The sequence below is a fragment of the Euleptes europaea genome, chromosome 7 (genome assembly GCF_029931775.1).
Source record: "Euleptes europaea isolate rEulEur1 chromosome 7, rEulEur1.hap1, whole genome shotgun sequence".
Lineage (NCBI taxonomy): Eukaryota > Metazoa > Chordata > Lepidosauria > Squamata > Sphaerodactylidae > Euleptes > Euleptes europaea.
Window position 1 is genome coordinate 99,904,217 of NC_079318.1, and position 53,696 is coordinate 99,957,912.

At 51.7% G+C, this 53,696-nt stretch overlaps 1 protein-coding gene across 2 annotated transcripts; it reads right to left on the reverse strand.

The window, feature by feature from the left end:
• Positions 1-730: 730 nt before the first annotated feature.
• On the reverse strand, positions 731-50,783 carry PI4KB (phosphatidylinositol 4-kinase beta). Of its 2 annotated transcripts, XM_056852888.1 has the most exons (12): positions 50,660-50,783; positions 45,132-46,099; positions 31,948-31,992; positions 20,041-20,268; positions 8,521-8,748; positions 6,987-7,096; positions 5,032-5,136; positions 4,027-4,150; positions 3,606-3,871; positions 3,123-3,255; positions 2,286-2,406; positions 731-922 (listed from the first exon to the last, which is right to left on the reverse strand). In XM_056852888.1, the coding sequence occupies exons 2-12, from the start codon at positions 46,068-46,070 to the stop codon at positions 741-743; spliced, it is 2,481 nt and encodes an 826-aa protein (XP_056708866.1). In that variant the 5' UTR covers positions 46,071-46,099; positions 50,660-50,783; the 3' UTR covers positions 731-740. The 2 variants fall into 2 exon arrangements, with proteins under 2 accessions (XP_056708866.1, XP_056708867.1); XM_056852889.1 differs by lacking the exon at positions 31,948-31,992.
• Positions 50,784-53,696: the final 2,913 nt, after the last annotated feature.

Here is a 53,696-nt window from a genome sequence, read left to right on the forward strand (position 1 = left end):
TGCTCGGAGCAAAGGGCCAGGGGGGCAGGACCCCCAGGTGTGTAAAACAAAAAGTTCCTTGTGCCATCTGTGAATCTGCATTCAAATGTGCAGGAGGAAAGAGACAGGGAGGGGACAGAAGCCAAACGCAGACAAAAACATGCACAGGGTTGAGAGGGAGGGGGCGGGAAATCAGCTCAGCAGCATCGGGAGGAGGCGGAGTGAGGGGCTCAGAAAAGGAAACCTTGGGTGGGGCGCATTCTGCGAGGGCAAGCCCCCCCTTCACAGACACACTCCCCTCTCCCCGGACCCATCAACATTGGGAGAGAACTCAAGAGGATGGTCAAAGAGGTATAATACTGAAATAAAGAGCTGGAGGAAGGAGGGCAAGACAGACAGGCGGACAGACAGACACGCGACATGGTTTCTGGACGTCCAGAGAGTGAGGGCTCCGTCCTGGCTTGTTGCTTTTTAAAAGGAGAACGTCAACACAGTTTTCCCACATGATCCTTTGCGCGTTCACAGGAAAAGTGTTCCTACTGCTCGGATGGGGTGGGGGGCTCTGGTCTCGCCCCTTCCCCACCGGGAGTCACGAGGAATCCGTTAAAAAATAGTGCCCGGCTCAAAAGGGCCCGCAAGCCGGCGTCCCTCGGTGGAGGACGCGGCGGGGCGAGGAGAACGGCTCTCTTTCCCTCCCTGGGCCTGTCCCCGGGGTCTCCGGCGGCCAGGGAGAGGGGAGAGGATGCGGGGCCGGCGGGCGTTCACATGATGCCGTTGGTGAGGTACTGGAAGCCATCGTAGAGCTTGGTGGTGATGGAGCGCATGCTGCCGTCCACCATCTGCTCGACCAGCAGCTGGAGCTGCTCCTCGGTCATGTTCATGTGGAAGCGCTCCTTCAGGTTGCGGATGGTGCTGGAGCCGTGGAAGCAGGGAAGCTGCGAGCCTGCAGGGGGGGAGAGGGGGGGCGTGTCAACGGACAGGCGGCCGGAAAGTGGGGAAGGATGCTCGGCAAAGACCTTCTCTGCCTGCCAGAAAGCACCATAACCCTCATTCTGTATGTTCTAAGGCAGGGTGGGCAACCTGTTAGGTGCTGTGGAACACAGGCAGGACGGTGCTGCTGCAGCTGTCTTGCTTGTGGGCTTCCTAGAGGCCCCTGGTTGGGCCACTGAGGGAACAGACTGCTGGACTTGATGGGCCTGGGTCTGATCCAGCAGGGCTCTTCTTATGTTCATGCTTATTCTCTCCAGGATCAGAGGAGCATGCCTATTCTATGTGGTGCTTTGGAACACAGACAGGATAATGCTGCTGCAGTTGTGGGCTTCTTAGAGGCACCTGGTTGGCCCCTGTGTAAACAGACTGCTGGACTTGATGGACCTTGGTCTTATCCAGAAAGGCCTATCTTATGTTCTTATGATGCATACCTATTTTCTCCTGTATCAGAGGAGCATGCCTATGACATTAGGTGCTGTGAAACACAGGCAGGATAATGCTGCTGCAGTCATCTTGCTTGTGGGCTTCTTAGAGGCACCTGGTTGGCCTCTGTGTGAACAGACTGCCGGACTTGATGGGCCTGGGTCTGATCCAGCAGGGCTTTTCTTAGGTTCTTATAATGCATTCCTATTCTCTCCAGGATCAGAGGAGCATGCCTATTCTATTAGGTGCTGTGGAACACAGGCAGGATAAATGCTGCTGCAGTCGTCTTGCTTGTGGGCTTCTTAGAGGCACCTGGTTGGCCTCTGTGTGAACAGACTGCTGGACTTGATGGGTCTGGGTCTGATCCAGCAGGGATTTTCTTAGGTTCTTGTGTTGTTATGTTCTTATGTTATGTTGGTCCATCAAGGCCCATATTGTCTACTCAGACTGGCAGCAGCTCTCTAGGGCCTCAGGTACTTACATGTCTCCTACCACCTGGTCCTTTAAACTAGAAATGCCGGGGATTGAACCTGGGACCTTCTGCATACTCTTCCACTGAGCCACAGTCAGCCTGACAAACAGGATTGCCCCTCCCCAAACGACACAGAGAGGCAACCCCAAATTTGCCATCGAGCCTCCTGCCCCAGCTCATCTGGCTCCTCCTCCCTCCAGACATACCTGCAAGACAGTCACGACCCAGTTTGGGGGCCCGACCCACACTTCAGCTGACACTTTCCTGCTATATGGAACCGCCCCTTGCCCTCGGCCACATCCCAGAACCCTTTGCAACTCACAAGGGTGTCCCTCGGAAACCCAGCAGGCAGGGGAAAAGGAGGACAGTCGGCAGAAGGCACCCAGTGGCCCTGCCTGAACCCAGAGCCATGCACCGGTACCTTGCTGCATGATCTCCACAATCTGGACCACTTTATCCATGTGCTTCCGAGCAGCGATGAGGCCCTGCAGCATCAGCATCTTATAGTAGTTGAACATGTCGCCGTCGAGGCCTCCCATGACCTGGGCAACCAAGGAAGGAGGACAGTCAGATTGGGGAATCCACGACTGCAGGGGCCTCCCGGGGGACCCGCACTCCAGCGCTCTCTCAATTCAGCGTTTGGCAGAGAGGAAAACTTTCACACATCTGAGCCAGCGTGGTGTAGCAGTTTAAGAGTGGTGGACTCTAGTCTGGAGAACTGGGTTTGATTCCCTGCTCCCCCACATGAGCAGCGGACTCGAATCTCGTTCTCCAGATTAGATTCCCTACTGTTCCACATGCAGCCTGCTGGGAGACCTTGGACTAGTCAGTTTTGTCTCAACTCTCTCAGCCCCACCTGCCTCACAACGTGCCTGTTTTTATGGGTGGGGGGAAAGGGAAAACAATTGTAAGCCGCTTTGAGACTCCTTATGGTAGAGAAAAGCAGGGTATAAAAAAACCAACTCTCTCTCCTTAAATGAAACAAATTTGCTTCCGTAAGCCAAGAAAGAGGAGCTGGGGGCGATGCAGAACCATAAGGATGGGTCTCCAGCCTGCAGGAAATCCTTCTCAGGACTCTCGGTGCCTTGCGGATGACTCACACTTCTCCCATGGGAACAGCGTAAATGTGAGCCAGGTCAAGTATCTGGGCCTCTTGGCTGATGACCGTGAAGACATGTGGGTGGCACTGGTTCAGAAGATGGCCTCTGAGCATGTGCAAAAATCCCCACTCCCCCCTACCACCGTTTACCCGACTTACGTCAACGAACTCTGTGGTGAGCTTGAAGGCGGAGGTCTCGAAGCCGAGGTTCCGGGGGGAGCTGGAGAGGATGAAGCCGAAGTCGATGTGGATGATGTGTCCGTCGGCGTCCAGCAAGATATTGCCGTTGTGCCTGGAGACGGGGGGACGGAGGAAGAGTCTGCCCTCAGCTGCACTACAGTTAGACATCCCTTTGCGCACGACAAGGCTGGGAACCTGGCTGCTCCCCAGGAGAAGCCACCCCTTTGGGGGACTCAACTCCCTTCCCTCCAGCCCCGAACCCTTGCCAATCCAGCATCACTATGGCTCTTTTCTCTTCCCCCCGGGAAAGCGAATGAAGCAGCAGAGCCCAGTCCCTTGTGCAGAGCAGGGAAGGACCGGCCCCTTTGCCTGCTCACACCAAGGCCTGGCCTGGGGGAGTCCAAAGACCCCCCCCAAGATGTCCGCCCCCCCTTGCCCAAGAGGCACAGCCCTCTCCCTCACCTGTCCTTGACCTGCAGCAGGTAGCAAACGAGGCAGTAGCCGGCACAGCTCTGCACAAAGTTGCGCTGGGCGGTCAGGAAGGCCTCGGTGGTGTAGCTGCCGTGCTCCTGCAGGAAATAGTCCAACAGGGACAGCTGGGACTGCTTCTTCACCTGGTGGATGGAGACGGCGTTGACCACGGGCTCGATCATGCCGCTGTCCGCCGAGATGACGAGGATTTTATATGGCTTGATCCACAGTGGGACGCGCTCCTGTTCCCAGATGGCCTGGAAGAGAAACGGGGCGGGTTGCGGCGCAGGAGCCAAAGCGTGTGTTGATGCCCGTGAATTCCATGCGGCGTTTCAAGGGGCCTCCCCAGATTGCAGGACGTTCTGCAGCACCCCGAACCTGCAAGGCCCCCCCAGCAAGGGCACTAACTCACCTGCAGCTGCTTGAGAACCTGGAAGGCTAGCAGCTCTTGGCGGAGGTCATCCCCACATTTCACAATCACAGAGAGGAGGTGCCAGTTTGGGAGGTGGCCATACGGGGAGCCCTCCCGGATCCGCCTGCAGGAAAGCGGCAGAAAAGTCATAAGAACATAAGAAAGGCCCTGCTGGATCAGACCCAGGCCCATCAAGTCCAGCGGTCTGTTCACACAGTGGCCAACCAGGGACCTCTAGGAAGCCCACAAACAAGATGACTGCAGCTGCATTGTCCTGCCTGTTCTCCACAACACCTCATAAATCAGGAATATAATATAATATAATATAATATAATATAATATAATATAATATAATATAATATAATATAATATAATATAATATAATATAAAGAGAGAGAGAGAGAGAGAGAGAGAGAGAGAGAGAGAGAGAGAGAGAGAGAGAGAGAGAGAGAGAGAGAGAGAGAGAGAGAGAGAGAGAGCGCTGCCTGGAACCACAAGGAAAGGCAGGATATAAATGTTTCAATACATAGTCTCCAGTGAAGAAGTTGCTCCCAGAAGCTGCGGCCTGGGACTCTCGAACCCAGGCCTTTAGGACCCAAAGTCGCAGATCCCTGCCACTAAGCTATGGCCCCTTCCTGCATGCTCCTGGGGGGCAGAGGCCTGTCTTTTTTGCACGTCCGGCCCTGCAAAAGCATCCCTCGCACTGGGACAACAGCTCATACTTAGCTTGTGGATCCTGATGGATGAGAAGGCTGGGGTATGAGTTTTTAGATAAACGTCATGCTACCAATCGTGAGAGAAGCCAGATGGGGAACCGCAGTCTCCAGGGCCACTGTGATTGCAACCAATCACAGGCCCCAATCCTCTCCTCGCCGGTGGGGCAGCTCACGTTAGATGACCACAGACCTCTCCCACTTGGCTCCCCAAAGCTGCTGCGACAGTTCAAACAGCTCCCTCGGCTGTTCTGAAGAGAGATCTCGCTGACAGCGGGTTGTTTCTTTTTACCTGACTTTTTCCTGCCACGGCTCCTTCAGGGCGACGGCAGAGGGGTCTTCAGGGTCCCTCTTGAATGATGTCGGAGTGTGGGCCAGCTGCTCTGAGAGGCGCCGCCTGTGGAAGGTACAAATACGGGTCAGCCAAGCCTGGTTTTTTTTTACCACCCAAACTGGGACGCGAACCCCTGACAATCTCAGCTTTCTGGTGTCCTTGGGTTGGCTAAGAACATAAGAAGAGCCCTGCTGGATCAGACCAAGGCCCATCAAGTCCAACAGTCTGTTCACACAGTGGCCAACCAGGTGCCTCTAGGAAGCCCACAAACAAGGCGACTGCAGCAGCATTCTCCTGCCTGTGCTCCACAGCACCTCATATAATAGGCATGCTCCTCTGATTCTGGAGATAATAGGTATGGATCATGAATATTATAAATTTTACTAGTAGCCATGAATACCCCTCTCCTCCATGAACATGTCCACTCCCCTCTTAAAGCCTTCCAAGTTGGCAGCCATCACCACATCCTGGGGTAGGGAGTCCCATAATTTAACTATGCGTTATGCGAAGAAATAATTCCTTTTATCTGTTTTGAATCTCTCACCCTCCAGCTTCAGCAGATGACCCGGCATTCTGGTATTACAAGAGAGGGAAGAAAAGCTTCTCCCTGTCCACCCTCTCCAAACCACGTATAAGTTTATAGACCTCTATCATGTCTCCCCTCAGCCGCCTTCTTTCCAAGCTAAACAGCCCTAAGCGTTTTAACCGCTCCTCATAGGACAGTTGCTCTAGTCCCCTGCAGGTGCATCCCCCTTAATTCCTCCTGCATCCAGGAAGGCTCTTTCTGCTATGGAAAGCACTCCTGTTAGGGGAAAGTCTTTGCAGGCTACGATCCCTCCCCCTCTGAAAAGCTAGATTCAAGCCCGGTAGCATCATACACTGGCAAGATTTTCAGGGTAGAAGCTTTCGAGAATCAAAGGTACCTGACGCAGGAAGCCTGGACTCTCAAAAGCTCATACCCCCAAAATCTCTAAGGTGCCAATGGATTTAATTTTTTTTTTAATAAAAAATATATACATAAACTAAAAACAGATAGTTGCAAAATCACATAAAATCACATAAAATACTTTACAGTTCTACATCAGTAACTCCTTCTCACTTAACCAGGTTCAATCCCTGGCATCTCCAGTTAAAGGGTCTAGGCAAGTAGGTGATGTGAAAGGCCTCTCTGCCTGAGACGCTTTTGATTTATTATTAAATAAATTAAATCAAAAAGAGTTTCCATCTAAACATCAGAAAGAACTTTCTAACAGTTAGAGCGGTTCCTCAGTGGAACAGGCTTCCTCGGGAGGTGGTGAGCTCTCCTTCCCTGGAGGTTTTAAGAAGAGGCTAGATGGCCATCTGTCAGCAATGCTGATTCTATGACCTTAGGCAGATCATAAGAGGGAGGGCATCTTGGCCATCTTCTGGGCATGGAATAGGGGTCACTGGGGTGTGTGTGTGGGGGAGGTAGTTTGGAATTCCCTGCATTGTGCAGGGGGTTGGACTAGATGACCCTGGTGGTCCCTTCTAACTAGGCCGGGGTCAGAGCAGCTCACAGATGTCAAAATATACATATCGTATATAAAATCAAATGCATTCAATAAAACTCTAAACATAAATTTAAAATCTTCAACTGCCAATTTGCGCCAATTTCACACACTGGTCAATAAGGAGCCGAGGGACGGCAACTGGGGACCCCCTTTAATTCAATCGATGGAACAGAGAAACAAAAGGGGGGTAGGCCAGCTATGATAATGTCACGTAAGTGGCCCAGGCACAATCATGAAGAATAAGGCATTTTTGTATCTCAATTGTTTATGCCTGCTGGAGAATCCAAGTGGTTGGCACAGAATCCAGCTTTCGCTGCTGCCCTGATGGAAGCCCAGAGGAGCATGGGAAAGGCATGATCTCCTCCCCCACCCCCAGGTCACCTGATGTCTCCGGCAGCGATGAAGACGGGTTCTTTGCTCTCCTGGCTGGTGATGCTGTCCACAGAAAACTGGGAAATGTTGTCGCAGCTGTTGGTGTGCATCTCAGGGAGCTGGGAGGGAAGGGAGAAAGAAAGGGACGCGGATGAGCATCTTCCGCTTTCCATTTGCAAGTGAGGGATGACAAGCAATGGGACATTCTCCCCCCCCCCCGGGGGGGTTTGCTTAGCTGAGGCTGCAAAATGGAACGTGCTTGAGAAGCCAGTTTTGTGCTTGCATCCCGGGGGAAGCGCTTTAAGACTGGGTTATTCCCCCAAGAATGGATCAACAAGATTTAGCCCTCTGCTAGATGTTTCCTGTCACAACTATTCCCGTAGACACCCTCTTGACAGCACACGGCTATGTCCCCCACCAGCATTCCAGGGGGTGGTCACGGCCTGTGGAATTTCTACAAAGAACGTCATGGTGGGTAGAAGAAGAGTTGGTTTTTATATGCCGACTTTCTCTACCTTTTACGGAGAATCAAACCGGCTTACAACCCTCCTTCCCTTCCCCTCTCCACAACAGATACCTTGTGAGGTCAGTGGGGCTGAGGGAGTTTGCAGAGAAATGTGACTAGCCCAAGATCACCCAGCTGGCTTCATGTGGAGGAGTGGGGAATCAAACCTGGTTCACCAGATTAGAGTCCGCCGCTCTTAACCACTACACCATGCTGGCTTGGGGTTGGGAAGGAATTTTCCTCTAGGCCTGGAGGTTTTTTCCCCTTCACAGAATCATAGAGTTGGAAGGGACCACCAGGGTCATCTAGTCCAACCCTCTGCACAATGCAGGAATTTCACAACTATCTTCCTCTGGGCACAGAGAAAGGTTCGCTGGGGGAGTGTGGGGGGTGGAGGTAGTTGTGAATTTCCTGCATTGTCCAGGGGGTTGGACTAGATGACCCTGGAGGTCCCTTCCAGCCCTATGTTCACAGTTCTCTCTGAACTCTTTCACCCCCACCTACCTCATGGGGTGTCTGTTGTGGGGAGGGGAAGGGAAGGTGATTATAAGCCGGTTTGATTCTCACTTAAGTGGTAAAGAAAGTTGGCATATAAAAACCAACTCTTCTTCTTCTAGAAATGAGACAACTAAGAGGCAACATGATAGAGGTAGACTCTGATCTGGAGAACCGGGTTTGATTCCCCACTCCTCCCCATGAGTGGTGGAGGCTAATCTGGTGAGCTGGATTTGTTTCCCCACTCCTCCACATGAAGCCTGCTGGCTGGGTGATCGTGGGCTAGTCACATTCTCTCAGCCTCACCTACCTCACAGGGTGTCTGTTGTGGGGAGGGGAAGGGAAGGTGATTGTAAGCCAGTTTGGGTCTCCCTTAAGTAGTAGAAAAAGTCGGCATATAAAAAAAACCCTCTTCTTCTTCTGTGGCCATGCCAACGCAGCCTCTGCCACAGGCAGCTTCCGGGGCTCCTGAACGGGCCACTCCGCTTTGGCCAACACCCCACCCCTCCCCTGGTTCCCTCTCACCCCTGCCTGGAGGGTTACCTCCACCTGCAGCTCCCCGATGTCGTCCACGGACCAGGCCTCGTCATCGTTGTCATAGTTGGGAACGGTGGTGAAGCTGCTGGCCCTCTGCTCGTGGGTGATCCCGCACTCTGGAAGGTTCTCCACGGACCTTGTGCTGCGGATGCGGTTCTCCGGGATCCGGGCAGGAACGTTAGTGGTGTCGAAGTTTTCACATTCAAGTACTTCCACGTAGATTAGGTACGGCGCCTGTGGACAGGAAGCCCAGGTTGAGGAATCGGGACTCCCGTGGCCAGCAGTGGTAGGTGTGGGTGGGATAAATACTACTTTTCCCTTTCAAGGCTGTTGACAGCTCCCCCACACTCAGATCTTTAATTGTAATCTGGGGCCAAAGTTGCAGCCCCTTAGGATCAGGAAGAATCACTCTGAAGAAGTAGAACAGAAATCGAGTGGAGGTCTAATAAAATGATGCATGGGATGGAGAGGGTGGACAGGGAGAAGCTTTTCTCCCTCTCTCATAATACTAGAGGATCATGTGCTGAAGCTGGAGAGTGAGAGATTCAAAATTAATGCAGCTAGTCTTTTGAAATGATTATTTTGAAAAAGTGGGTTAGAAATATTTAAATAAGTACACACTCCACCCCCAATATGAGCTAAAGTTTTCACTCTCTTCTTTTTGGGGACCTTAAAGATAGAGACAGGAATTAAGGGGGTACAGAGATGGTGATGATTACATGTGGGGGGGAGGCGGCTAGATTTAGCTTTCGACTCCCAGAGGTCCTTGGAAGCAAGAACTCAGCTAAGCAAGCTAGTTGAAATGAGATTTGACAGCAATGACATAGGGGAAAATGTGGGAATTTATTCAAATTCAATAGCTCCAAATTTCACAAGTTACCAAACTATCCTTTTACAGGTGCCCTCCCATCTAAACTCCAGAAACTAACCCTTGAAATATAACCATAAAATTCACAAGTGGGGGATGGTGGGGGGCAACAAAGCATCAGCTTGGCAAAGTCTGCTGTTCTTGCTCTTGTTTTTCCTAAAAGCTGCGGGCGCTGTGTCACTGGGAACGCTGCCAGGAAGGGGACCCTGAAAAATGAAGTATGGATTTCTGGAAACTGATAAAAGTATTTCTTCACACAATGAATAATTAAATTGTGGAACTCTCTGCCCCAGGATGTGGTGATGGCTGCCAACTTGGAAGGCTTTAAGAGGGGAGTGGACATGTTCATGGAGGAGAGGGCTATCCTGTGAGGGTCTGTATGCCTTTGCCTGGTGTGGTTTCTCTCCCCCCCACCCTGGACTCGTAAAAGCAGTCCAGGCCTTTTGCCTTTCCTTGGTTCAGGCGCTGGGTCTGACAGGCCCAGGTTGGAATGTCTCTTCCCACGTCCACCTCCCTTGCTCTCTCTGACTCCCTCCCGCCAGCTGTGGCCTTGGTGGGTAGATAGCCTAACGAGTTCCCTGAGGTCTTTGATGTTCTTGTACCATGCACAATTATCTTGTAGATTCCCATAACATACGTCTGACATCTGCTTTCCCGTAGGGGTTATAATTCTGTCTTTGTGAAACTGTATTCACTTGCAACTTTACCAGTGTAAGGCCTGTACTACCTGAAGCTTCCAATAAAGTTCCTTGTTTCTGCATGACAGTCTGAGCAAGTGATTTTATGGAGTTTGCACAGGAAGGTTGGGAATCCTCACATTAAGTTGCAAGTCCTCTGCCTCGTTGTCCTGCTCCTGTACCGTTCTTGGACAGCTATGGCAGGCAACGGGGATGACAACGACAATAAGGCCGACGCTGTACCCAAACAGCCCGACCTGACCCCTTCGGAAGGGAAGTCGACTGGGAAGACGCCCAGTGGAGCTGACTCGGGTTTGGGTGCAAAGCCCAAGCTCACCCGCTTGGAGACCTGGCTGGAATCTCCCCGGCATTGGTCGCTCCCGCAGAGCGACGCGCGGTCACGATGGACTGCGGTTCACGGGTTGGGGTTCGAGGACGATCCCGCCCGAAAGGAAGCCCTGCTGCTTCACCAGATGGATGAGGAGCGGCAGCGCTGGCAGAAAGAGCGCCAGGAGTTACTGGACCGGATGGATGCCATGAACGCAGTGATGCTGGACATGGCCCAAGCCATGGACGACCTGAAGGTTCAGACTCCACCCGTGGCTCCGGTGGACGGAGGGCAACAACCAGACCCACCCGTGGTCCCCGCACCTCCCATCCGTCCCGCTCCACCAGCCTGCCGAGATCTGAAGATCACGTATGACGGGTCGAGTGACCAGCTGACGTTTTTTATGGTACAAGTGGACATTTTTATGCGCGAACAGGCCCGGACTTTTACCTCAGAAGAATCCCGGGTCCAATACGTGGCGTCCCTCCTACAAGTGAGGCGGCCGCCTGGATGGTACAGCAGTATGAGCTCCGCTCCCCGGTCTTGCGAAGTCTCGATGACTTCATGATCGCCCTTCGACACCGTTTCGAGGACCCGCATTTGGGTGAGCGAGCAAAAACTGCCTTGCAACAACTGCGCCAAGGGACTAAATCTGTCACGCAGTATGCAAGCGAATTTCAGTCGCTCTCTAGTCGGATTTTGGACTGGAGTGAAGCTACCAGGGTGCAGTGTTTCCGCGAAGGTTTGAACCCGGAATTGCAACACTGGGCTTTCATGCAAGGTAACCCTCCCGATGTTGAAGGGTGGGTTCGTCACGCCGCTGACATCGAAAACCGAAAGCAAATGCTGCTCCTGTCCCGACAACGCACCGGACGGGAGACCAAGACCCGTGGAGACAGGCCCGACGGTCCGAAGGACTCTCGTCCCCTCTCGGGGGGAGGACCCTCCGTGACCGAACGCCGCAAACGCTTTGAGAGCGGGGTCTGTCTCGTTTGCGGGGGAAAAGGACACTTTGCTTCTCAATGCCCTTCCCGACCCGGACGTCCGGGACCGTCTCGTCCGACAACGATCGAACCTGAGAAGCCCCCTCCCGAGGGGCAACCTCGCCGCCGGAGCGGCGCACCAAGCCGACGGGGCGCACCCTCGGCCTTGCACGCACGCGCCGAGGTCGAAGCCTCGGACTCTTCTGGCCCATCGGGGCCACGGATTACAAATGAAGCCTTGGACTCATCGGAGTCACGGATTACAAATACCGCATCTGCTTCCTCCAGCGAGGAGGAGGACTGGGACAGGCCGGCAAAAAACGCCGTCGGTCTGCTGCAAAGGGGGCTCCTCAGCAGACCGCTCCGAACGTTGTGCAAGGAGCTCCACTGATGGTAAGCGCTCAAGAAGACAATGTGTATGTAAAGGTCAATCTCTCACTGCCAAAAGGGGGGCCCACGTTAGAATTTACGGCCCTAGTTGACTCGGGTTGTGTGTCAGGCTGCTATCTCGGTTTCAGTATTGTTTCTGTGTTGGTACTGTACTGTCTAGCCTCAAGGCCGACCACACATACCAAGGCCTGGGAACACTGCTCCTGGGAAAGTTGACTCTGTCTGTGTATGCTAATGTTGTATAATCTCCCGCCATTTACTGCCTTATATTATCGTTCGGCTAGTGAGACTCTCATAGCTGCCATAGTTCCCTGTATGCACTGTATTGCCTTTTTGACCAGTAAAAGCCATCTGATTGGATTCTATACGACTCTGTGGTGATTTCTGGTTCGAAGGGTCAGGAGCTTACATTATGGCAGCTATCTCAATCTCCTTCTTTATTGTACTACTAGTCAGGCTGAGGCCAAGCGAGTCGCTATTAGCACCGCTCTTCTCCTTGTGGAATGTACAAAGGACACCCCGGTAGCCACCTTGGCTCAAGTTTTGACCTCGACTTTTGGAGCCGAGGCACCCGCACTGGCGGTTCGAGTACAACCTCTGCTGGGCGGGGAACCCGACCCCATACTCTCACTCCTGGAGACGGAACTTTTGCCGCGCATTACGGCGGAGGCTGCCCTAAGACTTGAGAATGCCAAAGTTCTTGCGGATCAGAAAGCCGCCGAAGCGGCTAAGGTCGCAAGAGAGAGAGAAGCTGCTGAAGCAGCCAGGGCGGCTGCAGCAAGAGCTAGGGATCGGGCGAACAGGGACACGCGCCCCAAGGACAATGTACAAGGGCTATCAGGTCTGTCTTTTCCCCCGGCGTTTGTCCCGTCGCGCGCGACCCAACGCGCACGCCGTTTGGCTGACCGACGTCGAGACTCAGGAGAGTCTGAAGACGAGGATCTATATGGGGATAGCTCTCAATGGGCCACAAGCTTCCGGACCAGTAAACCTCATCTTACTGGTGGCCCAAGTGAGGAGGTTCACCTCTTACGAGCCCAGAATCGGGAGCTCTCCGACCGTGTTGATCAACTCCAGGAACTAATGGAACGTATGCTTCAGGAGAACAGGCAATTACAACAAACCCTGATAGCCCAGAGACAGCCCGTTCCGATACCGGGTCAGGGGGTACCCATACAGCCACCCCAACCACCCGCTAATGTGCCTGCTCCACCCTTGCCTCCTGGAGCTCCTGTTGTTCCTCCGCCCGGACCACCCGTGCAACCGGGCCAACCTGCGCCCGGCCCTTGGAAGCAACTCAAATTGAGGACTACGTACGACAGATCTCTCGAGACTTTGCCTTGTTTCTTGCATCAAGTGGACAGTTATATGCGAGAACAAGGACAACTTTTCCCCACGGAAGATAGCCGGGTGCGTTATGTAGCTTCCCTTCTGACAGGTAAAGCGGCTGACTGGATGGTCCTCCAGTTTGACACCCGCTCTCGTGCTATTCGCTCCCTCAACAACTTCATGACTGCCCTGAGGAGGAGGTTTGAGGACCCCTTCCTGGGGGAAAGAGCCAAAACGGAACTCTTACAATTAAAACAAGGCTTTGCTACAGTTCGAGAATTTGCCGATGAATTTCAACGACTGGCAAGTAAAATTGTAGGTTGGCCCGAGACCACCCTGATCCATCATTTCAGGGAAGCCTTGCATCCTGACGTTCTGAACTGGTCTTACATGCGGGGCGATCCCGATACCCTCGAAGACTGGATCCTATTGGCCGAGGAAGTGGAAAGCCGCCGACGCTTTATTTCTCTCGTCTGTCAAAAGCACAAGGAAAAAGGCACCCAAAAGCCTCAACCCAAGGCACCACTGCTCGTCCCACGAAATCCCCCACGTCCGCCCCAGGAACGTGAAGCCCGATTTCAGAGGGGTGCCTGTCTTACTTGCGGAGAAATGGGCCACTTTGCAGCCGTTTGCCCGCACCGCCATGAATTACTTCGTCCCAGCATGACAACCCGCGCCAGAGGTCGTCCACCACGCAGAGGCACCGCGGCTACCCGCAGCGCAGCTCCGGGAAGACCCACACCCTCTGCACTCCATGCCGGGGACCCAGCCTCCCTGCCTTCTACCAACGACCCCGCCGGGTCTCGGATTACAAGTGCCCCATTGGGGGACAACTTTCCCTCTTCGGATGAGGAAAATCCTTGGAATTCTCCAGCCTTAAACCTGGAATCTCCCCTCGACTTGTCAAAAAACGGCTCCGGTCTGTGGTGAATGGAGCGTCTCCACAGACCTCTCAGGATCCTCCTATCAAACCGAATGCTCCTACCAAAATCAAAGAAGTGGACTCCACCGTCTACGTGGATGCAGTTTTACAACACCTTAACGGTGGCCCACAACTACCTGTCAAAGCACTAATTGACTCCGGTTGCTGTCGCACTCTCATAAGCGAAGCCACTTTTGCTGCACTCAGAGCCGACTCTGAGGCTTTACCCGCCCCTGTCCAATTTGCCCAAATGGACGGAAGCCATTTCCAGGGGGGTCCAGTGGATCACCGCACCATAGGGGTGGCAATGGGAATTGGCTCCCACTGGGAGCAAATAGACTTCACTATAGCCCCTATCCGTTTTGAAGTGGTCTTGGGTATTAACTGGATTAAGGGACACAGTCCCAGCATTAACTGGGAAACAAACACTATCTCCTTCGCCAGTCCTATGTGCGATCAGCACCGGCAGAACTTTGCGCTGTTATACCCACCCGTCCCAGCATTGGCCTCCGATGTCCCAACGCTTCCAGTCCTACCTAACGTCTATCGAGACTTCGTGGATGTCTTCGACCTTAAAGAATGTGACACCTTACCCCCCCACCGAGCCTCGGACTGTACAATTGAGGTAGTCAAGGACTGCACATTAACCAAAAGCAAAATTTACCCTATGAGCGCTTCCGAGCGCACTGTTCTCCGGGACTTCCTTGACAAAAACCTCGCCAGAGGGTTCATTCGCCCATCGAATGCCCCGAACTCGGCCCCCGCGTTTTTTGTCCGAAAGGAGGGCGACCTTCGTTTATGCATTGACTTCCGAAAACTCAATGCGGTTACCCAAACCAACGCCTATCCTATCCCATTAATTTCTGATATTTTGGGACAGTTACAGGAGGGCCAGATATTCTCCAAACTAGACTTGGTGGAAGCCTACTACCGAGTCCGCATCCGCGAAGGAGATGAGCACCTCACTACCTTCTCTAGCTGTTTCGGTATGTATGAATTCCTTGTGATGCCGTTCGGATTAAAAGGGGCCCCAGGGGTCTTCATGCAACTCATCAACGAAATCCTTCATGACTTGCTATATCGCGGGGTGGTGGTTTATTTAGACGACATTCTTATTTATTCAAAAACCATGGAAGAGCATGTCACTTTAGTCCGAGAAGTTCTGCAACGCCTGCGCAACCACCAACTCTTTGCCAAACTGGCTAAATGCGAGTTTCATCAAAGTCAGCTCACATTCTTAGGATACATAATCTCCCACCAAGGTCTTCGCATGGACCCTGTCAAAGTCCAAGCCGTTCTCGATTGGACTCCCCCCACCAACCTCAAGCAAGTGCAACAGTTTTTGGGGTTTGCAAACTTTTATCGAGGGTTCATTCCTAACTTCGCCCAAGTGGCCCTACCCATTACTGATTTACTAAAAACCAAAGGGAAAGCAAACACGGCTACCTTACCTTCCGCAAAAATCCTGTGGACTGATCAATGCCAAGCTGCGTTTGTAGCTCTCAAACGCCTCTTCACATCCGAACCCGTATTACAGCACCCGGACCCAAACCAAATGTTTGTTGTGCAAGTCGATGCCTCCGATGTAGCTATGGGAGGGGCCCTTCTCCAGAAAGGTCCGGATGGCCTTCTTCACCCCTGCGCTTACTTTTCGAGGAAATTTGCGCACGCACAATTGAACTGGCCCATTTGGGAAAAAGAGGCAGCGGCCGTTCACCATGCCCTAACTCTCTGGAGGCAATTCTTAGAGGGGTCCAATATCCCCTTCGAGGTCTGGACCGATCACAAGAATCTAGCTGCCCTCACAGGGTCCCATAAACTATCAGCGAAACAACAACGTTGGGCTGAATTCTTCGCTCAGTTTCGTTTCGTCCTAAAGCATGTTCCTGGGAAGCAAAACGTTCTCGCAGATGCCCTCTCCCGGTTGCCACAATACCCGGTAAAACTCGAGAGACCGACTGACTCTCTGTTCACCCCTACGCAAAGGGGAGCCCTTCCTGTACTGGCCGTGCAAACTCGATCTCAGCGACAGCATCCCAGATCCAGTTCTCCAGCACCTCCAACCCGAGCGGCTACCCAACCGCCCTCGCAACAGCAACGAACCGACGATCCCGATCCTCCAACCCCACCGGCTGCCCTACCGCCTACGACCTGCGCACCACCGCACGTAAGCTCTACCCCCATAACTACTCCTAAAACTACTATAGCCGGGGGGGGGGGGATCCCGCCAAGATTCCCATCTCCGAATCCTTTTTAAATACCCTTCGGGACCACTGCCTTTCTGAACGCTCCACTCACACCCTACCCCCTGGGGTAATGGAACAGGGGGGCTCATGGTACAAAGACTCTAAATTGTACGTACCCAAGGCACTTCGAAAAGACGTTTTACACTTAGCTCATGGAGTAAAAACAGCTGGACACTTTGGATTCCTAAAAACTCTCCACTTATTGCGCCGACAATTTTGGTGGGGGGGAATGCGTTCCGATGTTGACTCTTTTATTCGCAGCTGCCCTGTTTGCGCCACAATGAAACGCTCACAAGGCAAACCCCCGGGGCTACTGCAACCTCTAGAAACACCCAACAAACCATGGGAAGTAATTGCTATGGACTTTATGACTGATCTCCCTCTCAGCGGGGGAAAAACTGTATTATGGGTTATTACCGACTTGTTTTCTAAGCAAATCCATTTGGTTCCATGCGCAGGAATTCCCTCTGCTCAAAAAATGGCCCGCCTCTTCGTGACACATATCTTCAAATTACATTCGTTTCCGCGCAAAATAATCTGTGACCGCGGCAGTGGCTTTGTTTCCAAGTTTTGGAAAGCATTTCTCAAGTTGGTGGGGGTAGAACAGGGATTGTCTACTGCATACCATCCCCAAACCGATGGTCAAACTGAACGTGTAAATGCTGTCCTTGAATGTTATTTACGCTGTTATGTTAACTACCACCAAGATAACTGGGTAGAAATGTTGCCTTTTGCAGAATATGCCTACAATAATGCTGTACATCAATCTACAGGTTTTAGCCCATTCTATGCAGTGTATGGGCAAGAGTTTGGTCCTGTTACTCCCACAAGCACTGTGGAGGGGGAAGGAGATCCTGACATTGCTTCCTGGGCACACACCCTCCGTACCACTTGGCCTTGGCTCATTAACAATCTCGACCGAGCCAAGCGCAAATACAAAGCACAAGCTGATAAACATCGTTCCCCCGGGGGCGAACTGCGAGTGGGTAAATTGGTCTATCTTTCCACCAAAAACCTACGTTCCACCCGTCCGTGCCTTAAACTCAATGCTAAATTCATTGGCCCATTCCCGATCACACGGATCATAAATCCTGTCACGGTGGAATTAGCTCTCCCGAAAACCCTGAGGCGTGTGCATCCCGTTTTCCACATTAGCCTCCTGAAGCCCCATACGGCCTCTCCACGATGGCATCCCGATCCGCCCCCCGAACAGCCCATTATGGTGGGGGGGGGAAGAGCACTTCGAAGTCTCCAAAATCCTTGACTCCCGTGTTCACCATGGAAACCTACAGTATTTGGTCCGGTGGAAGCACTTCCCCCCTGCCTACGACGAATGGGTTCGTGCACGAGATGTCTCCGCCCCCAAACTACTCGATGCCTTTCACACTGCCTACCCGGACAGACCATCCCCCTTACCGACTGGGAGGGGGCCTTAAGGGGAGCAGGATGTCAGGCTGCTATCTCGGTTTCAGTATTGTTTCTGTGTTGGTACTGTACTGTCTAGCCTCAAGGCCGACCACACATACCAAGGCCTGGGAACACTGCTCCTGGGAAAGTTGACTCTGTCTGTGTATGCTAATGTTGTATAATCTCCCGCCATTTACTGCCTTATATTATCGTTCAGCTAGTGAGACTCTCATAGCTGCCATAGTTCCCTGTATGCACTGTATTGCCTTTTTGACCAGTAAAAGCCATCTGATTGGATTCTATACGACTCTGTGGTGATTTCTGGTTCGAAGGGTCAGGAGCTTACATTGTGCCCGCACCCTTATAAGCGAAGAGGCTGCCCGACAATTGCGAGTTAAGCGAAAACGGCTACCTGAACCCATCCGCTTTTCCCAGATGGATGGCAGTGACTTTAAAAAAGGACCTGTAACTCACCGCACCGCCGCGGTCGTCATGGCTATAGGGGAGCATTGGGAACGACTTTATTTTACCATTGCCCCCATCACCGCACCCGTTGTTTTAGGGATGAATTGGTTGCTGGGGCACAATCCCTCCATAGACTGGGTTGAGCGGACGCTCACCTTTCCCCGCAACCCGTGCGAGCTTCATGATAAAGACCGAGTGCTTACCACTCCCGCAGCCGCCCTCGTGGGGGTCCCTTCTATTGAGATTCCTCTGCCCCAGCTTCCCAGCGAGTATTCCCAGTTTGCCGATGTGTTTGACGTGCGGGAATGTGACGAACTGCCCCCCCACCGGGAAACTGTGCTATTGAAATAGTGGGGGATGGCAAATTATCCAAGGGGAAGGTCTACCCCATGAGTCCTAATGAAAAGGCGGTGTTGCGCGACTATTTGGACACCAATTTAGCGCGGGGCTTTATCCGCCCGTCTAAGGCTCCATACTCGGCCCCCGCCTTCTTTGTCAAGAAAAAGACGGGAGACTTAAGACTGTGTATTGATTTCCGTAGACTGAATGCCGTCACTCAGTCTAATGCTTACCCCTCCCTCTCATTCCAGACCTTCTCACACAATTGAAAGAGGGCTGAATCTTCACCAAATTGGATTTGGTGGAGGCTTACCACCGAGTCCGCATACGAGAAGGGGACGAACCGAAGACTGCCTTCTCCAGTTGTTTTGGAATGTTTGAGTATTTAGTGATGCCATTCGGACTTTCGGGGGCTCCGAGTGTGTTCATGCAATTAATTAATGAAGTGCTTCATGATTTATTGTTCCGCGGGGTGGTGGTTTTCTTGGACGATATCCTCATTTATACGAAAACCATGAAGGAGCACGTACAACTGGTGTGTGAGGTGCTGCAGCGGCTGCGCGAGCACAAACTGTTTGCTAAGGTTTCTAAATGTGATTTCCATCAATCCTCCATCACTTTCCTGGGCTATGTGATTTCCCATCAAGGCTTAGAGATGGATCCCGAGAAGGTTCGGGCGGTAATGGAGTGGGATCCCCCCATCACGCGCAGGCATTTACAGCAGTTTTTGGGCTTTGCTAACTTTTACCGAAACTTCATCCCTAACTTTGCCCAGGTAGCGCTCCCTCTCACTTCGCTCCTACGCACAAAAGGGAAAGGGGCAGGAGCCGCCTTGCCCTCATATCCATGGCTAATAGTAAAAATGATGCATACCTATTCTCTCCAGGATCAAAGGAGCATGCCTGTTATATGAGGTGCTCTGGAACACAGGCAGGACAATGCTGCTGCAATCGTCTTGTTTGTGGGTTTCCTAGAGGCACCTAGTTGGCTGCTGTGTGAACAGACTGATGGACTTAATGGGCCTTGGTCTGATCCAGCAGAGCTTTCCTTATGTTCTTATGGAGGATGGCTACTGGTTCGAATGGATACTAGTCATGGTGCACACCTATTCTCTCCAGGATCAGAGGAGCATGCCTATTCTATTAGGTGCCGTGAAACACAGGCAGGATGGTGCTGCTGCAGTCGTCTTGTTTGTGGGCTTCCTAGGGGCACCTGGTTGGCCACTATGTGAACAGACTCTGGACTTGATGGGCCTTGGTCTGATCCAGCAGGGCCTTTCTTATGTTCTGGAAGCCATTTCAAATTATATAATGTCACATGGAACTTTTCCCCTCTTGAAATAAGAACTGGTTTTAGGTTTAACAAAGAAACCAAGCAAGTTTGCCCAAGGCCAGCAATGAAAGAGGAGACAACCTGGTCTTTCTAACTGTGAAGCTCCAACCCTCGGATCGTGTCCCATCAGGGGGGATGAAGCGCACCATCTCTGCCTTCCCTCCCCACCTGTTTCCTTCTCAAGCAAAAAAACCTCTGCTGAGCGGGGCAACTTCCGATCTCGCCACCCCCTTTAGTTACCTTGTCCTTGGAGTTCAGCACCACGGCCTGGGTGTGCGGGACCCGCACGACGTGGTGGTCAAAACCGGCGGTGGGGAGCCATACACGGGCCGGCAGCTTGTGGTTCAGCAGAGACAGCTCCGAGATGAGGCGCTGCGTCTTCTGCTCCTTGGTGGGCAGCGTGGTCAAGCGCTTCCCGATGGCCATCAGCGACTTGATGAACTCTCTCTCCGGGGCCAGGCGGATGGGCTGCAAAGAGGCGAGGAAATTGAGGGAGGGGAGAAGAATTAGAGCCCCAGCGTACAAGCGAACGGCTTGCCGCGAGGAATTTGGTTCCGATTCAACACAAAAGGACCCCTTCGGGCTCTGTGTGTGGCTGAAAACAAACTGCTCTCTCTATGGAAAAAAGTAAAAGGTAAAGTTAGTCCCCTGTGCAAGCACTGGGTCATTTCTGACCCATGGGGCGACGTCACATTCTGACGTTTGAACACATGAAACTGCCTTATACTGAATCAGACCCTTGGTCCATCAAAGTCAATATTGTCTATTCAGACCGGCAGCGGCTCTCCAGGGTCTTGGGCAGGGGTCTTTCACATCACTTACCTCCCTGGTCCCTTTAACTGGAGATGCAGGTAATTGAACTGCAACCTTCTGCATGCCAAGCAGATGCTCTACCACTGAGCCACGGCTCCTGCCTGTTTACTAGGCAGACTATGTTCAAATCATCTTTATTACAGCCAAAGGCCAGCATAAAATATAAAATACACACCCTGTAATAAAACCATACAGCTCCCACTTACAACATCTCATCCAAGCTTGCTAGCCTGAAGATTTATCCGTAAGATCTTTGTTCATCATTAATGCCTTCCGTTTCCAACAGATGTGAGAGCAAAATTTTGCTATAGAGTGTGAAATAAAAATCACCCTATCTTCCAGTAGATATTCTACCAAGGAGGAGTCGGAGGTGTAAGAGTGTACAAACTGAGATAGCAGGGGAGTAATTAAAACAATTTCTGACATCATCATCATGTTCACAATGGAGTAATATATGTGCTAGTGTCTCCACCATATCCATAGAAGGTAGAATATGTTTACCGGGAGGTTTGCCATGGCCTTTCCCGGTCATCTACACTTTAACCCCAGCAAGCCGGGGACTCATTTTACTGACCTCGGAAGGATTTAAGACGGAGTCAACCTCGAGCCGGCTACCTGAAACTGACTTCTGTCAAGATGGAACTCAGGTCGAGAGCAGAACTTTTGACTGCAGTGCTGCAGTTTACCACTCCGCGCCACGGGGCTCTATTTCTCTACGGAAGACACTCACAATTCCCAGGCCAGCTCGGGCTGATGGTCTGTCCAGGCCGGGCCTCTGTCCGTCGCCAGCAGCCAGCAGATGCCTCAAGAGAAATCTTCCAGCTGGACCAAATGGGACATGCGTACCTCACTGCTCACAGGAGATGCACGCGACAGGGAACTGTTCATAGTTTGATTACTGCAACACACTCTACATGGGGTTGCCCTTGAAGACAACCTGGAAACTACAACTGCTCCAGAATGCAACAGCCCAATTATAGTCAGGAGCTAGCCTCTGTTCAGACAAGCAACCTCACTTCTCGTGGGCAGGATAATCCCTCTTTTGGGTTCTGGGGAGGGGAGGAGAACCATTCATCTGTTTTCTCAACGCCCAGAAAGGCCAGAGAAGTGCCAGGTACCACCTGGGAGAAGCCTCCTCTCCAAACACATGGAGGTCACTCCAGCCACGAAGGGCAGAGGACAGCGATGGTAAATGAGACAGTTACATCCATTTATACCCCCTGCTCGGGACTTCCAGCTCTTCTAGAACAAGCAAAAAAACAGGCCCAGTCAGAGAGATGCTGATTTGGTGGAGACAAAGGAAGCTCCTGCCAGGATGACTCTGATAGTCATAAGAACATGAAAAGCCCTGCTGGATCAGAACAAGGTCCATTAAGTCCAGCAGGCTGTTCACACAGTGGCCAACCAGGGGCCTTTAGGAAGCCCACAAGCAAGACGACTGCAGCAGCATTATCCTGCCTGGGTTCCACGGCACCTCATCTAATAGGCCTGCTCCTGATACTGGAAATAATAGGTGTGCATCATGACCAGTATCTATTTTTACTAGTAGCCATGATTACCCCTCTCCTCCATGAACATGTCCACTCCCCTCTTAAAAGCCTTCCATTTTGGGAGTGCTTATTAATTTCGGAGCCCGTTCAGGTGGTCTGTGTGACCTTGTGCTCAAAAAAAACCCCTCCCCCAGCCCTTGTTTCTGCAGTAATCTAGAGCTGAGTTTTCTCCTCCAGACTCTGCATCCTTGTTCATTCTTCCTTGCGCACATATGGCTCCCATATGTAAAGGGTTTCTCCCTCCCCCCTTTTAAAACCTGACTTACAACCTCTCCAAGGGCTTGACAAAGATGCAGCCTTTTACATTTTCACTTAACCCATATTCAGTTGTAAAACTCCCCAAAGGTACAAAGGCTGTGCTGCCCCCTGAACAGCCAGCAGAGGGCACAAAAGGCTAGAAACCTTTTGAACTAATACTGAGTTGAGCAACGTAATTCCGTAAAATCATTTAAGAAGTTTTTTGGCAGACACTGCTAGGGGGGTTTTGTGGGGAGGTTTTGTGTGCGTTTTTTAATCTTAGCAAAAACTCTGGAGGAGTTTATTGCTCTTTTCCAGATAGAGAAGTTCTCCTTTATTTGTTAACCACTAACTGGCATTGCAAGACATCCTGGATTCTAAAAAGAGAATTGTATGTCCAAGAACCTCATGATAGCCCTGCCAGATCGGACCAGTCCAGCATCCCATCTCACGCAATGGCCAACCAGTTCCTCTAGAGCAGGGGTCCTCAAACTTTTTAAACAGGGGGCCAGTTCACTGTCCCTCAAACACTGTTGGGGGCCGGACTGTTTCGGGGGAGGAGGCGGCGGCGCGAGGGGGCTCTCCGGAAAAGCATCCTCCTTACAAGCCCCCTGTAGTGGTTAAGAGTGGTGGTTGGGAGCGGGGACTCTAGAGAACCGGGTTTGATTCCCCACTCCTCCACGTGAGAAGCGGAGGCTAATCTGGTGAACCTGGTTGGTTTCCCCACCCCTACTCACGAAGCCAGCTGGCTGACCTTGGGCAAGTTACAGCTCTGTTAGCGCTCTCTCAGCCCCACCTGCCTCACAGGGAGTCTGTTGTGGGAGGGTATGGGAAGGGGATTGTAAGGCAATTTGAGTCTCCCTTTAGTGGTAGAGAAAGTTGGCATGTAAAAACCAAGGCCATTTATTCATGGAAGGGTTTGCCTTGGATTTGCCGCTCTCCAGATGCACATTTTCCCCATCCGAATTCTCCAAACTCTCCCCTGGGGTGGGGGGGGGGAAATTTACTTTTGAGTTCTGAGAATTCGGATGGGGAAAATGTGCATCTGGAGAGCGGCAAATCCAAGGCAAAACCTCCTGTGCATAAATGGCCACAAGTCTTTTTCTTCTCCCTGGAGATATGCCCAGCCCCCCCAAGGGGCCCCTACAATTACCTCCAGGCCACAAGGATACCCCCAGGAGGAGAGAGAGCCCCGAGCCGTGAGAACGCTGCCAACTGTGGCCAAAACAGGAACGCCAGGACAGGAAGGGGGCGACTGGGCGGCGTGCGAGGCAGCAAGACGCCTGGCGCACCCAGGAAAGGAGGTTTTGGGCCTGGGAGGGAGAGGGGGAAGGGGGCGACCGGGCGGCACGCGAAGCAGCAAGATGCCTTGTGTGCCCAGGAAAGGGGTTTAGGGCTGGAGAGGGAGCAGGGAAGGGGGCGACTGGGGCGGGAGGGAGGCTTCCAGTTGTGCGTACACAGCCAGGAAGCCCAGAAAAGCTCTGGGGAGGGGGGCAAGGGGGGACTGGCTTCCTTGGTCCCCGGGCCGGACAAAAGCCCTCCGGGGGCCGGATACGGCCCTCGGGCCTTAGTTTGAGGACCCCTGCTCTAGAGGCCCAACAACAACAGGGCACAGAGGCCAGGGCCTTCCCCTGACGTTCCCTCCTGGCGCTGGGATTCAGAGGTTGACTGCCCCTGAATGCGGAGGATCCCTTTAGTCACCGTGGCTAGTAGCCGCTGAAGGATTTCTCCTCCATGAATCTCTATATAATCCCCTTTCAAATCCATCTATGCCTGTGGCCACCACTAAGCCCCTGGGCAGTGAATTCTGCAATTACACTGCTCCTTGTGTAAAGCGGTATTTCCTTTGGTCTGCCCTGAACCTATATGCCTATTATATCAGGAGCTGTGAAACACAGGCAGGACAGTGCTGCTGCAGTCGTCTTGTTGGTGGGCTTCCCAGAGGCACCTGGTTGGCCATTGCGGGAACAGACTGCTGGACTTGATGGACCTTGGTCTGATCCAGCATAACTCTTCTTGTGTTCTTATGATGCATACCTATTCGCTCCAGTATACAAGGAGCATGCCTATTATATCAGGTGCTGTGGAACACAGGTAGGAGAATGCTGCTGCAGTCGTCTTGCTTGTGGGCTTCCTGGAGGCACCTGGTTGGCCTCTGTGTGAACAGACTGCTGGACTTGATGGGCCTTGGTCTGATCCAGCAGGGCCTTTCTTATGTTCTTACAGACCATCAATTTCATTGGGCGCCCCAAGTGCAAGTATTATGGGACAGGTGGGAAAAAACATTCTTTGTCTACTCCCTCTGTCCTGTTCATAATGAAGAAGAAGAGTTAGTTTTTATATGCCGACTTTCTCTACAACTTAAGGCAGAATCAAATTGGCTTGCAATCACCTTCCCTTCCCCTCCCCACAACAGGCATCCCATGAGGCAGATAGGTCTGAGAGAGCTGTGACTAGCCCAAGGTCACCCAGCTGGCTTTGTGTGGAGGAGTGGGGAAACAAATCCAGTCCACCAGATTAGCGTCCGCCGCTCATGTGGAGGAGTGGGGAATCAAACCAGATCAGACGCCACTGCTCCAAACCACCGCTCTTAACCACTACACCACGCTGGCCCTCATGTCCCCTCCTTAGCTTTCTCTTTCATGTCCCCTCCTTAGCTGTCTCTTTTCTCAACAGAAAAGTCCCTGGTTCTTCAGCCTTTCCTCAGAAGGGCGGAGGCTCCTGACTCCAGCCCCAATTTTCTACCTCCCCCCAAATCTTCTAATTCTCACCTCTTACCAGCCCCACCCTGCCCCCTACTTAAAAACGTCATGCCCCAGGGTTGCCCAGTTCAGAAGTCCGTTCCCCGCAAGTTCTCTTAGCCTTATTAACTTTAACTGATATCTACGAAGGCAGCCTCGGTTAACCAATTAATACATTTTAGGTGACCAAAGTCACATGGATTAATCAGAAAACAGGTTGTTGCAAGGCTCTTCCAAAAAGCTGCCGTGGCAACTGCAACCTCATACGAAAGATTTTATACGATCTGAAGAGAAACCAGAGCCAGCGTCTTGTTTAATACTTGTGCCTGGTTTAATATTTATGCCTTGTTTCGGATTCCTGCTCCATTTCAGACTTTCTGCAATCTCAGCCCCATTACACTACTTATTAGACGTCCCACCCTGTTGACTATGTTGGCTCACACTGGGTCTTCTGCCTTGAGTCCCAGGGAGAAAGGGGGACTCTAAATAACACACATGAATAAAGGCAGGGAGGATCAACCACCAGGACTGACCTGGGGACTGAGAAACCCTGGAAGAGGCAACCCTCCTGTGTGAGAAAAAGCCAGCAGGCATTACCTGAAAACATACGCGGGGTGGAACCATCTGTTCTTGCCCATGTTAGAACCACTGGTTCTTGCTCATGTGCAAATAGATGCAGCTTTAAATGGACTGAGTAATATTGATTTAAGACCAGGTAATCATGTTATGATATTAGCATGGTGGAACCTAGGAGGGACTGGTTCTGCTAATGGCTGTACTCTGCCCGTGCCCCCTCCCCCCCTGAATCTTTTCCCTGGCACAAGAGGAATGTCAGGGGTAGATTTCTCGCTCTGGGGGAAAGCAGAGCCCAGCTGCGGAATCCAAGGCTGCTTCTCCAAAGGGCTTCCGGCCGACCCATCCCTGACTCCAAGGGAGACCACCTGGACTAAACACCCACTTCCATCCTTGGTCCATGAGCTGTTATTGTAATAGCTGTTCGTAGCCAAGGCAAACATGAGTGAAGAAGCAAGCCCTGCTTCCCCTGCCAAGCCAAGCGCAGCTAGGAAAGGCGCATGCATGAAGCCACCCGAGCATGGGGGGGGGGGGGAGGAGCAGCCCATGAAGGATTAAGTGAAGGAGCAGAGCCAGCTGCTAGAAACGGCAAGCCTGGAAACCAGATTTTCTCACACGCAGAATGCAGAACTTGCCTTCTGGGGCAACTTGGGGGTGGGTGGATTTAAAGGTTACTTGAAGTCCACACCGAAAATAAATTAAAAAAACAAAACACCTCACTCCCTCCGCCACCCCAGCAGTCACGCCAGAGGAGGCAGGAGGAAAGACCCCGATGAAACGGGAGCTCACCTGCAAGGACTCAGGGCCCAGTCCATGGATGAGTCTTCCCAAGGAGACACTGAGATCTCTGCTGCTTCTGCCCCAAAGGCGAACCCCTCCCTGCCCCACAAGGGCAGCAAAGACCAGGCAACACTTAACAGCAAGCCAAAGAAACCCACCCGGCCTGCTTCGTGAAAGGGGCCCAGAATTCTGGGTCGTCCAGACGTCTATTTTTGCCAGCCAGAATCCTGGTTTTCCGTTAGAGCAGAGTTTTGTTTTGTTTTTAGCAGGGATCCAGGTCCTAGGGGAGAAGGGACCAACGTCCCACAGACACGTCACAGGCCTTGCAATGAAGGTGATCCCTGGCAGAGTTGTGAAGGACATTTGCCCAGCTGTGGGGCACTGCTTACCCTCTACCCAACCCCCAACCCCCAGGAAGAAGATGTTGCTGACCCAGGAGAACTCAGCTGGTCATAGAATCATAGAGTTGGAAGGGACCACCAGGGTCATCTAGTCCAACCCCCTGCACAATGCAGGAAATCCACAACTAGCTCCCTGGAGAAACAGAACCCAGGGAGCTGCCTTCTGTGCCAGACCTTTGGGCCCTCAAGGGCAGCCTCCTCTGCTCTGGCCGGCAGCGGCTCTCCAGGGTCTCAGGGAGAAGCCTTTTGCATCACAGCTCCTGCCTCGTCCTTCTAACTGGAGGTACCCGGGATGGAACCTGGGGCCTTCTGCATTCAACGCAGAGCCTCTACCACTGACCCAGGGCCTCTGCCCACCAGGGCAGAGACAGACAAAGGACCCTGCAAAAAAAGTCGGGGGGGGGGGGCTCTGAAGAAGAAGATGATGAGTTGGTTTTAATACGCCAACTTTCTCTATCACTTAAGGAAGCATCAACCCAACTTACAATTACCTTCCCTTCCCCACACCCTGGGAGGTAGGTGGGGCTGAGAGAGCTCTAAGAGAGCTGTGACTAGCCCAAGGTCACCTAGCTGGCTTCATGTGGAGGAGTGGGAAATCAAATCCGGTTCTCCAGATCAGAGTCCACTGGTCCAAACCACCGCTCTTAACCACTATACCACTCTGTAGAAAACCAGACGCTTCTCCCCCTGCATGGACCTGGGTGGTGTCAGCTGTGTTCCTCCTTCCCTGGCCCACCCCTTCGGTTTAACCCTTGGCTCAAACCTCACCAAAGCGCTAGCCCACACAATGGCACTCGGTCCCATGTGCCCCCTATGAACGTGGGCCTCTCCTGCCCTCAAGGCAGCCTGCAAGCTCCTCGGGGCAGGGACCAGTCTTTTTTCTGCAAAGGACCATGGAAGCAAAACCGATGGACACTAGGAAAATGGCAAGTCCCCACCGATTTCCCGCCCCTCCCACCATACAAAAAGAGCAATAGGGGTTTCGACAAAGTGATTTTGGGGTACTGATTACGGACCACAATTATCCGCCGGATAGCAAAGACTTAAAACCAAGATGCCCAGTGGCAGGAAGGGCAAAGGCAGGCAACGCCCAAATCAGAGGAGCCGGGATGGACGGAGAGACAGGAGGGCAGCGTGGATTCACACAACTGATGCAGAGGAAGGAACAAAAGAACTGATTGGCAAAAACAGAATTTCAACAGAAAGGGGAAAAATACCCTGATTTCAGTTTATATTTGCGAGGGGAGAGATATTGGGGAAGGGGAGCAACTGCAAATCCCCACCAAGCACACAAACATTCCAAATTAAGATTGGTTTGGTCCTTTTAAAGGAAAAAAAAAAAGAAGAGCACAGCATTTCCTCTTGGATCGCTAACTGGAGCGAAGGAGAAAGGAACAGGGGCCTCCTGGGTCATCCCCCCAGTCTCCCGCCTTTTGCTTCCATCCCTCCCGCCCCCAAGGTGGACCTCCCCCGCACACGTCCAAAGGTGGGGCTGGGTCCACACTGGCAATTTATCACACTCCAAGCTTTGCCTGAAGAAAAGTGGCATTTTGCAGCCTTGAGGTCGGGAAAGCCAACCAACGCTGCTCGTTCTCTTTCTCTTAATTCAAGCAGGTGATCTCTGGAAATCCTAATGGAAATGTCCCCTTGTGGCCTGAAGCGGCACGGTAATTCTTGCGTTGCTGATTTCGGCAACTGGTTCTGCAAGGAACGAGGAAAAATGGACTGGGCTGCCCTGAATATAAAGGCCTCTCACCTTCGGCATCATTTGGAAGGACAGCAAGCAAAATCTCGCTTTCCCAAACAACAATCAACGAGGTGTGATAACCTCTGTTGTGGTTTGCCTGCCAGCCAAACAGCCCACCTGCTTGCCCGGACACGCAGCTCGTGGGAATCCACGAACTGTCCAGCCTGGGGGGCAGCTTCCCCTTCTGATTTTCTTCCAGTGTGACTTGACGGCAAGAACCGCGGGAAAGGGGCTACTCGCTGCCCAGCCGGTGGGGCAAAGCCTCTTCCTGTTTAGTCACACGCCGTCTCGCCAAACGGGAAGAATCGGCCTGCTGCCCGCATCGTGCAACGGCCTTTCAACGCCAGTATGTGGCTTTTCCACAGACTGCTCCTTTGCTTGCTTGCTTTGTGTAGACTTGGAAGTCGTTGATAGAAACCTGACTGAGTGTTGTCAAAACTTATCGTAATTTTGATAAAAGTTTTATTTCCAAACACATTTCCCAAGAAAAGTGATCTGTTTTATAATGGGCAAAAGTTTGAAACTTGTTGAGGACTGCAGTATCTTTTTCTTTTTGGCTGCCTGCAACCTCCAAGGAATACCAGGGTCGTGATGCAGAGGCAGGCAAGGGCAAAAAACCTCTGAACACCTCTTGCCTTGAAAGCCCTACGGGGTTGCCATAAGTCAGATGTGATTTGACGGCAAAAAAAAAGTTATACTTGACCATTATTAGATTGGCCAAATTCCCAACACTAACAGCTAGAATCCCATGACCCTCCTCAGTGCCTGTGGGGCAGGGGTGGGCTGCACCCCCCACCTAAACTCTGTTTCCAGCCAAAGCTAACGAGAGCTAAATATCCCTGCATGAAAAATGCAGCCACCATTGCAGATGGTCCGGAGAGGGGAAAGAATGTTTTCCATGCTTCCTTTTGTGAGGGAAGCTGCAAATTCCAGACTTCAAGGAGGAGACACGATTCTGCAGGGGCCGCCACAAGAATCCAAGTTTGGTACTCGGAGAAAGTTTGGCTGATGGCATTTCTTTCCATGACACGGGCTCACATTGCGTAATGTGGAGAAGCTGATTAAACTCGGGAATTTCTAGCTCGGATTGGGAGGGGAGGGGGGAGACACACGCAAGGAATGCCAGGTGAGGCTGAAACAAAGAGGTACCGGGGCAGACCGTCATGGGGCAGCAAAACAGGAGGTGGCTTTTCAACGTTTCCTTGGGCGGGGGGGAGCACGACCAAATCGTTTTACCACGACCAAATCGTTACGAAGCTGTGAGCAAAGCTTTTAAGTCCCACGGGATCCTTCCTCAATCTGGACAGTCCGTACAAATTAAGGGTGGGGGGAGATGTTGTAGCATGATGGGGAAAAAACAAAATCTACAGCCTTCTTGAAAGGGAAACCAGGAGATATTGCAGACTTGTTTAGGTGAACTGTCACTAGCAGTAGAGAAGAGCCGGAGTCCAGTAGCACCTTAAAGACTAACAAAGTTTCTGGCAGGGGATGAGCTTTCGTGAGTCATAGCTCACTTCTTCAGCTTGAAGACTTAACAGAATTTCTGGTAGGGTATGAACTTTTGTGTAGCAGCTCACTGTATACGAAGAAGTGAGCTGTGGCTCACGAAAGCTCATCCCCTGCCAGAAATTTTGTTAGTCTTTAAGGTGCTATTGGACTCTGGCTCTTCTCTATTGTTTAGATGAGATGGTGTTGGACGCAGAATACATTTCAAGATGATTTGGCGGCTACTGGGGCACATGAAGCTGCCTTATGCTGAATCAGACCCCTGGTCCATCAAAGTCAGTATTGTCTACTCAGACTGGCAGTGGCTCTCCTGGGTCTCAGGTGGAGGTCTTTTACGTCATCTCCTACCTAGTCCTATTTACTGGATATGCCGGGGATTGAACCTGGGACCTTCTGCATGCCAAGCAGATGCTCTGCCACTGACTTGAACTATGGCACCTCCCCAAAACACATATGAAGCTGCCTTATGCTGAATCAGACCCTCGGTCTATCAAGGTCAGTATTGTCTACTCAGACTGGCAGCAGCTCTCCGGGGTCTCAGGCAGAGGGTCTTTCACATCACTTACTGCCTGCTCCTTTTAACTGGAGATGCCAGGATTGAACCTGGGACCTTCTGCATACAAAGCAGATGCTTCGCCACTGAGCCACAGCCCTTCCCCTATAACACATGAACACATGAGGCTGCCTTCTACTGAATCAAACCATCGGTCTACCAAGGTCAGTACTGTCTACTCAAGACCAGCAGCAGCTCTCCAATGTCTGAGGCTGAGATCTTTCCCCATACTGCTCGGTCCTTTAAACTGGAGATGCCAGGGATTGAACTTGGGATCTTCTGCATGCAAAGCAGAGGGTCTGCCACTGAGCCCCGGCCCCTCTCAATAGTATACCCTTTGAAAAGTCAGAGCCTGTCGTGCACCTTGAAATCTGCTTTGCACCACCACTCTGAAGCCTGCCACTCTTCCTTGACTCCATTTTCAGGCTCTACAAATGGCAAACCCGGGATTTTCCCATCATGCCCGGAAACACCTTCTGCTGGTCCAAACGCCCAGCTGGATGAAGAGTGCTGGAACCCCCAGAGTTTGCACACTTACTTAGTTAATAAAAAGAAAATTACACTGCTGGGTATGTTGATGGAGGGACGGACGGACTTTTTTTTGCTCAAACAAACCAGCACAGCTAGCCTCTGTTCTTAATGTGTGGGCAAGCATGCAACCACAAATAGGCTCACAGAGGGATTTTTTTTAAAGGAGGGGATAATTACTTTTGTGGAATGGCTCTTAAAACAATGGGCTGGATCCCAAGGCCCCATTCCTTCAGGGGGACCCAGGCCTCCATCACCACAATGGCCTTAATACTCTGTTTTCGGGGCTTTCCTGGAAACCACCTTGCGTGCGGACCAGTCAGTCTGGAAGAGCAGCCAACACAGCTCTACCCCAAACCCCCAGGACCTTCTGCTGTGAGCCGGAGCCCAGGTGCTTGCTCCGATGCACGGATCCCCCCCTCCCCATCTGCAACTCAAAAGGTGCAGGGCGCATGCGATGTGCGAGCAGGCGGGGCAGAGGGGGTTCCTGGGCTCCGCTCAAAAGGCTGTGCAAGGCCGGCTGGCCAGCAGAGGGGAAAGGAGTCCGTGTGGCAGCTAAAAAAGGACCGGCCGGAGGCTGAGCAAAGTGGTGGCTGATGAGGGCGCAGAGGAAATGCTGCTTGCAGAAGAGGACAGATGGGGGGAAATAAATCACAAAAGAGGAGGCAGGCAGCCCAGGCGGGGCGGGGGAACAAAACTAGTATAAATGGCCACTTACGGAGCAAAAGGATCTATCAAGACTTTCCGTACTCGAGGAGAGCTCCTGGGAAACGGATGAGAGGTTGGGGATGGGGGGTTGTTGTTTTTAAGGAGGAAGGGAGGGAGGATGGAAGGAAAAGTGGGGAGAGAAAAAGCAAGAGTTTAAAAACCAGTTTTTTAGACGAGTTCCCCCTCCCTTGCTTAACACACTTCAAGCCCCGCAGGGAAATGGTAGCTCGCTCTCTCTCCCCCGGGGGGTCGGGGGCTTTGCCACGTTGGCACCCGATTCCAGCTGCTGCAGTGGGAACCTGGAGGTTTCAGGGCGTGTGGCCCATCTGCAAGAGCAGCATGCTGGAGAATGCGTGGTCGTCAGGCATTCAGATGTCCTGCCCCTGAACACGGAAGGTCCATTTACCCGGGAAGCCAATGGCTTTTGGCAGATCTACGAATTCACTTCGTCTTTTACACAAACCGAGCTGGCTGCTCCCCACCCCCCAGGCACACATCTTGTGATAATAAAATCCAAGAGTTGACTGCATAAAACCAAGGAAATCTGTACTTCATGGTAAGGGGCAGTTGGATGGCCAGAGGTGGAAGTGGAAGCTAAATGAGGGGAGAAGGGAGTGCGGCTGAAAAAAACCACTGTGTGTGTGTGTGGGGGGGGAACCATGGAGGGCCCCAAACGCTTGCTTTTCTACCAGCAGACACAACATGACTCTTTGCACACCATCTACAAAACCAGCAGGACAGGAAGAACATCGGAAAACCATGCTGGATCAGACCCAGGCCCATCGAGTCCAGCAGACTGTTCACACAGTGGCCAACCAGGTGCCTCCAGGAAGCCCACAAACAAGATGACTGCAGCAGCATTTATCCTGCCTGTGCTCCACAGCACCTAAGATAATGGGCCTGCTCCCCTGATCCTGGAGAGAATAGGGATGCATCATGACTAGTAGCCATTTTAACTAGTAGCCGTAAATAGCCCTCTCCTCCCATGAACATGCCCACTCCCCTCTTAAAGCCTTCCAAGTTGGCAACCGTCACCCCACCCTGGGGCAGGGAGTTCCACAATTTAACTATGCGTGGTGTGAAGAAATACTTCCTTTTATCTGTTTGGAATCTGTCACCCTCCAGCTTCAGCAGATGACCCCACATTCTGGTATTATGGGAGAGGGAGAAAAGCTTCTCCCTGTCCACTCTCTCCATACCATGCATAATTTTATAAACCTCTATCATGTCTCCCCTTAACTGCCTTCTTTCCAAGCTAAACAGCCCTAAGCAGTTTAACCGCTCCTCGTAGGGCAGTTGCTGTAGCCCCCTGATCATTTCGGTAGCTCTTTTCTGCACCTTCTCTCAAGCTCTGCAAGATCCCTTTTTAGGTGTGGCGACCAGAACGGTACACAGTATGCCAAGTGTGGTCTCACCATACACCAGGAAGGATCTTGTGGACCAATCCCACAAGCAGCAACGCTCTCTTTGGGCCAAAGCCCCCTTCCATGGATGTGGTTGTGGAAGCACAAAGGTCTTTGCACCAGAGGAAAGCCCTGCAGCTAGTAGGAAAGAGCCACAGAATCCAGCCTCTTGTTCACAAGAAAAAGCAGAGGACCCCCAGAATCTCAGTGCTGTGCATAATTTGGGGCTGGGGGTATGTGCGGCAGGGGGATCAGTCTCCCTCGCACAGAAAGAACTGCGGCTGGCGCCTCCAAAGCCCAGGCCCCGGAAACATCGTTGGGGCCACTCTCTAGTGGTTAGTGTCAGACTAGGTTCTGGGTGACCCAGGTTCAAATTCCCCACTCTGCCATGGAAGCTGGCCAGTGACCTTGGATGAGTGTACAGTTCCACCTGGCCTACCTCGCAGGGTTGGAGGAGAATGGCATCAGCTGCTTTGGGTCCCCCTTGGGGAGAAAGGTAGGGGAGAAATGAAGTAAATATGCAAGTTTCTATACTCCCAGTAGAGCGAGAGGACAGACTGCCCTTGCTGCGGGTTCACCAGGGCCTCCAAGCTCCTCTGGCACCGAAGGAGGGCTGAGAGTTCTTCCTTGGGCCATGCCCATGGCACCACACAGGTAACCACAAATCACAACCTATAAACAACCACGAGACGGCTGCAAACCAGGGAGAGCAGCCCTCCCTCCATCACTGCTCATGAGCTGAATGGCACCAGCCGCCCCTTCCTTTGGGGGGGGACAGCGTCCCTCGATGTACAAAAGGCTTCCTTGGACAGAGACTGCTGAATTACTACTAATAATGAAGCTCAAGAGCATGCATTCGCTGGGACTTAATAGAGATCTGGGATTTCTGCCTTATTAAAGGTAAGGTAAAGGTCCCCTGTGCAAGCACCGGGTCATTCCTGACCCATGGGGTGACGTCACATCCTGACGTTTCCTAGGCAGACTTTTGTTTATGGGATGGTTTGCCAGTGCCTTCCCCAGTCATCTTCCCTTTAGCCCCAGCAAGCTGGGTACTCATTTTACCGACCTTGGAAGGATGGAAGGCTGAGTCAACCTTGAGCAGGCTACCTGAAACCGACTTCCGCTGGGATCGAACTCAGGTCATGAGCAGAGCTTGGACTGTGGTACTGCAGCTTACCACTCTGTGCCACAGGGCTCCTGTCTCATTACCAGTGCTGATTTCTCCACGCCTGCTATCCCTCTGTGTATCACACCTAATTCAATCACACCTGCTAATGTCATTTACTTGCTTTTGACATTTACATTGCCATTGTGTGTCTAAGTCACTCTTCTCTACTTAAGGCTAGATGGACTCACATTCGAGCTGTATCTGAAGAAGTGAGCTGTGGCTCACGAAAGCTCATATCCTGCCAGAAATGCTACTGGACTCTTGCTCTATTCTACTCCTCGGAAACGGCAGACTTTAGCAAATCTGTACCTCCATCACAAAACCGCAGTTCCCATAATTCCTTGAAGGGAAGCCATGACAGGCCCCTTTGCATTTGGAGTGGAAGCACTTTAACCAGGGCTGGTCCCAGGTTTTGGGGGGGCTCTGGGCAGACAGTGCCCAGAGGCCTCCTCTGCCCACCACCAGGTCCCTCTTCTTGCCCACCCACTTGCCCCCAGTCGCTTGACCATCATTTTCTGTCCACTGGCAAGATCTCCCACTGCCTGCAGTCATAGCCGCCTATGCTGCCTGCACCCCTTTCCCAAAGGATGCTGGGGGGCGGGTGCAACTAACGGTGAGACAGCCATGGACCCCAGGAACGCTCATGCTTTGTGCCCCACCCGCATGCCCTTCTCCGGCGGCGCAAGGCATCCCATGCAGCTAGGGGCACAAGTGAGAAAGCACTCGCAAGCAGGAAGGGGAAATGTGTGAGTGCAGCTGTCCCAGGAGATGCGCAAGCAGGGAGTCAGCTGCAGTGGGCTCTGCAAGAAGCCCTGGGCCCCCGGAAGCTGCCCCACCTCAGGGTATGCTGACGCTGGCCCATTAACCCTGGGAATGAACAGATAGAGGAGGAAGAGGAGGAGGAGGAAGAGGAGGTTTTTATATGCCAACTTTCTCTACCACTTAAAGAAGAATCAAACTGGCTTACAAACACCTTCCCTTCCCCACAACAGACACCCTGTGAAGTAGGTGGGGCTGAGACAGTTGAGAAAGAAGTGTGACTAGCCCAAGGTCACCCAGCTGGCTTCGTGTGTAGGAGTGGGGAAACCAACTCGGTTCACCAGATTAGCCTCCACCGCTCATGTGGAGGAGTGGGGGAATCAAACCCGGTTCTCCAGATCAGAGTCCACTGCTCCAAGCCACCGTTCTTAACCACTGCACCAAGTGGGAACAGACCCCGTGAATGGAAAAATGGCTCCGCTCTACGGGCCCCACCCTCCTCACCTTTCCTGTGCTGTTTCTGCAGCCTCCCCAGCCCCCCCTCCCCGGCAGCTTCCTTTTCTCACAGGTTGCAAAAGTCCTCATTGCAGGCCCTATTACATCACTTTCTTGCAACTCCAGGGCTTCCAGGGTGCGGTCTGAAGCCTCTCAAATGGTAAAGGAAGGTGCGCCTAAGAAAAACCAGGCCAGGCAGTGTGGTTGGCAGGTAAAGCGTCTCTTTTGAGAAACTGGCCCCCGGGAGAGACCTGATTCTCCAACCCCACCTATTCCTCCCCCACTTCCAAGACACACAAAGCTGCCTCATACTGAGTCAGACCCTTGGTCCATCAAAGTCAGTATTGTCTACTCAGACCGGCAGCGGCTCTCCAGGGTCTCAGGCTGAGGTCTTTCACATCACCTACTCGCCTAGTCCTTCTAACTGGAGATGCCAGGGATTGAGCCTGGGACCTTTTGCAGGCCAAGCAGATGCTCTACCACTGAGCCATGGCCCCTCCCCTTGTGTAGATCCTTGTGCTGTGGTGGCAGCTGCTGCCAAAGAAACATTTAAAAAACATCTAAAAAATTCATAAACATCAGCACAACTTTAACAGAAAAGAAGAGAGTTTAAGAATGAATAAGGCTTGGCTTCCTGTCCTGAAAACCTCCAGACTAACAAAGACTACAGTCCACAATAGCCATGCGGATTAGCCTTGGATTCCACATGTTAACAGATCACTTCAGGATACAATGGTTCCACATTAACATACCACACCCTCATTAGCACATTATCTTGATTCTTACAGGACAATGATTTGCACATTACCTTTAATACTATGCAGGACAATGACTCAGCTCAAACCCAATCCCCTTCTGACTATATATTATTCTTCCTACACACTTGACACTGAGAGACACTGTCCTTCAGTGTTACTCCTCTGAAGATGCCTGCCACAGCTGCTGGCGAAATGTTAGGAAAGAAAATACCAAGACCACGGTTACACAGCCCGGATAACCCACAAGAACCAATGAACTCTGACCATGAAAACCTTCAACAATATTTTTTTAAAATCTGCACAGCCAGTCAGATCTTCAGTTGAACGAGCCAGCTTAAGATGGTTTTGGCTGTAACAGAATGGCACTGTTTGCTGGGGTTGGGAAAAAGAAGCAGCCACATTAGTGCCCCCCACCCGGGGCTCCTCTTGGCTCATGAATGGGAAGGGGAGGAAAGACATAAAAGCAGAGAAAAGGCACTGGGGTGGGGGGGTCGGACATGTGGGTGGCTGAAGGGTGTGGTAGCCAAGCTTGAATGAACTTTGTTCCACTTCTGCTCAATTATGCCAGCTGACTCCTAATGAGACTTTCAAGGTCGGGGGGGGGGGAAGGCCACGCTCAGCACGGAGGCCCCCGCCTGAGTCACAAAAGCACACAGGAGACGGGCCACAGTCTGTCCAAGAATGCAAAAGAAATGGGGCCGGTCATGCAACTGAGAGTCCCCCCACCCCGGGTTTACTGGAAATGGAAGCAAAAGCAGGCAGGCAAGGTGCAGAGGGCACAAGTCTGGCCAAATCACTGGAAGAGGAGAGAAAGGAGAGTTGGTTTTTACATGCCGACTTTCTCTACCACTTAAAGCAGAATCAGACCGGCTTACAATCACTTTCCCTTCCCCTCCCCACAACAGATGTCCTGTGAGGTGGTGGGCTGAGAGAGGTCTGAGAGAGCTGTAACTTGCCCGAGGTGACCCATCTGGCTTTATGTGGAGGAGTGGGGAATCGAAGAAGAAAAAGGGAAAAGGAAGAAAAAGAAGAAAGAAAAAGAAGAAGAAAAGAAGAAAGAAGAAGAAGAAAGAAGAAGGGAGAAGAGTATATCTTGACTTGGTTTTCACTTTCAGGCAATAAAAGACTAATAGAGGAGGAGGAGGAGAGTTGGTTTTTATATGCCGACTTTCTCTACCACTTAAGGAAGAATCAGACCGGCTTACAATCACCTTCTCTTCCTCTCCCCACAACAGACACCCTGTGAGGTAGGTGGGGCTGAGAGAGCTCTAAGAGAGCTGTGACGTCCAAGGTCACCCATCTGGCTTTATGTGGAGGAGTGGGGAATTGAAGAAGAAAAAGGGAAAAGGAAGAAAAAGAAGAAGAAAGAAAAAGAAGGAAAGAAGAAAGAAGAAGAGAAAAGAAGCGTATACCTTGACTTGGTTTTCACTTTCAGGCCATAAAAGACTAATAGAGGAGGAGGAGGAGAAGAGTTGGTTTTTATATGCCGACTTTCTCTACCACTTAAAGCAGAATCAGACCGGCTTACAGGCACCTTCCCCTCCCCACAACAGGCACCCTGTGAGGTAGGTAGGGCTGAGAGAGCTGTGACTAGCCCCAGGTCACCCAGCTGGTTTAATGCGTAGGAGTGGGAAAACCAACCTGGTTCACCAGATTAGAGTCTGCCGCTCATGGGGAGGAGCGGGGAATCAAACCTGGTTCTCCAGATCAGAGTCCACCGCTCCCAACCACTGCTCTTATCCACACCATGCTGGCTCTCTGGCTGGATTCCCCACCCACCCCTTAATCGAAAGGCTGAGTGGAAACCTGATCCCTTACAAAATTCGTTTTATATTAAACCTGAATGGAACTGGATTTTACAAAGTAAAAAGTAGCATTGATCTTAATGGAATGCCGACTCCATGTCTATGGGAATTTTTTTTAAATACACAAAAGCAAACCGCTGGGCTCATTATCCGCTGTTCTCCCGGCCCCGAGAGACTGAGCTCCCATCCTGATTGGGGGGGGGGGGTCACTGCAGGGACCTCTGCTCTCTCTGCTCTCTCTTGGGGTGGGGGAGAGAGGAAAAAATGCAGGGGGCAGAAAAGCTGAGAAGCTGCCCGGCTCGCCCCGGGGCACCCCGCAGCCGGCCTGGGATGAAGCGCTCCGGAGGGAAGGAGGCACCCGCCCTGCCCCCCCCCCAACGCCTGAGCAGTTTCGCCAACTCATCTTCCAGGTCTCACCTGGTTTCCAAACCCGACAGGAAATCGCTGTGGCGAAGGAAACCCCCCCACCCGCCTTCGGAGTTATTCCCTGAGTCAGCAGAGCCCAGACAGGAGGAGGGAGGAGAAGGAGAACAATTGGTTTTTATATGCTGACTTTCTCTACCTTTTTAAAGGAGACTCAAAGCAGCTTATAATTTCCTTCTCTTCCTCTCCCCACAACAGGAAAAAGAAGAAGAGGAGGAGGAGGAGGAGAAGAGGAAGAAGAGGAGAGGGAGAGTTGGTTTTTATATGCCAACTTTCTCTACCACTGAAGGAAGAATCAAACCAGCTTACAATCACCTTTCCCTTCCCCTCCCCACAGCAGACACCCTGTGAGGAAGGAAATGCTAAGAGAGCTGTGACTAGCCCAAGGTCACCCAACTGGCTTCACATGTGTCGGAGTGGGGAAACAAATCCAGTTCATCAGATTGGCCTCCACCGCTCATATGGAGGAGTGGGGAATCAAACCCGGCTCTCCAGATCAGAGTCCACTGCTCCAAACCACCACTCTTAACCACTACACCATGCTGGCTCTTCCAAGAGGTAGGAGGGTGGCTTTTGGAAGAGTCCCTCTAGCTAAGGAAGTCCGCTGCCTACGCCATTTGAGGTGGGGTTTTTCCCCCCCTTCAAATGCACGCTTTAAGAGGGCCTGGACAGGCAAAGCCCTTTCGCACATGGCAGAAAACGCCTCCTGCCCAGAAGAGGAGTCCCACGTTGCCAAGAGGAACTTGACTCAGCAGAGCTCTGCATAAATTAGAGGCGAGCAGCTCCAGTTGCCCGCCTCGGCTGCAGCCGGAGGCCCCAGAGAGGCCGGCTTTGTATCGACCTGTTGTTCTCTGAGAAACAATTAACTGGGGCAGCCACAAAAGGCTCTTTGGCCAACATTTTTCTCTGCTTGCCGCCAGCTGGAAGACGGGCACGGGAGCCGGTGTTAAGGGCTGCCAGCAGTTCTTGGCTTGCCAGGACGGTTCAGGAGGGGGAAAATGGTATTGCTGAAAGCAGGCTGGATTCTCATGAACACATGAAGCTGCCTTATACTAAATTAGACCCTCTGTGCATCAAAGTCAGTGTTGTCTACTCAGACCGGCAGCGGCTCTCCAGGGTCTCTGGCAGTGGTCTTTCGCTTCACCTACCAGGATGGTGTAGTGGTTAAGAGCGGTGGTTTGGAGCAGTGGACTCTGATCTGGAGAAGGAGGTTCGATTCCCCACTCCTCCACGTGAGCAGCGGAGGCTAATCTGGTGAACCGGATTTGTTTCCCCACTCCTACACATGAAGCCAGCTGGGTGTCCTTGGGAAAGTTACAGTTCTATTAAGAGTTCTCTCAGCCCCACCTACCTCACAGGGTGCCTGTTGTGGGGAGGGGAAGGTGATTGTAAGCCAGTTTGAGTCTCCCTTAAGTAGTAGAGAAAGTCGGGATATAAAAACCCACTCTTCTTCTTCTTCTGCCACTGAGCCACGGCACTTCCCCCCTTCTCACTTGCAAACCACCCCACCTACTGCCAAAGGGCCTCCCAGCTCTGGGCTCTGCTGGCGGCTGCTCCTCTCTGTTTCCCCTTCACACCAGGAAATAAATCCGAGCCCCAACCAATGCAAGCTGCCTCTCGGAAGAGAACAGACCTGTATAAAGTGGCACGAAGCAGCAGCGGGGATCTAAACATGGAGAGCCACTGTGATTTAGTGGTTAGATAGCCAGACTAGCATCTAAGAGACCTGGGTTCAAAGCCCCCCAGGCTAGTCACATGCTGCCACCCTAACCTACGTCACAAGGTTGTTGTGAGGAAAAAAAGGAAGAGAGGAGGACGCCATAAGCCACTTTGTGTCCCCAGCCAGCGTGGTGTAGTGGTTAAGAGTGGTGGACTCTGATCTGGAGTACCAGGTTTGATTCCCCACTCCTCCCCACATGACCAGCGAAGTCTAATCTGGTGAACTGGATTTGTTTCACCAATCCTACGCATGAAGCCAGCTGGGTGTCCTTGGGCTAGTCACACTCTCTCAGCCCCACCTACCTCACAGGGTGCCTGCTGTGGGGGGGGGGGGGAAGGTGATTGTCAGCCAGTTTGATTTTGCCTTAAGTGGTAGAGAAAGTCGGCATATAAAAACCAACTTTTCTTCTTCTTCCCCACTGGGAAGGAAAGCAGTAAAAGAAGTAAAATACAACTAATCCACACAAATGATCGAGTCCCTACCCCGTAGGCACTTCAGAGAACTCCTTGCCATGAAAGGTGGGGAATCTGCTCTTTGATTAAGAACATAAGAAAGGCCCTGCTGGATCAGGCCAAGGCCCATCAAGTCCAGCAGTCTGTTCACACAGTGGCCAACCAGGTGCCTCTGGGAAGCCCACAAGCAAGATGACTGCAGCAGCATTGATCCTGCCTGTGTTCCACAGCACCTAACATATTCAGCATGCTCCTCTGACCCTGGAGAAAATAGGGCTGCATCATGACTAGTATCCATTTGTACTAGTAGCCATAGATAGCCCTCTCCTCCATGAACCCGTCCACTCCCCTTTTCAAGCCTTCCAAGTTGGCAGCAATCACCACATCCTGGGGCAGGGAGTTCCACAATTTCACTATGCATTGTATGAAGAAATACTTCCTTTTATCTGTTTTGAATCTCTCACCCTCCAACTTCAGCAGATGACCCCGCGTTCTGGTATTATGAGAGAGGGAGAAAAGCTTCTCCCTGTAGCTTCCCTCGGGGCTCCCTGAAGGGGGAGACAGACACCCCTGGAATACGCAACAACCACACTCTGTTCCCAAGAACACGCCGCCCCTTCGCTCGAGATGCAAGCCAAGCCTACAGAGGGAAGAAGAAACCTCCAACAGCATGAAATATTCATCTGCTGCTTCAGAAACACTGAAATTCCACCCGGCCTTCTCCTCTGACAATCAGCCAAAGTCCCAAAGCTGGCAGAGTTCAAGGAGAGAAAAGGAAAGGTCCAACTTCTGGACAGCTCGCGCCAAATCTCTACCGATAGCCCAAAGAAAGGCCAGCCATTGAACAAGCAGCATCAGTCGAAAACCAGAGAAAAAATATTTTGCTGGGTCCCCTGGACCCGTTCTCCTAACGGCGGGCCTTTCCCCCAGGGCGTGGAGCCGCCCCCCTGATGCAATGGAGGAAGAACCCCTGGTGTCAGGGAAGGCTCTGTCCGCCTCGGAAGAGTCTCTTGCACCCGTGGAAGGCTACGGGGCATCCCGAGAAAGTGCGGCCGTTGGCAGAACGGATCTGCCTACTCTGCAACACCAACTGTTCCCAGACTGTTCCACCAGCCCCTCATGCTCTTTTCTCTCTCTGTGTGTGAAATGCCGTCAACGTCCTCCAAAACATCCTATCTTTAACAGCCTTGCTCAGATCTTGCAAATTGAGGGCCGGGGCTTCCTAGAGAGTCAATCCATCTCTTGTTGGGTCTTCCTTTTTTCCTGCTGCTTTCCACTTTTCCTAGCATGATTGTCTTTTCCGGTGACTCTGCCACATGGCAAAAGCCCCACCTGGCTCTGCCCACTTCCTAACACTCAGCGGGCACCAGGAAAGGGCTCGGTGGGCGCATTGGGGTGTGTCTTTCTTTCCTTCAGAAGGAAAGTAACTCTTTGCATCACCTTAGGATATTTTTCCGTCGTTTTCGTCACAGATTGGCATAGCCCTATTTTGCCCAGGTCCCAGATATAAGGCCACCTGGGGAAGACAGCTTGGGGGAGTCACACCTCCCCAGAATGGGACACCACACTGACAATCAACGGGCTTTGTAAAAATGCACCTAGGGATTATAACCATCTTTCAGAACCAGGGTTACTAAGAGGCAGAGGTAGAGGAACTCTCGGGAAGGAGGGTATCCCACTGAACAGGGGTCCCCAACATGAACACATGAAGCTGCCTTCTACTGAACCAGACCTCCCTGGGTCCATCAAAGTCAGCATTGTCTACTCAGACTGGCAGCAGGTCTCAGGCAGAGGTCTTTCACATCACCTACCTGCCTAGTCCCTTTAACTGGAGATGCCAGGGATTGAACCTGACTAACTGGCCACTGGAGATTTGATTGGCTGCTTCGGCAGCAGCTGCCACCGCACAACCCAGATCTGCCCTGCGAGTGAAGGTAAATGGCATTATACATGGCTTGCGGCTGGCTCCGCCTCCTGTGGCAGCCATTTGGGGGCTGTGCCGACCATGCTGAGCTAGAATTCCAAAGGTGCCCGCAGGCTCAAAAAGGTCGGGGAGTGCAGGATCCTGCAGCCCGCCACTAAGGATCCCCTCGCCCAGGGTAGTGTCAGAGCTGCAGCGGGCTCATGTTCCAGCCAAGGTGCAGCACCAGCCAGATTAAGCAGGTTTCAGCAATGAGCAGATTCTTCACCTCCCCAGAAATCGCAAGGCCACCGACAGAAGTCCCATGAAAATACAGGGCAAAAAACCCTCATTTCGGAAAGGACTCGGGGATGCACCACACAGATCTCTTCTGCTAGCAGTGGTGCTTACCCCCCTTCTTCCAAGTAGCTTTCAGCAGTGGCATGAAACATCAGGGGAAAGTGCTGCTGTTGGTGGATGGGACCCCCAGGATCCAACTGAAGGTATCGTTGTCTCAGAGCTGAGATATCCATGGATCCAAGGGGGGGGGGAATAAATGTCAAGGAATCTCCCCACTTCCCCCTATATCCTGGCAATGCCGAGAAAGAAGAACCTCTCCAAAAATTACCACAAAGACATTCCTCTCCCCAATTCTAAGAAATGCAAGCTGTATCACGGGTATCTGCCGGGCTACATGGGTGAAGCCTGTCTTCACGCGCCGTTTCTCCAGGACCACCTGGAGAAGGGAAAATAAGCTTTCCCCTTCGGAAATTCTCTCCCCTTGCCCTCCGGAGCGGTTCCCCCCTTGCAGACCTGCGCCCTCAACGGCTCATCGAGGGAACGAAGAAGAGGAGGGGGCTGCTACGTCACTATACTGAGCTGCATGGGAGGAGCTGCTGGCTCCCAGACCACGGGCCCATCCCACCAGCTCCACTGCACACACACACACACACCCAGACTGTTCCCCTTTCAACTCTGTAATGTGCAAAAACAGCACTGCTAGGTTAGGAAATCAGTGCAAAGTAAAGTAACAGAGGCAGGCCACCAAACAAAGCAAAAAAATCACAGTATCTAATTATGTTATACAGCACTTGCAAAATAACATACAGTATACACAACACACACAGTATACACAATACACAAAATAACATACAGCTCCTTCACAATGTTCCGAAACCGGATACTAAAGACTTTAGTGTCCAGTTTCGGAATGTTGAGAAGGAGCTGCGTTAAGTTTGCATACTGTATGTAAGCAGTGTGCTACTGTGGTGCAATTCAGGTAAAGCACATACAAGTGAAGAGCTAGTTGGAACTGAAGAAGTCCACGACGAAACGGGATGCTTCTAGAAGACTTTGGCGTTTTTGGTGTCGTGCCTGAGTGTTCTCCATGACACCCTTCCAGCAACAGGACTTTAAGTGATGTGCTGGTTGTTACAGGTTTTTATGCACTTACCTGTGATTTGGAACATGCTATGTTTTGTACTTTTAATAGGACTTCTTACGTTTGCATTTGGACGGTTCTGTATTTTATTACAGTAAACATTGATATTATTATTGCTAAAACTACACATATCTGTCAGCAATTTAATACTTGGTCTCCGGCCCAAAGAGTGTCCAGCTGGCCTTGACCAGGGCCAGGGCCTTCTCTACCCTGGCCCCTGCCTGGTGGAATAGTCTCTCCAGTGAGATCAGGGCCCTGCGGGACTTTAAAGAATTCCACAGGGCCTGCAAGACAGAGCTATTCCGCCAGGTTTATGGTTGAGGTATCCAATATAAATGCTGGCCACCCTACCCATGCCCCAATTACCCCTTGTACATTCTGTGGGGTTTTATTCTGACATGCCCTACTGTAGTCATCTGTAAAATTAAGGGTGCCATCGGATACACGTTATCCTTATTTATTGATTTTTATAGGGCTGGTTTTAAAATTGTTGTTTTTAAAATGTTTTAATTCCTGTTCTATTGTATATTTTAATTGTTCTGCAAGCCGCTCTGAGCTCTGCAGAAGCCGGGGAGGGCAGGGAAGAAACTTGATAAAATTAATAATAATAATAATAATAAAATAAAAATAAATAATTAGATATTGTGATTTTTTGCTTTGTTTGGTGGCCTGCCTATGTTTCTTTACTTTGTACCCCTTTCAGTTCTGCCAGGCCCCACCCAAGGTGCCACGGGGCCACACAGGCAGGTCCTGGGCCAAAGGGACAGGAGGACTCGCAACATCAAACCTGTGAGGGCAGCCTTTCTCCAAGGACCCCGCCCACCACTCAGACACGGACACTCCCGAGATGCCGGGGCCCTCCCGCATTACCTCATCATCGTTCTCAACTTTGGGGTTGCTGGCCGTCCGCTTCAGGTTGCTGCTGAGGCTGACGCTGACGGTGGCATCCGACTTGGACCGCTGGTGAGTCCTTTTGGAGGGCGAGAGCCCCGTGTCCGGCGCTGGGCCGAGGGAGGGCAGCTCCCTCTTGCGGTGGGCCGGCTTGAGCTCGTCAGAGAGGATGAGCTTGCGCAGCTTGGTCCCACGGGAGTGGCGCTGGGTGGAGATGTGCATGTCCGAGGAGTAGGCGCCCAGGAGCAGGGCGCACTGGAGGGAGAAGTTGATGCTCTGCCGGCAGCGATGGACTATGTACGGCTTGATGGCGTCCCCCACATCCTCATCCATGTGGATGTACATGTTCAGCAGCTGGGGAAGGTAGAAGTCGACGTCCTCGTTGCGGAAGCAGAACAGCCGGTTGCCGATGTAGGCCTGCACCCCAGGCTCCTTTGAGTTGTACAGGTACGAGATGGCCATGGAGATGTCGAAGAGCTTCGACTCGAAGAGCCGCAGCAGCCAGGACTGCTTGGCCGAGTTGTTCTTCTGGCGCCGCCGGGCGCTCTTCACCGTGTTGAAGAGGTGCTCGTCCTCCTCCTGGATCTTGCCAGGCGGGTCGTCCAGGCACTTGATCTCGCAGCACTCCCCCACGCTGCCGTTCGGGAACGCCAGGCTGGGCCGGTGAGCGCACGCCGTCCCGTCGCCGTCCTTCGGCTTGACACAGCCATCCTCGGAGATGCAGTGCATCAGCTTGACCTTTTCCAGGACCTCCTGGCAGGCCTTCTTGGCCACCTCGGAGTCGATGACCGCCAGCTCGCTGACACCTTCCGTGATGATGCCGAGGGGGGGTGTCCCTCCATTTCCAGGGGGCGCCACCGCTGAGGATGTCTCTTCCGAGTCGTTCGCTGACGCCACGTCGAGGGTAGAATCGCTCATGTCCAAGGCTGGTCTGTAAACTTTCAAAGCTGGAAGGCAAGGAAAGAAAAGGAGCTTGAACAAGCAGCCTGCTAGACTAAGCTTTTGAGGTAAAACCATAAGTCTCGTCTACAATCCACAACTAGCTTCAGATTCTCTCCGGTAATATATACCTGTGTGAGGGGCCACTGCAAAGAAAATTCAACAAAACTAGAATCATAGAGTTGGAAGGGACCACCAGGGTCATCTAGTCCAACCACCTGCACAATGCAGGAAATTCACAAGTACCTTCCCCTCTGACTGCATGCTCAGCAGAACAGTATCGAGTCCCCTCAATTCCCCAATCCCAGGGAAGGGCGGTGTTCCCTGTCACACTCAACTCGCTGAATGGACAAGGGTGACGAGTGGCTGCTGCCTCCTGAAAAACTGTGCCTCATAATGGCTTTGCAAAACAGAACCCAAACTTGCGTCTTAAAAAAAAAACTCATCCTAGGGAAAAGAAAAATTAGGAATAGAAAAAGAAAACCCTGGAGACCAAGCCCTATGAGGAAAGGCTGAGGGAGTTGGGAATGTTCAGTCTGGAGAAGAGGAGGTTATGGGGGGACAGGATTGCTCTCTTGAAGTATCTGAAGGGCTGTCACTCAGAGGAGGGCAGGGAGCTGTTCCTGTTGGCAGCAGAGGGCAGGACTCGCAATCATGGGTTAAAATTGCGGGAGGAAAGGTACCGGCTGGATATTAGGGGGAAAGTCTTTTACAGTAAGAGTTGTTTGACAGTGGAATCAGCTACCTATGGAAGTGGTGAGTTCCCCTCACTGGCAGTCTTTAAGCAGAGGCTGAACAAACACTTGTCAGTATCAGCTCTAGGCTGATCCTGCATTAAGCAGGGGGTTGGACTAGATGGCCTGTATGACCCCTTCCAACTCTAATATTCTATGGTTCTTACATGCCCAGGGAAATGCCGATCACCACTTTGGGGTCAGGAAGCAATTTTCCTCCAGGCCAGATTGGCCAGGAATTCTGGAGGGTTTTTTTTTTTTTGGCCATCTTCTGGGCATGGAGTAGGGGTCACTGGGGTGTGTGTGGGGGGAGGTAGTTATGAATTTCCTGCATTGTCAGGGATGCTCTAGGCTGATCCTGCATTGTGCAGGGGGGTTGGACTAAACGGCCTGTATGACCCATTCCAACTCTATGATTCTATGAATTGTGCCCGATTCTCAATATAGTGTCCCTTTCTCATCAAAATTTTTTAGCAAACTGAACGTAGTGTTAACCCATCTTACTCACAACACTGACCTTTTCACCCTCCACAGGGGAGATTTTACCTGGCGGACAGGACCCGGATGGTATTATCCAGGTAGAATATGTAGGTCGATAGTCACCTCCAATTGCAGCTGGCAACTAACAGCTCTGTCTCCGTGGCTCGCTGGCTCCATTTAATTTTGGCAACTGCCCGGCTTTGCTGCCAGCGCCTGGCACAAATGCCAGTCCTTGTGACACCCCTTGCCCCACCCAGCGTAGGCGGCACCATCCCCATTTCACAGATTGGAGGGGGGGAGAATTGAGGCAGGCCATAAAGAACCGAAGCCATGAAGGATGTGATTTGGCTTGAGGTCAAAGCGCTGGCTCAGTGTGAGGTAGATTACCCATACAGGCCTCTGCCAGGCACATAAACAGGCTTGCTTCTGTGTTGCTCTGCCATAACAGGAGGAAACATTGAGCAAACGCAAACATTTAAAGAGAAATAGAAGATGGATTGCAATGTGGTGCTCAGGAAGGAAGCGTAAGGGGAGTGTGCTGGACGTAACATCAGAAGAGCTCTGCAGGATCAGACCAGGGATCCGTCCAGTCCAGCATCCCGTCTCTCTCTTTTTTTTTTAATTTTTTATTGCTTTTTATAATAAAACATACAAAAAAAATTATAATAGTAATAAAATCATAATACATAAAATACACAAAAACGTATACAGAGCATTAATACACTGCTGATGCATTCCCGTCTCATACATTGGCTAACCAGTTCCTCTGGCAGGCCAAAAACAGGGCACAGAGGCCGAGGCCTTCCCCTGACGTTGTCTCCTGGCACAGGGATTCAGAGGTCGACTGCCTTTGAACAAGGAGATTCTCTTTAGTCTCCATGGCATAAGAACACAGGGAAGGCGAGGGCAACCCCAGTCAGCAGCCGGCGACCAAGTCAAACCAGTCTGTCAGGACCTCTGCAGATGCAGCTTGTAAACGCGAGGCTGCCTTTGATATGGCTGCTCCGCCTGGAGATTAAAGGCCCGCAGCAGCGGCAGAATTCTCCCCTCCTCCAAAAGGGAAGTTTTTACTCAACGGCTTTCTGCCTTCAGTCAAAGTGGCAACACAAGAGATTTACAGCCTATGGAATACTTGCAGGCAGGTAACAGGGTCTGCGACTAAACGTGTGTGCGTTAAGTGCCGTTGAGTCGCTTTCGACTCATGGCGACCCTATCAATCAATGCCCTCCAAAACGTCCTCTCCTTAACAGCCTTGCTCAGGTCTTGCAAACTGAGGGCCGTGGATTCCTTGATAGAATCAGTCCATCTCCTGTTGGGTCTTCCTCTTTTCCTGCTTCCTTCGACTTTTCCTAGCTTGATTGTCTTTTCCAGTGACTCCTGTCTTCTCATAATGTGACCAAAAATAAGATAGCCTCAGTTTCGTCATTTTAACTTCTAGGGTCAGTTCAGGCTTGATTGGATCTAGAACCTACTGATTGGGGTTTTTTGGCAGACTAAATACTTCCCTGTTAATTGGAAGGTAGTGCTGGTCCTGTCCAGCTGCTTAATAGCCAGCGTGGTGTAGTGGTTAAGAGCAGTGGTTTGGAGCGGTGGACTCTGATGTGAAGAACTGGGTTTGATTCCCCACTCCTCCACATGAAGCCAGCTGGGTGACCTTGGGCTAGTTACAGCTCTCTTAGAGCTCTCTCAGCCCCACCTACTTCACATGGTGACTGTTGTGGGGAGGGGAAAGAAAGGTGATTTTAAGCCGATTTGATTCTTCGTTAAATGTTAGAGAAAGTTGGCATATAAAGACCAACTTTTTCTTCTTCTTCTTCAAGGGGATGTGAAAGACCTTTCACTGCCTGAAACCCTGGAGAGCTGCTGCCAGCCTGAGCAGACAATACTGACCCAGATGGACCCAAACTCTGGTTCCACAGAAGGCAGCTTTGTGTGTGTTTATGCAGGAGTCTGCACACCACAGCAGGCTCCTTGTTAGGGCTTTAACACAAACCTTTGCCGCACTGAAACCATCTACCACGGGTTCTGCCTGCCACAGAGGATTGCTCTGAGCAGCTCACCGAATCCAAGCGACTGGGGTGAGGGGTGCCGAGTCTTGACTACAGCCTACAACCCCCTAAAGCTACCAGACTGCACAACACTTTCCCTTTAGGCTAAAATTGGGAGGGGAGTGCCACTTCTAAAGGGAAGAGATTTGGCTCCCACTCACCCCCATTGTGGTAGATCACTATGGGTAGCTGTGTTAGTCTGTATGTAGTAGTAGAAAAGAGCAGGAGTCCAGTAGCACCTTAAAGACTAACACCATTTCTGGCAGGGTATGAGCTTTCATGAGTCACAGCTCACTTCTTCAGGTATCTGAAGAGCTTTCATGAGCTGTGACTCATGAAAGCAAATACCCTACCAGAAATTGTGAAGAAGAAGAGTTGGTTTTTATATGCCGACTTTCTCGGCCACTTAAGGGAGAATCAAACCGGCTTACAATCGCCTTCCCCTCTCCAAAACAGACACCCTGTGAGGTGGGTGGGGCTGAGAAAGCTGTGACTAGCCCAAGGTCACCCAGCTGGCTTTGTGTGTAGAAGTGGGGAAACAAATCCAGTTCACCAGATTAGCTTCCCCTGCTCATGTGGAGGAGTGGGGAATCAAACCCGGTTCTCCAGATCAGACTCCACCGCTCTTTAAGGTGCTACTGGACTCTTGCTCTTCAGGTATCTTCTACAGATACCTGAAGAAGTGAGCTGTGACTCACGAAAGCTCATACCCTGCCAGAAATTGTGTTATGGACTATTTCACCCCCATTGTGTTGTACTGGCACAGCCTTCACCATCCAATGGGGGGGAAAACAAGTCCCCAGAGCCCAGCTAGTAATCAAAAGCCAATCTGGGGGTGAGGAGAGGAATTCACACCCCGTGGGACAATCGCATCTTGAGCTAAGCCCAGGACAAGAAAAACAGCACTAAAAGTGTTTTTTGTGTTTCTACAATAGTTTTCTCAAATGCTCCAACTCAGACAGACAGCCCATACTGAATCTCTCAAGGTCAGTTATGATCAGCTCTTACTGGCAGTTAAAGGGACTAGGCAAGAACGTGATGTGAAAGACCTCTGCCTGAGACCCTGGAAAGCCGCTGCCAGTCTGAGTAGACAATACTGACTTTGATGGACTAAGGGTCTGATTCAGTAGAAGGCAGCTTCACGTGTTCAGGCCTAACAGATGAGGAATCAGCCAAGGATCTTGACTAAGCTGTTTTTCTGTCTCTCGTGGAGCCGGAGAAGACTCTGCTCAAGAGACAGCCTAGAGCCCCAGACTCTTGCCTCTTCACAGAGGGCCCCGTGGAAGGGGGCTGGCACACCACCCACCTGTTGCATTCCCATCCAACCGGGCACTCTGCCCCTCCTCAGACACACGTCCACAAAGTCAGCCGAGTTCGCCATCGTGGGAGATGCCAGCGGAGAGAAGTTCCTGGTGGGGACCTTGTAGAGCTGTGGAGAGGGGGAAGAGAAAGAGGAGAAAATGTGAAGCCTCCGATTTAACTAAACCAGTCGATGGTAGCTGAACACGGGAGATGTCGGAAAGAAATGCGGGAGACACGCACTCCGGATTCCATCTACGTTTTCCACATTCAAAGGCCGGCTCCATCCCCGCACTTGTTTCCCGACAAGGAAGGGAAACACAAACTGTTTTGTTAGGGGGTTGCCGTCATTGAACTAAGCACCACGCATGAGTTTGAAAACAGCCGGACCCCCACTCCTCTTCTGTGTTTGTGTGTGGGGAGAGATAGGAAAGATACAAAGCATTGTGTAATGCAACATCTGCCTTGAGCAGAGATATCACAGGGAAACTTCGTCCGTCCGTTTGCATCACGTTCTCGGTTCCATGACCATCTCGACAACTGCGCAGGGGAGGGGGGCAAAAGAGGAAGGATGGAAACTAGACTGCAATACAACATCTGGAACAAGGAGGCCTTTGATGTGCTGTATACTCGCTTGCAAAGGTGCGGCTAGCACCACAGCACACGAAACACTCTGGGAGCTTCCGAGAAGAAAAACTCAGTTTCCTCCTGGCCAGCAGGCAAATCGGCTTCTCCCCGGCTTCACAAAGCAGGAAGGTGTAATTAACAGGTTCCCTCCTACGGCAGTGACAGAAACTCTGAAAAAGCCAGATGGGGGAAATCGTATTCAACAAAACTCCTAGTGGGGAAAAAAACCTGGCAGGAGAGGTATTGGGTAGCTGGGTTACACATCAGTCTTGTAGATAGGTCTGGAAGTTACAAACCTATAAGATTTGTCCGTCTACATTCACGTACTTATATCTAAATAAATGAAGCGTGGGGGGGAGACAGTGAAACTTCCCTGCCCAGTCACATTCTTTTTTAAAATGTTTATGGCCATCAAGTCTCAGCCAACTTATGGTGACCCCGTAGGGTTTTCAAGGCAAAAGGCATACAGAGGTAGTTTGTCATTACCTGCCTCTACAACCCTGGATTTCCTTAGCGGTGGGAAGTGCTGTCAAGTTGCACCCCTCATGGGCAAGAGATGAGCAGAGGTGATTTGCCGTTGCATGCCTCCAGGACGCAACCCTGGACTTCCTTGGTGGCCTCCCAGGGCCGAACCTGCTTAGCTGATGAGATCCAACTAGCCTGGGTCATCCAGGTCAAGGCAAGAAACATGCAGAGGTGGTTTGCCATTGCCAGCTTCTGCATAGCCACCCTGGACTTCCTTGGTGGTCTCCCTCACAAATACTAACCAGGGCCGACCCTGCTGATTTGATGAGACCCAACTACCCTGGGCCATCCAGGTAACAGCATACAAACAGAGGTGGTTTACCATTGCCTACCTCTGTGTAGCAACCCTGGGCTTTTTGGGTGGTCTCCCATCCAAGTTCTAACCAGGGCCAACCATGCTTAGTTTCCAAGATCAGGCTAGCCTGGGCCATCCAGGTTAAGGCAAGAGATATTCAGAACTGATTTGCTGTTGCCTTCCTCTGCATTGCAACCCTGGACTTCCTTGATGGTCTCCCCTCCAAATACTAACCAGGGCTAACCTTGCTTAGTTTCCAAGATGTGACAAGATCGAACCAGCCTAGGCTATCCAGTTCAGGGCCAGTCACATACACAATCCTTAACTGCCACAGGCAACCAAGCTTGTGTCTACTTACAAGCTTCTTACAAGCAGCACACCTCACACACTAGCAGCACCACAACAAGTGAGTATTCACCTAGATGGCATCTTCCCAAAAGCTAAGATAATAAAATCAGTCATCGTCCCCCAAACGCACACATAACTCTGCAAAACCAAACAAAGCTGACCCGAATTCACCCTTCCTAACTTAACTTTAAGCCCCATAAAACACTGCAAAAAGAGGCTCAAGCCAGGACTTTGGAGAGCCGGAAGCAAGAGAAAACTGCATAGTTTGCCAGCGGGGAGGCGGGAAGCCGCTCAGGACAGCAAGGGAAGTGGGGTGCGTGGACAGAAACCACCACAAAGGCCCAAAATTGGACAGGGCAGAAATGGGAAACCAAATAGGAAGTTTACAAGAAGAAGAAGAGTTGGTTTTTATATGCCGACTTTCGCTACCACATAAGGAAGAATCAAACCAGCTTACAATCACCTTCCCTTCCTCTCCCCACAACAGACACCCTGTGAGGTAGGTGGGGCTGAGAGAGCTGTGACTAGCCCAAGGTCATCCAGCTGGCTTCATGTGGAGGAGTGGGAAAACCAACCCGGTTCGCCAGATTAGCGTCCGCCGCTCATATGGAGGAGTGGGGAATCAAACCCAGTTCACCCAATTTAGAGTCTGCCACTCATGTGTAGGTGTGGGGAAACAGATCCAGTTCACCAAATTAGCCTCTGCCACTCATGTGTAGGAGTGGGGACTCAACCCGGTTCTCCAGATCAGAGTCCACTGCTCCAAACCACCGCTTTTAACCACTACCCCTTGCTGGCTCTCTTTAGGGGAAAGCTTTAAGAATTGGGGAGGGCTCATGATGATAAATATTAGCACTTGGGGTAATAAACGGGATCCAGACTAGAAAGGGACGCAAGGGAAGGATCTTGTCTGCCGTATATTTATCTCCCCCTTCCTCCAAGGGCAGCAGACGTCATTCTCCATTCCACACCCTGTGAGGTATGACCAGATGAAAGTGTGTGACTGGCCTGAGATCATCCAGTGAGCCTCATGACAGCAGAAGGACTGGAACATGGACCCCCCAGCTCCTACTCTTATCCATACACTATGCTGTGGGGAGGGGGCATGGATCAGTGGAAGGGCAGTGCCTTTGCATGCCGCAAGGTCCCTGGTTCAATTCCCACCACCTCCACTTTCTAGAGGCTCAGTCGATGGGCGATATGGAAGACCCTTCCGCTGCCAGTCACAGAAGACTAGGCTGATCTTGAC

Bases quoted from the DNA above. Each gene is read 5' to 3' on its own strand.
- PI4KB (XM_056852888.1), bottom strand. From the start codon at position 46,070: ATGAGCGATTCTACCCTCGACGTGGCGTCAGCGAACGACTCGGAAGAG. The intron at 31,993-45,131 runs GTAATGCGGGAG...TCCGTTTCCCAG, and splicing joins AAGTTGAGAACGATGATGAG to GAGCTCTCCTCGAGTACGGA. The intron at 5,137-6,986 runs GTGACCTGGGGG...TACCTTCCACAG, and splicing joins ATCGCTGCCGGAGACATCAG to GCGGCGCCTCTCAGAGCAGC.